We start from the raw sequence: 72,089 nt of genomic DNA, 5'->3' as shown, positions 1-72,089 counted from the left end.
AACACTCTCTCTGTTACATTGGCCCTCTGTGTAAGACTCTCAGTTATAACACTCTGTAACTATTTTCCGCTGTATTACATTTTCAGTTATAACACAGTCTGTTACACTAACCCTCATTATAAGACTCTCAGTTATAAGACTCTCTCTCTAACAATGACCCTCAGTATAAGTCTCTCAGTTATAACAATCTCTCTGTTACACTGATCCTCGGTATAAGAATCTTAGTTACAACACTCTCTCTGTTATAGGCACCCTCAGTTTAAGACGCTCAGTTCTAACACTCTTTCTGTTACAGTGACCCTCAGTATAAGACTCGCAGATATAATACTCTCTCTGTTACACTGACCCTCGGGATAAGAATCTCACTTATAACACTCTCTCTATTACACTGACACTCAATTTAATACTCTCAGTTATAACACTGTCAGTGTTAGACTGGCCGACAGTATAATATTAAGTTATAACACTCTCTCTGTTACTCTGTCCCTCTGTAAATGGCTCTCAGTTATAACACTCTCTCTGTTATGCAGACCCTCAGTATAAGACTCTCAGTTATATCATTGTCTCTGTCACACAGACCCTCAGTATAAGACTCTCAGTTATAACACTCTCTCTGTTACACTGACCCTCAGTATAAGACACTCTGTTATAACACTCTCTCTGTTACACTGTCCCTCAGTATAAGACTCTCAGTTATAACACTCTCTCTGTTACACTGACCCTCAGTATAAGACACTCAGTTATAACACTCTCTCTGTTACACTGTCCCTCAGTATAAGACTCTCAGTTATAACACTCTCTCTGTTACACTGACCCTCAGTATAAGACTCTCAGTTATAACACTCTCTCTGCTACACTGACCATCAGTATAAGACTCTCAGTTATAACACTCTCTGTGTTACACTGACCCTCAGTATAAGACTCTCAGTTATAACACTCTCTCTGTTACACTGACCCTCAGTATAAGACTCTCAGTTATAACACTCTCTCTGTTACACTGACCCTCAGTATAAGACTCTCAGTTATAACACTCTCTCTGCTACACTGACCCTCAGTAACAGACTCTCAGTTATAACACTCTCTCTGCTACACTGACCCTCAGTATAAGACTCTCAGTTATAAGACTCTCTCTGTTACACTCACCCTAAGTATAAGATGCTCAGTTATAACACACTATCTGTTACACTAACCATCAGTATAAGGCTCTCAGTTATAACACTCTCTCTGTTACACTGACCCTCAGTATAAGACATTCAGTTATAACACTCTCTTTGTTACACTGACCCTCAGTATAAGGCTGTCAGTTATAACACTGTTACACTGACCCTCGGTATAAGACTCAGTTATAACGATCAGTGTTACACAGAACCTAAGTATAAGACACACACTTATAACATTCTCTCCGTTACTTTGACCCTCAGTAAAAGACTCTCAGTTATAAAAAATCTCTGTTACACTGACCCTCAATATAAGACTGTCAGTTAAAACACTCACTCTGTCATACTGACCCTCAGTGTAAGACACTCAGTTACAACACAGTCTCAGTTAAACTAAACCTCACTATAAGACTCTCAGTGAGAACACACTCTCTCCCACACTGACCCTCAGGATAAAACTCTCAGTTATGACAATCTATCTGTTACACTAACCATCAGTGTAAGAATGTCAGTTATAACACTCTCTCTTATATACAGCCTGTGTATAAGAGATCCTTATACTGAGGGTGTGTGTAATACAGAGAGTGTTATAAGTGAGACTATTAAATTGAGGGTCAGTTTGACCGAGACGATGACATAGCTGAGAGTATTATACTGAGAGTCAGTGGAACAGAGAGTGTTTTATAACTGAGAGCATTATACTGAGAGACAGTGTAACTACAGACTTTTATAATTGAGTTCCTTATACAGAGGGTCAGTGTAACAGGGAGAGTGTTATAATTGAGAGTCTTATACTGAGGGTCAGTGTAACAGAAATAGTGTTATAACTGAGAGTCTTATTCTGAGGATCAATGTAACAAAGAGAGTGTTATCACTGAGAGTCTGATACTGAGGGTCAGTTTAACAGAGAGAGTGTTATAACTGAGAGTCTTATAATGAGGGTCAGTGTAACAGAGGGAGTGTTATAACTGAGAGTCTTATTCTGAGGGTCAGTGGAACAGAGAATATTATAACTGAGTGGCTTCTACTGAGGGTCAGTGTAACAGAGAGAGTGTTATAATTGAGAGTCTTATACTGAGGGTCAGTGTAACAGAGAGAGTGTTATAACTGACAGTCTTATACTCAGGGTCAGTGTAACAGTGAGAGTGTTATAACTGAGGGTCTTATACTGAGGGTCAGTGTAACAGAGAGAGTGTTATAACTGAGAGTTTTATCCTGACGGTCAATGTAACAGAGATTTTTGTAACTGAGAGTCCTTTACTGAGGGTCAGTGTAACTGAGAGATTGTTATAAGTGTGTATCTTATACTTAGGCTCTGTGTGACACTGATCGTTATAACTGAGTCTTATACAGAGGGTCAGTGTAACAGAGAGAGTGTTATAACTGAGAGTTTTATACTGAGTGTCGGTGTAACAGAGCAAGTGTTCTAACTGAGAGTCATATACTGAGGGTCAGTGTAACAGAGAGAGTGTTATAACTGAGAGTTTTATACTGAGTGTCGGTGTAACAGAGAAAGTGTTCTAACTGAGAGTCTTATACTGAGGGTCAGTATAAGAGAGAGAGTGTTATAACTGAGAGTCTTATGCTGAGGGTCAGTGTAACAGAGAGAGTGTTATAACTGAGAGTCTTACACTGTCCCTCATTATAAGACTCTCAGTTATAACACTCTCTCTGTTACACTGTCCCTCAGTATAACAGAGAGAGTGTTATAATTGCGTCTTACACTGTGGGTCAGTGTAACAGAGAGAGTGTTATAACTGAGAGTCTTATACTGAGGGTCAGTGCAACGGAGAGTGTTATAACTGAGAGTCTTATACTGAGGGTCAGTGTAACAGAGAGAGTATTATAAGTGAGTGTCTTATACTGAGGGTCAGTGTAACAGAGATAGTGTTATAACAGAGACTCTTACACTGAGGTTCAGTGTAACAGAGTGTTACAACTGAGAGTCTTATACTGAGGGTCAGTGCAACGGAGAGCGTTATAACTGAGAGTCTTATACTGAGGGTCAGTGTAACAGAGAGAGTATTATAAGTGAGTGTCTTATACTGAGGGTCAGTGTAACAGAGATAGTGTTATAACTGAGAGTCTTATACTGAGGGTCAGTGTAACAGAGAGTGTGTTATAACTGAGAGTCTTATAATCAGGGTCAGTGTAACAGTGAGAGTGTTATAACTGAGAGACTTATACTGAGGGTCAGTGTAACAGAGAGAGTGTTATACCTGAGAGTCTTATACTGAGGGTCAGTTTAACAGAGTGTTATAACTGAGAGTCTTATACTGAGGGTCAGTGTAACAGAGAGAGTGTTATAACTGAGAGTCTTATACTGAGAGACAGTGTAACAGAGAGAGTGTTATAACTGAGAGTCTTATACTGAGAGAGAGTTAACAGAGAGAGTGTTATAACTGAGAATCTTATACTGAGGGTCAGTGTAACAGAGAGTGTTATAACTGAGAATCTTATACTGAGCGTCAGTGTAACAGAGAGAGTGTTATAACTGAGAATCTTATACTGAGGGTCAGTGTAACAGAGAGAGTGTTATAACTGAGAATCTTATACTGAGATAAAAACAAAAAAACTGCGGATGCTGGAAATCCAAAACAAAAACAGAATTACCTGGAAAAACTCAGCAGGTCTGGCAGCATCAGCGGAGAAGAAAAGAGTTGACGTTTCGAGTCCTCATGACCCTTCGACAGAACTTCGAAGGGTCATGAGGACTCGAAACGTCAACTCTTTTCTTCTCCGCCGATGCTGCCAGACCTGCTGAGTTTTTCCAGGTAATCTTATACTGAGGGTCAGTATAACAGAGAGAGTGTTATATCTGAGAGTCTTATACTGAGGGTCAGTGTAGCAGAGAGAGTGTTATAACTGAGAGTCTTATAGTGAGGGTCAGTGTAACAGAGAGGGTATTATAACTAGAGTCTTATACTGAGCATCAGTGTAACAGAGAGAGAGTTATAACAGAGTATTAAATTGAGGGTCAGTGTGACAGAGACAATGATATAAATCAAATTATTATAGTAAGGGTCAGTGTAATAAAGAGAGTGTTCTCACTGAGTGTCCTATACTATGTGACTGTACAACAGTGTTATAACTGAAATTCTAATACAGAAGAATATAATTACAGAGTGTTATAACTGTGAGTCTTATAATGAGGGTAATTGGTTAACTGCGTGTGTAAAAACTAAGAGAGTCTTAAAATGAGGGTCAGTGTAACAGAATGAGTGTTATAACAGAGAGTCTTATACTGAGTCAGAGGAACAGAGAGAGTGTTATAATTGAGACTCTTATACTGAGGGTCAGTGTAACAGAGATAGTGTTATAACTGAAAGTCTTATACTGAGGGTCAGTGTGAGAGAGAGAGTGTTATAACTGAGTGTCTTATACTCAGGGTCAGTGTAACAGAGAGATTGTTATAACACAGTATTAAATTGAGGGTCAGTGTGACAAAGACAATGTTATAACTGACAATATTATACTGTGGCTCAGTGAAACAGACAGTTTTAAAACTGAGAGTCTTATACAGAGGCTGTGTATAAGAGAGAGTGTTATAACTGCCATTCTTACACTGATGGTTAGCGTAACAGAGAGATTGTCATAACTGAGCGTCTTATCCTGAGGGTCAGGGTGAGAGCGAGTGTGTTCTCACTGAGAGTCTTTTAGTGAGGGTTAGTGTAACTGAGACTGTGTTGTAACTGAGTGTCTTATACTGAGGGTCAGTGTAACAGAGATTTTTATAACTGAGAGTCTTTTACTGAGGGTCAGTTTAACTGAGAGAGTGTTATAAGTGTGTGTCTTATACTTAGGCTCTGTGTAACACTGATCGTTTTAACTGAGTCTTATACTGAGGGTCAGTGTAACAGAGAGAGTGTTATAACTGAGTCTTATACTGAGGGTCAGTGTAACAGGGAGAGTGTTGTAACTGAGTGTCTTCTACTGAGGGTCAGTGACACAGAGCGAGTGTTGTAATTGAGAGTCTTATACTGAGGGTCAGCGTAGCAGAGAGACTGTTATAACTGAGAGTCTTATCCTGAGGGTCAGTATAACAGGGAGAGTGTTATAACAGAGAGACTTATACTGAGGGTCAGTGTATCGTAGAGAGTGTTATAACTGGGAGTCTTATACCGACAGTCAGTATAACAGAGAGAATCATCTAACCGCGAGTCTCATACTGAGGGTCAGAGTAACAGAGTGTTATAACTGCGTGTCTTATACTGAGGGTCAAAATAAAAGAGAGACTGTTAAAACCGAGAAGCTTATACTGAGGGTCAGTGTAACAGTGAGACGGTTATAACTGAGAGTCTTATACAGAGGGTCTGTGTACCAGAGAGATTTTTCTCAGTGACAGTCTTACACTGTGGGTAATTGTAACAGGGAGAGTGTTATAACCTCGATTCTTAAAATGAGGGAGAGTTTAACAGTGAGATTTTTGTAACTGAGAAGCTTATGCTGAGGGACAGTGTAACAAAGAGAGTGATTTACCTGAGATTTAAATACTGAGGTTCACTGTAACAGAGTGTTATAACTGAGAGTCTTAAACTGAGGGTCAGTGTAACATTGAGAGTGTTATAACTGAGAGTCTTGCACTGAGGGTCAGTGTAACAGAGAGAGTGTTATAACTGAAAGTCTTATACTGAGGGTCAGTGTAACAGTGAGACTGTTGTAACCGAGAAGCTTATACTGAGGGTCAGTGTAACAGAGAGAGTGTTATAACTGAGAGTCTTATACTGAGGGTCAGTGTAACAGAGAGAGTGTTATAACTGAGAGTCTTATACTGAGGGTCAGTGTGAGAGAGAGAATTTTATAACTGAGGGTCAGTGTGAGAGAGAGTGTAAAAACTGAGAGTCTTATACTAACGGTCAGTGTAACATAGAGAGTGTTAAAGCTGAGAGTCTTTTACTGAGGGTCAGTGTAACAGAGTGTTATAACTGTCTTATACTGAGGGTCAGTGTAACAGAGAGAGCTTTATTACTGAGAGTCTTATACTGAGGGTCAGTGTAACAGTGAGAGATTTATAACTGAGAGTCTTATACTGAGGGTCATTGTAACAGAGAGATTGTTATAACTGAGACTTATACTGAGGGTCAGTGTAACAGAGAGAGTGTTATAACTGAGAATCTTATACTGAGGGTCAGTGTAACAGAGAGAATGTTATAACTAAGAGTCTTTTACTGAGGGACAGTGTAACAGAGAGACTGTTATAACTGAGAGTCTTATACTGAGGGTCAGTGTGTGAGAGAGAGTGTTCTAACTGAGAGTCTTATACTAAGGGTCAGTGTGAGAGAGAGAATTTTATAACTGAGAGTCTTATACTGAGGCTCAGGCTTGTATGGTGAGTTACTGAGCACTTACTAGACGTTGACCATTACTCAATGCAAGGGATGTGTTTGTCCTCAGAAACGATGGTAACTCTCTCCCTCTCCAGTTCTCCACAATGCCTGCAATTCACACTCCAGCCCAACCATCCTGAGCTCAGGCTGCTGAAAGCCCCACATCCGGCAGGTATTGGTCCAAACATTCCACTATCCAGCTCTTACAATGTGGGACATATGTTGGGAGATTTGTGTCAGGACCCTGCAGAAACCCTGACGCACAGCCCTGCACAGTAATTGCCTGGGAAATTTAAACACCCGATGGGCTGATTCCCATTGCCTGGGAGCCGCTGCGAATGTCTCTGTGAATGAGTTTGGGGCTGATCCTTGGGCTCGACATGCTGGACTTCCCTGCACACTTGACCCAGAAAGCGTGGATGGTTTCAGACCTTGTCTACTTCAGTGGATCACAGGGTAAGTGCCCCAGAGCCAACCTGACACTCACTATCACCCAAACCCCGATAGCCCACTCACCCACCTTACCCACTCACCCACTCACTCACTCACCCACCTCACCTACTCACCCACTCACCCACCTCACCCACCTTACCCACTCACGCACTCACTCACTCACCCACCTTACCCACTCACCCACTCACTCACTCACCCACCTCACCCACTCACCCACTCACCCACCTCACCCACTAACTCGCTCACCCACATCACCAACCTCACCCACCTCACCCACTAACTCGCTCACCCACCTCACCAACCTCACCCACCTCACCCACTCACCCACTCATCCACCTCACCCACTCACCCACCTCACCCACCTCACCCCATCACTCGCTCACCCACCTCACCCACCTCACCCACTTACTCGCTCACCCACATCACCCACGCACCCACTCACCCACTCACCCACTCACTCGCTCACCCACCTCACACACCTCACCCACTCACCCAGTCACTCGCTCACCCACCTCACCCAATCACCCATTCACCCACTCACTCGCTCACCCACTCACCCACTCACTCGCTCACCCACCTCACACACCTCACCCACTCAGCCACTCACTCGCTCACCCACCTCACCCAATCACCCATTCACCCACTCACTCGCTCACCCACTCACCCACTCACTCGCTCACCCACTCACCTACTCACTCGCTCACCCACATCACCCAATCACTCGCTCACCCACCTCACCCACTCACTCGCTCACCCACCTCACACGCTCACCCACCTCACAAATCACTAGCTCACCCACCTCACCCACTCACCTACTCACCCACTCACTCGGTCACCCACCTCACCCACTCACCCACCTCACCCACTCACCCACTCACCCACTCACTCGCTCACCCACCTCACCCACTCACCCACCTCACCCACTCACCCACTCACCCAGTCACTCGCTCACCCACCTCACCCACTCATCCACCTCACCCACTCACCCACTCATCCACTCACTCGCTCACCCAACTCATCCACTCAACCACCTCACCCACTCACCCACTCACTTGCTCACCCACCTCACCCACCTCACCCACTCACCCACCTCAGCCACTCACCCACTCACTCACTCAACCACCTCACCCACTCACCCACTCACTCGCTCACCCACCCACCTAACCCACTCACCAGCTCACCCACCTGACCCACCTCACCCACTGACTCGCTCACCCACCTCACCCACTCAACCACTTGCTCACCCACCTCACCCACTCACCCGCTCACTCGCTCACCCACCTCACCCACTCACCCACTCACCCGCTCACTCGCTCACCCACCTCACCCACTCACCCACTCACTCGCTCACCCACCTCACCCACCTCACCCACTCACCCACTCACTCGCTCACCCACCTCACCCACCTCACCCACTCACCCACCTCACCCACCTCACCCACTCACTCGTTCACACACCTCACCCACCTCACCAACCTCACCAAACTTACCCACTGACTCGCTCACCCACCACACCCATCTCACTCACTCACCAACTCACCAGCTCACCCACTCACTCGCTCACCCAGCTCACCCACCTCACCCACTCACCCACTCACTCGCTCACCCACCCCACCCACCTCACCCCCTCACCCACTCACCCGCTCACTCGCTCACCCACCTCACCCACTCACCCACTCACTCACTCACTCACTCACCCACCTCATCCACTCACCCACTTACTCGCTCACGCACCTCACCCACCTCACCCACTCACTTGCTCACCCACCTCACCCACCTCACCCACTCACCCACTCACTCGCTCACCCACCTCACCCACCTCACCCACCTCACCCACTCACTTGCTCACCCACCTCACCCACTCACCCACCTCACCCACTCACCCACTCACTCGCTCACCCACCTCGCCCACCTCACCCACTTACCCACTGACCCACTGACCCACCTCACCCACCTCACCCACTCACCCGCTCACCCACCTCACCCACTCATCCACTTACCCACTCCCCCACCTCACCCACCTCACCCACTCAGCCGCTCACCCACATCACCCACCTCACCCATTCATACAGTTACCCGCTCACCCACCTCACCCACCTCACCCACTCACCCACTCACTTGCTCACACACCTCACCCACTCACTCGCTCACCCACCTCACCAAACTCACCCACCTCACCCACTCACTTGTTCACGCACCTCACCCACCTCACCCACCTCAGCCACCTCAGCCACCTCAACCACCTCACCCAATCACTCGCTCACCCACCTCACCCACCTCACCCACTCACTTGCTCACCCACCTCACCCACCTAACCCACTCACCCCGCTCACCCACCTCACCCACCTCACCCACTCACTCGCTCATGCACCTCACCCACCTTACCCACCTCACCCACCTCACCCACTCACCAATCTTACCCACCTCACCCACTCACTCGCTCACCCACCTCACCCACCTCACCCACTCATCCACCTCACCCACCTCACACACCTCACCCACTCACCCACCTCACCCACTCACCCACTCACTCGCTCACCCACCTCACCCACCTCACCCACCTCATCCACTCACCCACTCACTCGCTCACCCACCCACCTAACCCACTCACCACCTCACCCACCTCACCCACTCACTTGCTCACCCACCTCACCCACCTAACCCACTCACCCGCTCACCCACCTCACCCACCTCACCCACTCACTCACGCACCTCACCCACCTCACCCACCACACCCACCAAACCCACCTCACCCACCTCACCCACTCACCCATCTTACCCACCTCACCCACTCACTCGCTCACCCACCTCACCCACCTCATCCACCTCACCCACCTCACACACCTCACCCACTCACCCACCTCACCCACTCACCCACTCACTCGCTCACCCACCTCACCCACCTCATCCACTCACCCACTCACTCGCTCACCCACCCACCTAACCCACTCACCAGCTCACCCACCTGACCCACCTCACCCACTGACTCGCTCACCCACCTCACCCACTCAACCACTTGCTCACCCACCTCACCCACTCACCCGCTCACTCGCTCACCCACCTCACCCACTCACCCACTCACCCGCTCACTCGCTCACCCACCTCACCCACTCACCCACTCACCCACTCACTCGCTCACCCACCTCACCCACCTCACCCACTCACCCACCTCACCCACCTCACCCACTCACTCGTTCACACACCTCACCCACCTCACCAACCTCACCAAACTTACCCACTGACTCGCTCACCCACCACACCCATCTCACTCACTCACCAACTCACCAGCTCACCCACTCACTCGCTCACCCAGCTCACCCACCTCACCCACTCACCCACTCACTCGCTCACCCACCCCACCCACCTCACCCACTCACCCACTCACCCGCTCACTCGCTCACCCACCTCACCCACTCACCCACTCACTCACTCACTCACTCACCCACCTCATCCACTCACCCACTTACTCGCTCACGCACCTCACCCACCTCACCCACTCACTTGCTCACCCACCTCACCCACCTCACCCACTCACCCACTCACTCGCTCACCCACCTCACCCACCTCACCCACCTCACCCACTCACTTGCTCACCCACCTCACCCACTCACCCACCTCACCCACTCACCCACTCACTCGCTCACCCACCTCGCCCACCTCACCCACTTACCCACTGACCCACTGACCCACCTCACCCACCTCACCCACTCACCCGCTCACCCACCTCACCCACTCATCCACTTACCCACTCCCCCACCTCACCCACCTCACCCACTCAGCCGCTCACCCACATCACCCACCTCACCCATTCATACAGTTACCCGCTCACCCACCTCACCCACCTCACCCACTCACCCACTCACTTGCTCACACACCTCACCCACTCACTCGCTCACCCACCTCACCAAACTCACCCACCTCACCCACTCACTTGTTCACGCACCTCACCCACCTCACCCACCTCAGCCACCTCAGCCACCTCAACCACCTCACCCAATCACTCGCTCACCCACCTCACCCACCTCACCCACTCACTTGCTCACCCACCTCACCCACCTAACCCACTCACCCGCTCACCCACCTCACCCACCTCACCCACTCACTCGCTCATGCACCTCACCCACCTTACCCACCTCACCCACCTCACCCACTCACCAATCTTACCCACCTCACCCACTCACTCGCTCACCCACCTCACCCACCTCACCCACTCATCCACCTCACCCACCTCACACACCTCACCCACTCACCCACCTCACCCACTCACCCACTCACTCGCTCACCCACCTCACCCACCTCACCCACCTCATCCACTCACCCACTCACTCGCTCACCCACCCACCTAACCCACTCACCACCTCACCCACCTCACCCACTCACTTGCTCACCCACCTCACCCACCTAACCCACTCACCCGCTCACCCACCTCACCCACCTCACCCACTCACTCACGCACCTCACCCACCTCACCCACCTCACCCACCTTACCCACCTCACCCACCTCACCCACTCACCCATCTTACCCACCTCACCCACTCACTCGCTCACCCACCTCACCCACCTCACCCACCTCATCCACCTCACCCACCTCACACACCTCACCCACTCACCCACCTCACCCACTCACCCACTCACTCGCTCACCCACCTCACCCACCTCATCCACTCACCCACTCACTCGCTCACCCACCCACCTAACCCACTCACCAGCTCACCCACCTGAACCACCTCACCCACTGACTCGCTCACCCACCTCACCCACTCACCCACTCACTCGCTCACCCACCTCAACCACCTCAACCACCTCACCCACTCACTCATTCACCCACCTCACCCACGTCAACCACTCACCCACTCACTCGCTCACGCACCTCACCCACTCACCCACTCACCCACTAAGTCGCTCACCCACCTCACCCACCTCACCCACCTCACCCACATCACCCACTCACCCGCTCAGTCGCTCACGCACCTCACCAACTCACCCACTAACTCGCTCACCCACCTCACCCACTCACCCACTCACCCACTCACCCGCTCACCCATTCACTCACTCACCCACCTCACCCACCTCACCCACACACTCACTCGCTCACCCACCTCACAAACTCACTCACTCGCTCAAGAACCTCACCCACCTCACCCACTCACCCACTTACCCACTCACTCACTCACACACCTCAACCACTCACCCACTCACTCGCTCACCCACCTCACCCACCTCACCCACTCACCCACCTCACCCACCTCACCCACTCACCCACCTCACCCACTCACTCGCTCACCCACCTCACCCACTCACCCACCTCACCCATTCCCTTGCTCACCCACCTCACCCACTCGTTTGCTCACCCACCTCACCCACTCAGTCACCTCACCCACCTCACCAACTCACCCACTCACTCGCTCACCCACTTCACACACTCACCCACTCACTCGCTCACCCACTCACCCACTCACCCACTCACTCACACTCACTCACTCACTCACCCACCTCACCCACTCACCCACTCATTTGCTCTCCCACCTCACCCACCTCACCCACCTCACCCACTCACCCACCTCACCCACCTCACCCACTGACTTGCTCACCCACCTCACGCACTCACCCACCTCACCCACCACACCCACCTCACCCACTCACCCACCTCACCCACCTCACCCACTGACTTGCTCACCCACCTCACGCACTCACCCACCTCACCCACCTCACCCACCTCACCCACTCACCCACTCACTCACTCACCCACCTCATCCACTTACCCAAGTCACCCACCTCACCCACTCATCCACTCACTTGTTCACGCACCTCACCCACCTCACCCACCTCAGCCACCTCAGCCACCTCAACCACCTCACCCAATCACTCGCTCACCCACCTCACCCACCTCACCCACTCACTTGCTCACCCACCTCACCCACCTAACCCACTCACCCGCTCACCCACCTCACCCACCTCACCCACTCACTCGCTCACGCACCTCACCCACCTTACCCACCTCACCCACCTCACCCACTCACCAATCTTACCCACCTCACCCACTCACTCGCTCACCCACCTCACCCACCTCACCCACTCATCCACCTCACCCACCTCACACACCTCACCCACTCACCCACCTCACCCACTCACCCACTCACTCGCTCGCCCACCTCACCCACCTCACCCACCTCATCCACTCACCCACTCACTCGCTCACCCACCCACCTAACCCACTCACCACCTCACCCACCTCACCCACTCACTTGCTCACCCACCTCACCCACCTAACCCACTCACCCGCTCACCCACCTCACCCACCTCACCCACTCACTCACGCACCTCACCCACCTCACCCACCTTACCCACCTCACCCACCTCACCCACTCACCCATCTTACCCACCTCACCCACTCACTCGCTCACCCACCTCACCCACCTCACCCACCTCACACACCTCACCCACTCACCCACCTCACCCACTCACTCGCTCACCCACCTCACCCACCTCATCCACCTCATCCACCTCACCCACCTCACACACCTCACCCACTCACCCACCTCACCCACTCACCCACTCACTCGCTCACCCACCTCACCCACCTCATCCACTCACCCACTCACTCGCTCACCCACCCACCTAACCCACTCACCAGCTCACCCACCTGAACCACCTCACCCACTGACTCGCTCACCCACCTCACCCACTCACCCACTCACTCGCTCACCCACCTCAACCACCTCAACCACCTCACCCACTCACTCATTCACCCACCTCACCCACCTCACCCACGTCAACCACTCACCCACTCACTCGCTCACGCACCTCACCCACTCACCCACTCACCCACTAAGTCGCTCACCCACCTCACCCACCTCACCCACCTCACCCACTCACCCGCTCAGTCGCTCACGCACCTCACCCACTCACCCACTAACTCGCTCACCCACCTCACCCACTCACCCACTCACCCACTCACCCGCTCACCCATTCACTCACTCACCCACCTCACCCACCTGACCCACACACTCACTCGCTCACCCACCTCACAAACTCACTCACTCGCTCAAGAACATCACCCACCTCACCCACTCACCCACTCACCCACTCACTCACTCACACACCTCAACCACTCACCCACTCACTCGCTCACCCACCTCACCCACCTCACCCACTCACCCACCTCACCCACCTCACCCACTCACCCACCTCACCCACTCACTCGCTCACCCAACTCACCCACTCACCCACCTCACCCATTCACTTGCTCACCCACCTCACCCACTCACTTGCTCACCCACCTCACCCACTCACTCACCTCACCCACCTCACCAACTCACCCACTCACTCGCTCACCCACTTCACCCACTCACCCACTCACTCGCTCACCCCCTCACCCACTCACCCACTCACCCACTCACTCACTCACTCACTCACTCACTCACCCACCTCACCCACTCACCCACTCATTTGCTCTCCCACCTCACCCACCTCACCCACCTCACCCACTCACCCACCTCACCCACCTCACCCACTGACTTGCTCACCCACCTCACGCACTCACCCACCTCACCCACCTCACCCACCTCACCCACTCACCCACTCACTCACTCACCCACCTCACCCACCTCATCCACTTACCCAAGTCACCCACCTCACCCACTCATCCACTCACTTGTTCACGCACCTCACCCACCTCACCCACCTCAGCCACCTCACCTACCTCACCCACTCACTTGCTCACCCACCTCACCCACCTAACCCACTCACCCACTCACCCACTCACCCACCGCACCCACCTCACCCACTCACTCGCTCACGCACCTCACCCACCTCACCCACCTTACCCACCTCACCCACTCACTCGCTCACCCACCTCACCCACTCATCCACCTCACCCACTCATCCACCTCACCCACCTCACACACCTCACCCACTCACCCACCTCAGCCACTCACCCACTCACTCACTCACTCAACCACCTCACCCACCTCACCCACCTCACCCACTCACCCACTCACTCGCTCACCCACCCACCTAACCCACTCACCAGCTCACCCATCTGACCCACCTCACCCACTGACTCGCTCACCCACCTCACCCACTCACCCACTCACTCGCTCACCCACCTCAGCCACCTCACCCACTCACTCATTCACCCACCTCACCCACCTCACCCACTCACCCAGTCACTCGCTCACGCACCTCACTTGCTCACCCACCTCACCCACTCACCCACTCGCCCACCTCACCCACCTCACCCATTCCCTCGCTCACCCACCTCAACCACCTCACACACCTCACCCACCCCACCCACTCACTCACTCACCCGCCTCACCCACTCACCCACTCACCCACTAACTCACTCACCCACCTCACCCACTCACCCACTCACCCACTCACCCGCTCACCCATTCACTCGCTCACCCACCTCACCCACCTCACCCACACACCCACTCACTCGCTCACCCACCTCACAGACCTCACCCACTCACCCACCTCACCCACCTCACCCACTGACTTGCTCACCCACCTCACCCACTCACCCACCTCACCCTCCTCACCCACTCACCCACTGACTCACTCACCCACCTCACCCACCTCATCCACTTACCCACGTCACCCACCTCACCTACTCATCCACTCACTTGTTCACGCACCTCACCCACTCACTCGCTCACCCACCTCACCCACTCACCCACTCACTCGCTCACGCACCTCACCCACCTCACCCACTCACCCGCTCACTTGCTCACCCACCTCACCCACCTCACCCACTCACTCACTCACCCACCTCACCCACTCACCACTCACAGGCTCACACACCTCACCCACTCACCCACTCACCCACTCAGTCGCTCACCCACCTCACACACTCACACGCTCACCCACCTCACCCACCTCACCCACTCAGTCGCTCACCCACCTCACACACTCACACACTCACCCACCTCACCCACCTCACCCACTCACTCGCTCACTCACCTCACCCACTCACTCGCTCACCCACCTCACCCACTCACCCACTCACTCGCTCACGCACCTCACCCACCTCACCTACTCACCCGCTCACTTGCTCACCCACCTCACCCACCTCACCCACTCACTCGCTGACCCACCTCACCCACTCACAACTCACACGCTCACCCACCTCACCCACCTCACCCACTCACTTGCTCACCCACCTCACCCACCTCACCCACTCACCCACTCACCCACTCACTACTCACACACTCACCCACCTCACCCACCTCACCCACTCACTCGCTCATGCACCTCACCCACCTCACTCGCTCACACACCTCACCCACCTCACCCACTCAACCACGTCACTCTTTCATTCACCTCACCTACCTCACCCACTCACCCACCTCACCCAACTCACCCAGTCACCCACTCACCCGCTCACCCTCCTCACCCACTCACCCACTCACCCACTCACTCGCTCACCCACCTCACCCACTCACCCACTCACTCGCTCACCCACTCACTCACTCACCCACCTCACCCACCTCACCCATTCACCCACTCACTCGCTCACCCATCTCACCCATCCCACCCACTCACCCACTCACCTGCTCACTCACTCACGCACCTCACAAACCTCACTCGCTCACCCACCTCACCCACCTCACCCACTCACCCACGCACTCGCTCACCCACTCACTCGCTCACCCACCTCACCGTCCTCACCCACCTCACCCACTCACCCACTCACTCGCTCACCCACCTCATCCACCTCACTCGCTCACGCAACTCACCCACTTCACCCACCTCACACACTCACGCACTCACCCACCTCGCCCACCTCACCCACTCACTCGCTCACCAACTCACCCACTCACTCGCTCACCCACCTCACCCACCTCACCCACTCACCCAACTCACCCACTCAGTCACACACCCACCTCACCCACCTCACCCACTCACCCACTCACTCGCTCACCCACCTCACCCACCTCACCCACTCACTTGCTCACCCACCTCACCCACCTCACCCACTCAGCCACCTCACCCACCTCAACCACTCACCCACCTCACCCACCTCACCCACCTCACCCACTGACTTGCTCACCCACCTCACGCACTCACCCACCTCACCCACCTCACCCACTCACCCACTCACTCACTCACTCGCTCACCCACCTCACCCACCTCACCCACTCACTTGCTCACCCACCTCACCCACCTCACCCACCTCACCCACTCACCCACCTCACCCACCTCAACCACTCACCCACCTCACCCACCTCACCCACTCACCCACTCACTCGCTCATGCACCTCACCCACCTCACTCGCTCACACACCTCACCCACCTCACCCACTCAACCACGTCACTCTTTCATTCACCTCACCTACCTCACCCACTCACCCACCTCACCCAACTCACCTGCTCACCCTCCCCACCCACTCACCCACTCACCCACCCACTCACCCACTCACCCACTCACTCGCTCACCCACCTCACCCACTCACCCACTCACTCGCTCACGCACTCACTCACTCACCCACCTCACCCACCTCACCCATTCACCCACTCACTCGCTCACCCATCTCACCCATCCCACCCACTCACCCACTCACCCGCTCACTCACTCACGCACCTCACAAACCTCACTCGCTCACCCACCTCACCCACCTCACCCACTCACCCACGCACTCGCTCACCCACTCACTCGCTCACCCACCTCACCGTCCTCACCCACCTCACCCACTCACCCACTCACTCGCTCACCCACCTCATCCACCTCACTCACTCACTCGCTCACGCAACTCACCCACTTCACCCACCTCACACACTCACGCACTCACCCACCTCGCCCACCTCACCCACTCACTCGCTCACCAACTCACCCACTCACTCGCTCACCCACCTCACCCACCTCACCCACTCACCCAACTCACCCACTCAGTCGCACACCCACCTCACCCACCTCACCCACTCACTTGCTCACCCACCTCACCCACTCACCCACCTCACCCACCTCACCCACTCACTCGCTCACCCACCTCACCCACCTCACCCACCTCACCCACCTCACCAACCTCACCCACTCACTCACTCACCCTCCTCACCCACTCACCCACGCACTCGCTCACCCACTCACTCACTCACCCACCTCATCCACCTCACCCATTCACTCGCTCACGCATCTCACCCACTTCAACCACCTCACACACTCACGCACTCACCCACCTCACCCACCTCACCCAGCCACTCGCTCACCAACTCACCCACTCACTCGCTCACCCACCTCACCCACCTCACCCACCTCACCCACTCACCCACTCACTCCTTCACCCACCTCACCCATTCACCCACCTCACCCACTCACCCACTTACACGCTCACCCACCTCACCCACCTCACCAACCTCACCAACCTCACCCACTCACTCACTCACCCACCTCATGCACCTCACCCTCCTCACCCACTCACCCACTCACTTGCTCACCCACCTCACACACCTCACCCACTCACTCGCACACCTACCTCACCCACTTCACCCACTCACCCACACACTCACTCACGCACCTCACCCACCTCACTCGCTCACCCACCTCACCCACCTCACCCACTCACCCACCCACCCACCTCACTCACTCACCCACCTCACCAACCTCACCCACTCACTCGCTCACCCTCTCACCCACTCAGTCCCTTACCTACCTGACCCACCTCACCCACCTCGCCCACCTCACCCACTCAATCGCTCACCCACTCACCCACTCAGTCGCTTACCCACCTCACCCACCTCACCCTCTCACCCAGTCACTCACTCACCCACCTCACCCACTCACTCGCTCCCCCACCTCACCCACCTCACCCACTCACACACTCACTCGCTCACCGACCTCAGCCACTCACCCACTAACTCGCTCACCCGCTCACTCGCTCACCCACTCACCTACTCACTCACTCACCCGCCTCACCCACCTCACCCACCTCACCCACCTCACCCACTCACTCGATCACCCACCTCACCCAACTCACCCACCTCACCCACTCACCCACTCACTCGCTCACCCACCTCACCCACTCATCCTCCTCACCCACGTCATCCACCTCATCCACTCACTCACTCACCCACCTCACCCACCTTACCCAACTCACCCACTCACTCGCTCACCCACCTCACCCACTCACCCTCCTCACCCACGTCACCCACCTCATCCACTCACTCGCTCACCCACCTCACCCACCTCACCAACCTCACTGACCTCACCCACTCACTCACTCACCCACCTCACCCACCTCAACCTCCTCACCCAATCACCCACTCACTTGCTCACCCACCTCACCCACCTCTCCCACTCACTCGCACACCTACCTCACCCACCTCACCCACTTACCCACACACTCGCTCACGCACCTCACCCACCTCACCCACTCACCAACCTCACCCACCTCACCCACCTCACCCACTCACTCGCTCACCCTCTCACCCACTCAGTCCCTTATCTACCTCACCCACCTCACCCACTCACTTGCTCACCCACCTCACCCACTCACCCACCTCACCCACCTCACCCACTCACTCAATCACCCACCTCACCCACCTAACCCACTCACCCACTCACCCACCTCACCCACCTCACCCACTCACCCACTCATCGCTCACCCACCTGACCTACCACACCCATCTCACCAACCTCACCCACTCACTCACCCACCTCACCCACCTCACCCACTCACTCGCACACCCACCTCACCCACCTCACCCACCTCACCCACTCACCCACTCACCCACCTCACTCACCTCACCCAACTAACCCACCTCACTCGCTCACACACCTCACCCACCTCACCCACTCAACCATGTCACTCTTTCATTCACCTCACCTACCTCACCCACTCACCCACTTACCCACCTCACCCAACTCACCCAGTCACCCACTCACTCGCTCACCCACCTCACCCACATCACCCACCTCACCCACTCACTTGCTCACCCACCTCACCCATTCACCCACCTCACCCACTCACCCACTTACACGCTCACCCACCTCACCCTCCTCACCCACTCACCCACTCACTTGCTCACCCACCTCACACACCTCACCCACTCACTCGCACACCTACCTCACCCACTTCACCCACTCACCCACACACTCACTCACGCACCTCACCCACCTCACTCGCTCACCCACCTCACACACCTCACCCACCTCACCCACCTCACCCACTCACCCACCTCACTCACTCACCCACCTCACCAACCTCACCCACTCACTCGCTCACCCTCTCACCCACTCAGTCCCTTACCTACCTCACCCACCTCACCCACCTCACCCACCTCACCCACTCAATCGCTCACCCACTCACCTACTCAGTCGCTTACCCACCTCACCCACCTCACCCTCTCACCCAGTCACTCACTCACCCACCTCACCCACTCACTCGCTCCCCCACCTCACCCACCTCACCCACTCACACACTCACTCGCTCACCGACCTCACCCACTCACCCACTAACTCGCTCACCCGCTCACTCGCTCACCCACTCACCTACTCACTCACTCACCCGCCTCACCCACCTCACCCACCTCACCCACCTCACCCACTCACTCGATCACCCACCTCACCCAACTCACCCACCTCACCCACTCACCCACTCACTCGCTCACCCACCTCACCCACTCATCCTCCTCACCCACGTCATCCACCTCATCCACTCACTCACTCACCCACCTCACCCACCTTACCCAACTCACCCACTCACTCGCTCACCCACCTCACCCACTCACCCTCCTCACCCACGTCACCCACCTCATCCACTCACTCGCTCACCCACCTCACCCACCTCACCCACTTCACCCTCTCACCCACTCACTCACTCACCCACTCACTGGCTCACCCACCTCACCCACCTCACCAACCTCACTGACCTCACCCACTCACTCACTCACCCACCTCACCCACCTCAACCTCCTCACCCAATCACCCACTCACTTGCTTACCCACCTCACCCATCTCTCCCACTCACTCGCACACCTACCTCACCCACCTCACCCACTTACCCACACACTCGCTCACGCACCTCACCCACCTCACCCACTCACCAACCTCACCCACCTCACCCACCTCACCCACTCACTCGCTCACCCTCTCACCCACTCAGTCCCTTATCTACCTCACCCACCTCACCCACTCACTTGCTCACCCACCTCACCCACTCACCCACCTCACCCACCTCACCCACTCACTCAATCACCCACCTCACCCACCTAACCCACTCACCCACTCACCCACCTCACCCACCTCACCCACTCACCCACTCATCGCTCACCCACCTGACCTACCACACCCACCTCACCAACCTCACCCACTCACTCACTCACCCACCTCACCCACCTCACCCACTCACTCGCACACCTACCTCACCCACCTCACCCACCTCGCCCACACACTCGCTCACGCACCTCACCCACCTCACTCGCTCACCCACCTCACCCACCTCACCCACCTCACCCACTCACCCACTCACCCACCTCACTCACCTCACCCAACTGACCCACCTCACTCGCTCACACACCTCACCCACCTCACCCACTCAACCATGTCACTCTTTCATTCACCTCACCTACCTCACCCACTCACCCACTTACCCACCTCACCCAACTCACCCAGTCACCCGCACACCCTCCTCACCCACTCACCCACTCACCCACACACTCGCTCACCCACTCACTCACTCACCCACCTCACCCACCTCACCCATTCACCCACTCACTCGCTCACCCACCTCACCCACCTCACCCACTCACCCACGCACTCGCTCACCCACTCACTCGCTCACCCACCTCACCGTCCTCAGCCACCTCACCCACTCACCCGCTCACTCGCTCACCCACCTCATCCACCTCACCCACTCACTCGCTCACGCAACTGACCCACTTCACCCACCTCACACACTCACGCACTCACCCACCTCGCCCACCTCATCCACTCACTCGCTCACCAACTCACCCACTCACTCGCTCACCCACCTCACCCACCTCACCCACTCACCCATCTCATCCATTCACCCACTCAGTCGCACACCCACCTCACCCACCTCACCCACCTCACCCACCTCACCCACTCACCCACTCACTCGCTCACCCACCTCACCCACCTCACCCACTCACTTGCTCACCCACCTCACCCACTCACCCACCTCACCCACCTCACCCACCTCACTCACTCACCCACCTCACCCACCTCACCCACTCACCCACTCACTCGCTCACCCACTCAGTCGCTCACCCACCTCACCCACATCACCCACCTCACCCACTCAATCGCTCACCCACTCACCCACTCAGTCGCTTACCCACCTCACCCACCTCACCCTCTCACCCAGTCACTCACTCACCCACCTCACCCACTCACTCGCTCCCCCACCTCACCCACCTCACCCACTCACACACTCACTCGCTCACCGACCTCACCCACTCACCCACTAACTCGCTCACCCGCTCACTCGCTCACCCACTCACCTACTCACTCACTCACCCGCCTCACCCGCCTCACCCACCTCACCCACCTCACCCACCTCACCCACTCACTCGATCACCCACCTCACCCAACTCACCCACCTCACCCACTCATCCTCCTCACCCACGTCATCCACCTCATCCACTCACTCACTCACCCACCTTACCCAACTCACCCACTCACTCGCTCACCCACCTCACCCACTCACCCTCCTCACCCACGTCACCCACCTCATCCACTCACTCGCTCACCCACCTCACCCACCTCACCCACTTCACCCTCTCACCCACTCACTCACTCACCCACTCACTCGCTCACCCACCTCACCCACCTCACCAACCTCACTGACCTCACCCACTCACTCACTCACCCACCTCACCCACCTCAACCTCCTCACCCAATCACCCACTCACTTGCTCACCCACCTCACCCACCTCTCCCACTCACTCGCACACCTACCTCACCCACCTCACCCACTTACCCACACACTCGCTCACGCACCTCACCCACCTCACCCACTCACCAACCTCACCCACCTCACCCACTCACTCGCTCACCCTCTCACCCACTCAGTCCCTTATCTACCTCACCCACCTCACCCACTCACTTGCTCACCCACCTCACCCACTCACCCACCTCACCCACCTCACCCTCTCACTCAATCACCCACCTCACCCACCTAACCCACTCACCCACTCACCCACCTCACCCACCTCACCCACTCACCCACTCATCGCTCACCCACCTGACCTACCACACCCACCTCACCAACCTCACCCACTCACTCACTCACCCACCTCACCCACCTCACCCACTCACTCGCACACCTACCTCACCCACCTCACCCACCTCACCCACACACTCGCTCACGCACCTCACCCACCTCACTCGCTCACCCACCTCACCCACCTCACCCACCTCACCCACTCACCCACTCACCCACCTCACTCACCTCACCCAACTGACCCACCTCACTCGCTCACACACCTCACCCACCTCACCCACTCAACCATGTCACTCTTTCATTCACCTCACCTACCTCACCCACTCACCCACTTACCCACCTCACCCAACTCACCCAGTCAGCCGCTCACCCTCCTCACCCACTCACCCACTCACCCACTCACTCGCTCACCCACTCACTCACTCACCCACCTCACCCACCTCACCCATTCACCCACTCACTCGCTCACCCACCTCACCCACCTCACCCACTCACCCACGCACTCGCTCACCCACTCACTCACTCACCCACCTCACCGTCCTCAGCCACCTCACCCACTCACCCGCTCACTCGCTCACCCACCTCATCCACCTCACCCACTCACTCGCTCACGCAACTGACCCACTTCACCCACCTCACACACTCACGCACTCACCCACCTCGCCCACCTCACCCACTCACTCGCTCACCAACTCACCCACTCACTCGCTCACCCACCTCACCCACCTCACCCACTCACCCATCTCATCCATTCACCCACTCAGTCGCACACCCATCTCACCCACCTCACCCACCTCACCCACCTCACCCACTCACCCACTCACTCGCTCACCCACCTCACCCACCTCACCCACTCACTTGCTCACCCACCTCACCCACTCACCCACCTCACCCACCTCACCCACTCACCCACTCACTCGCTCACCCACTCAGTCGCTCACCCACCTCACCCACATCACCCACCTCACCCACTCACTTGCTCACCCACCTCACCCACTCACCCACTCACCCACCTCATCCACTCACCCACTTACACGCTCACCCACCTCACCCACCTCACCAACCTCACCAACCTCACCCACTCACTCACTCACCCACCTCACCCTCCTCACCCACTCACCCACTCACTTGCTCACCCACCTCACACACCTCATCCACTCACTTGCACACCTACCTCACCCACCTCACCCACTCACCCACACACTCACTCACGCACCTCACCCACCTCACTCGCTCACCCACCTCACCCACCTCACCCACTCACCCACTCACCCACCTCACTCACTCACCCACCTCACCAACCTCTCCCACTCACTCGCTCACCCTCTCACCCACTCAGTCCCTTACCTACCTCAGCCACCTCACCCACTCACCCACCTCACCCACTCAGCCACCTCACCCACCTCACCCACTCACTCACTCACCCACCTCACCCACCTCACCCACTCACTCGCACACCCACCTCACCCACCTCACCCACCTCACGCTCTCACCCACTCACTCGCTCACGCACTTCACCCACCTCACTCGCTCACCCACCTCACCCACCACACCCACCTCACTCTCACCCACCTCACTCTCCTCACCCACCTCACCCACCTCACCCACTCAATCGCTCACCCACTCACCCACTCAGTCGCTTACCCACCTCACCCACCTCACCCACTCACCCAGTCACTCACTCACCCACCTCACCCACTCACACACTCACTCGCTCACCGACCTCACCCACTCACCCACTAACTCGCTCACCCGCTCACTCGCTCACCCACTCACCTACACACTCACTCACCCACCTCACCCACCTCACCCACCTCACCCACCTCACCCACTCACTCGCTCACCCACCTCACCCAACTCACCCACCTCACCCACTCACCCACTCACTCGCTCACCCACCTCACCCACCTCACCCACTCACCCACTCACCCACCTCACTCACTCACCCACCTCACCAACCTCTCCCACTCACTCGCTCACCCTGTCACCCACTCAGTCCCTTACCTACCTCAGCCACCTCACCCACTCACCCACCTCACCCACTCACCCACCTCACCCACCTCACCCACTCACTCACTCACCCACCTCACCCACCTCACCCACCTCACCCACTCACTCACTCACCCACCTCACCCACCTCACCCACTCACTCGCACACCCACCTCACCCACCTCACCCACCTCACGCTCTCACCCACTCACTCGCTCACGCACTTCACCCACCTCACTCGCTCACCCACCTCACCCACCACACCCGCCTCACTCTCACCCACCTCACTCTCCTCACCCACCTCACCCACTCAATCACTCACCCACTCACCCACTCAGTCGCTTACCCACCTCACCCACCTCACCCACTCACCCAGTCACTCACTCACCCACCTCACCCACTCACTCGCTCCCCCACCTCACCCACCTCACCCACTCACACACTCACTCGCTCACCGACCTCACCCACTCACCCACTAACTCGCTCACCCGCTCACTCGCTCACCCACTCACCTACTCACTCACTCACCCACCTCACCCACCTCACCCACCTCACCCACTCACTCGCTCACCCACCTCACCCAACTCACCCACCTCACCCACTCACCCACTCACTCGCTCACCCACCTCATCTACTTACCCTCCTCACCCACGTAACCCACCTCATCCACTCACTCGCTCACCCCACCTCACCCACCTCACCCAACTCACCCACTCGCTCACCCACCTGACCCACCACACCCACCTCACCAACCTCACCAACCTCACCCACTCACCCACCTCACCCACCTCACCCACTCACTCACTCACCCACCTCACCCACCTAACCCACTCACCCACTCACCCACCTCACCCTCCTCACCCTCCTCACCCACTCATCCACTCACTCGCTCACCCACCTCACCCACCTCACCCACTCACTCGCACACCTACCTCACCCACCTCACCCGACTCACCCATACACTCGCTCAAACACCTCATCCACCTCACTCGCTCACCCACCTCACCCACCTCACCCACCTCACTCACCTCACCCACCTCACCCACCTCACCCACTCACTCGTTCACCCTGTCACCCACTCAGTCCCTTACCTACCTCAGCCACCTCACCCACTCACCCACCTCACCCACTCACCCACCTCACCCACCTCACCCACTCACTCACTCACCCACCTCACCCACCTCACCCACCTCACCCACTCACTCACCCACCTCACCCACCTCACCCACTCACTCGCACACCCACCTCACCCACCTCACCCACCTCACGCTCTCACCCACTCACTCGCTCACGCACTTCACCCACCTCACTCGCTCACCCACCTCACCCACCACACCCGCCTCACTCTCACCCACCTCACTCTCCTCACCCACCTCACCCACTCAATCACTCACCCACTCACCCACTCAGTCGCTTACCCACCTCACCCACCTCACCCACTCACCCAGTCACACACACACCCACCTCACCCACTCACTCGCTCCCCCACCTCACCCACCTCACCCACTCACACACTCACTCGCTCACCGACCTCACCCACTCACCCACTAACTCGCTCACCCGCTCACTCGCTCACCCACTCACCTACTCACTCACTCACCCACCTCACCCACCTCACCCACTCACTCGCTCACCCACCTCACCCAACTCACCCACCTCACCCACTCACCCACTCACTCGCTCACCCACCTCATCTACTTACCCTCCTCACCCACGTAACCCACCTCATCCACTCACTCGCTCACCCACCTCACCCACCTCACCCAACTCACCCACTCACTCGCTCGCCCACCTCACCCACTCACCCTCCTCACCCACGTCACCCACCTCATCCACTCACTCGCTCACCCACCTCACCCACCTCACCCACTTCACCCTCTCACCCACTCACTCACTCACCCACTCACTCGCTCACCCACCTCACCCACCTCACCCACCTCACCAACCTCACCGACCTCACCCACTCACTCACTCACTCACTCACCCACCTCACCCACCTCACCCTCCTCACCCACTCACCCACTCACTTGCTCACCCACCTCACCCACCTCACCCACTCACCCACACACTCGCCCCCGCACCTCACCCACCTCACCCGCTCATCAACCTCACCCACCTCACCCACTCACCCACTCTCCCACCTCACTCACTTCACCCACCTCACCCACCTCACCCACTCACTCGCTCACCCTCTCACCCACTCAGTCCCTTATCTACCTCACCCATCTCACCCACTCACCCACGTCACTCTCTCACCTCACCTACCTCACCCACTCACCCACCTCACCCACCTCACCCACTCACCCACTCACCCACTCACCCTCCTCACCCACTCACTCACTCACCCACTCACTCGCTCACCCACCTCACCCACTCACTCGCTCACGTAACTCACCCACCTCACCCACTCACTCGCTCACCCACTCACCCACTCACTCGCTCACGCACCTCACCCACCTCACCCACTCACCCACCTCACCCACCTCACCCACTCACTCGCTCACCCACCTCACCCACTCACCCACCTCAACCACTCACCCACTCACTCGCTCACCCACCTCACCCACCTCACCCACTCACTTGCTCACCCACCTCACCCACCTCACCCACTCACTCACTCACCCACCTCACCCAACTAACCCACTCACCCACTCACCCACCTCACCCTCCTCACCCACTCACCCACTCACTCGCTCACCCACCTGACCTACCACACCCACCTCACCAAACTCACCAACCTCACCAACCTCACCCAATCACTCACTCACCCACCTCACCCAGCTCACCCACTCACTCGCACACCTACCTCACCCACCTCACCCACCTCACCCACACACTCGCGCACGCACCTCACCCACCTCACTCGCTCACCCACCTCACCCACCTCACCCACTCACCCACTCACCCACCTCACTCACCTCACCCACCTGACCCACCTCACCCACTCACTCGTTCACCCTCTCACCCACTCAGTCCCTTACCTACCTCACCCACCTCACCCATTCACCCACTCACTCGTTCGCCCACCTCACCCATTCACCCATTCACTCGCTCACCCACCTCACCCATCTCACCCACTCACCCACTCACTCGCTCACCCACCTCACCCACCTCACCCACTCACTCGCTCACCCACTTCACCCACCTCACCCACTCACCCACTGACCCACTCACCCACTCACTCGCTCATGCACCTCACCCACCTCACTTGCTCACCCACCTCACCCACCTCACCCACTCACCCACGTCACTCTCTCACCTCACCTACCTCACCCACTCACCCACTTACCCACCTCACCCACCTCACCCACTCACCCACTCACCCGCTCACCCTCCTCACCCACTCACTCACTCACCCACTCACTCGCTCACCCACCTCACCCACTCACCCACCTCACCCACCTCACCCACTCACTCACTCACCCACTCACTTGCTCACCCACCTCACCCACTCACCCACCTCACCCACCTCACCCACTCACTCACTCACCCACCTCACCCACCTAACCCACTCACCCACTCACCCACCTCACCCACCTCACCCACTCACCCACTCGCTCACCCACCTGACCCACCACACCCACCTCACCAACCTCACCAACCTCACCCACTCACCCACCTCACCCACCTCACCCACTCACTCACTCACCCACCTCACCCACCTAACCCACTCACCCACTCACCCACCTCACCCTCCTCACCCTCCTCACCCACTCATCCACTCACTCGCTCACCCACCTCACCCACCTCACCCACTCACTCGCACACCTACCTCACCCACCTCACCCGACTCACCCATACACTCGCTCAAACACCTCATCCACCTCACTCGCTCACCCACCTCACCCACCTCACCCACCTCACTCACCTCACCCACCTCACCCACCTCACCCACTCACTCGTTCACCCTCTCACCCACTCAGTCCCTTACCTACCTCACCCACCTCACCCATTCACCCACTCACTAGTTCGCCCACCTCACCCACCTCACCCATTCACTCGCTCACCCACCTCACCCATCTCACCCACTCACCCACTCACCCATTCACTCACTCACACACCTCACCCACCTCACTCGCTCACCTACCTCACCCACCTCACCCACTCACCCATTCAGTCGCTCACCCACCTCACCCACCTCACCCACTCACCCATTCACTCACTCACCCACCTCACTCACCTCACCCACCTTACCCAACTCACCCACTCACTCGCTCACCCACCTCACCCACTCACCCTCCTCACCCACGTCACCCACCTCATCCACTCACTCGCTCACCCACCTCACCCACCTCACCCACTTCACCCTCTCACCCACTCACTCACTCACCCACTCACTCGCTCACCCACCTCACCCACCTCACCAACCTCACTGACCTCACCCACTCACTCACTCACCCACCTCACCCACCTCAACCTCCTCACCCAATCACCCACTCACTTGCTCACCCACCTCACCCACCTCTCCCACTCACTCGCACACCTACCTCACCCACCTCACCCACTAACCCACACACTCGCTCACGCACCTCACCCACCTCACCCACTCACCAACCTCACCCACCTCACCCACTCACTCGCTCACCCTCTCACCCACTCAGTCCCTTATCTACCTCACCCACCTCACCCACTCACTTGCTCACCCACCTCACCCACTCACCCACCTCACCCACCTCACCCACTCACTCAATCACCCACCTCACCCACCTAACCCACTCACCCACTCACCCACCTCACCCACCTCACCCACTCACCCACTCATCGCTCACCCACCTGACCTACCACACCCACCTCACCAACCTCACCCACTCACTCACTCACCCACCTCACCCACCTCACCCACTCACTCGCACACCTACCTCACCCACCTCACCCACCTCACCCACACACTCGCTCACGCACCTCACCCACCTCACTCGCTTACCCACCTCACCCACCTCACCCACCTCACCAACTCACCCACTCACCCACCTCACTCACCTCACCCAACTGACCCACCTCACTCGCTCACACACCTCACCCACCTCACCCACTCAACCATGTCACTCTTTCATTCACCTCACCTACCTCACCCACTCACCCACTTACCCACCTCACCCAACTCACCCAGTCACCCGCTCACCCTCCTCACCCACTCACCCACTCACCCACTCACTCGCTCACCCACTCACTCACTCACCCACCTCACCCACCTCACCCATTCACCCACTCACTCGCTCACCCACCTCACCCACCTCACCCACTCACCCACGCACTCGCTCACCCACTCACTCGCTCACCCACCTCACCGTCCTCAGCCACCTCACCCACTCACCCGCTCACTCGCTCACCCACCTCATCCACCTCACCCACTCACTCGCTCACGCAACTGACCCACTTCACCCACCTCACACACTCACGCACTCACCCACCTCGCCCACCTCACCCACTCACTCGCTCACCAACTCACCCACTCACTCGCTCACCCACCTCACCCACCTCACCCACTCACCCATCTCATCCATTCACCCACTCAGTCGCACACCCACCTCACCCACCTCACCCACCTCACCCACTCACCCACTCACTCGCTCACCCACCTCACCCACCTCACCCACTCACTTGCTCACCCACCTCACCCACTCACCCACCTCACCCACCTCACCCACTCACTCATCACCCACCTCACCCACCTCACCCACTCACCCACTCACTCGCTCACCCACTCAGTCGCTCACCCACCTCACCCACATCACCCACCTCACCCACTCACTTGCTCACCCACCTCACCCACTCACCCACTCACCCACCTCATCCACTCACCCACTTACACGCTCACCCACCTCACCCACCTCACCAACCTCACCAACCTCACCCACTCACTCACTCACCCACCTCACCCTCCTCACCCACTCACCCACTCACTTGCTCACCCACCTCACACACCTCATCCACTCACTCGCACACCTACCTCACCCACCTCACCCACTCACCCACACACTCACTCACGCACCTCACCCACCTCACTCGCTCACCCACCTCACCCACCTCACCCACTCACCCACTCACCCACCTCACTCACTCACCCACCTCACCAACCTCTCCCACTCACTCGCTCACCCTCTCACCCACTCAGTCCCTTACCTACCTCAGCCACCTCACCCACTCACCCACCTCACCCACTCACCCACCTCACCCACCTCACCCACTCACTCACTCACCCACCTCACCCACCTCACCCACTCACTCGCACACCCACCTCACCCACCTCACCCACCTCACGCTCTCACCCACTCACTCGCTCACGCACTTCACCCACCTCACTCGCTCACCCACCTCACCCACCACACCCACCTCACTCTCACCCACCTCACACTCCTCACCCACCACACCCACCTCACCCACTCAATCGCTCACCCACTCACCCACTCAGTCGCTTACCCACCTCACCCACCTCACCCACTCACCCAGTCACTCACTCACCCACCTCACCCACTCACACACTCACTCGCTCACCGACCTCACCCACTCACCCACTAACTCGCTCACCCGCTCACTCGCTCACCCACTCACCTACACACTCACTCACCCACCTCACCCACCTCACCCACTCACTCGCTCACCCACCTCACCCAACTCACCCACCTCACCCACTCACCCACTCACTCGCTCACCCACCTCACCCACCTCACCCACTCACCCACTCACCCACCTCACTCACTCACCCACCTCACCAACCTCTCCCACTCACTCGCTCACCCTGTCACCCACTCAGTCCCTTACCTACCTCAGCCACCTCACCCACTCACCCACCTCACCCACTCACCCACCTCACCCACCTCACCCACTCACTCACTCACCCACCTCACCCACCTCACCCACCTCACCCACTCACTCACTCACCCACCTCACCCACCTCACCCACTCACTCGCACACCCACCTCACCCAACTCACCCACCTCACGCTCTCACCCACTCACTCGCTCACGCACTTCACCCACCTCACTCGCTCACCCACCTCACCCACCACACCCGCCTCACTCTCACCCACCTCACTCTCCTCACCCACCTCACCCACTCAATCACTCACCCACTCACCCACTCAGTCACTTACCCACCTCACCCACCTCACCCACTCACCCAGTCACTCACTCACCCACCTCACCCACTCACTCGCTCCCCCACCTCACCCACCTCACCCACTCACACACTCACTCGCTCACCGACCTCACCCACTCACCCACTAACTCGCTCACCCGCTCACTCGCTCACCCACTCACCTACTCACTCACTCACCCACCTCACCCACCTCACCCACCTCACCCACTCACTCGCTCACCCACCTCACCCAACTCACCCACCTCACCCACTCACCCACTCACTCGCTCACCCACCTCATCTACTTACCCTCCTCACCCACGTAACCCACCTCATCCACTCACTCGCTCACCCACCTCACCCACCTCACCCAACTCACCCACTCACTCGCTCGCCCACCTCACCCACTCACCCTCCTCACCCACGTCACCCACCTCATCCACTCACTCGCTCACCCACCTCACCCACCTCACCCACCTCACCAACCTCACCGACCTCACCCACTCACTCACTCACTCACTCACCCACCTCACCCACCTCACCCTCCTCACCCACTCACCCACTCACTTGCTCACCCACCTCACCCACCTCACCCACTCACCCACACACTCGCTCACGCACCTCACCCACCTCACCCGCTCACCAACCTCACCCACCTCACCCACTCACCCACTCTCCCACCTCACTCACTTCACCCACCTCACCCACCTCACCCACTCACTCGCTCACCCTCTCACCCACTCAGTCCCTTATCTACCTCACCCATCTCACCCACTCACCCACGTCACTCTCTCACCTCACCTACCTCACCCACTCACCCACCCACCTCACCCACTCACCCTCCTCACCCACTCACTCACTCACCCACTCACTCGCTCACCCACCTCACCCACTCACTCGCTCACGTAACTCACCCACCTCACCCACTCACTCGCTCACCCACTCACCCACTCACTCGCTCACGCACCTCACCCACCTCACCCACTCACCCACCTCACCCACCTCACCCACTCACTCGCTCACCCACCTCACCCACTCACCCACCTCAACCACTCACCCACTCACTCGCTCACCCACCTCACCCACCTCACCCACTCACTTGCTCACCCACCTCACCCACCTCACCCACTCACTCACTCACCCACCTCACCCAACTAACCCACTCACCCACTCACCCACCTCACCCTCCTCACCCACTCACCCACTCACTCGCTCACCCACCTGACCTACCACACCCACCTCACCAAACTCACCAACCTCACCAACCTCACCCACTCACTCACTCACCCACCTCACCCAGCTCACCCACTCACTCGCACACCTACCTCACCCACCTCACCCACCTCACCCACACACTCGCGCACGCACCTCACCCACCTCACTCGCTCACCCACCTCACCCACCTCACCCACTCACCCACTCACCCACCTCACTCACCTCACCCACCTGACCCACCTCACCCACTCACTCGTTCACCCTCTCACCCACTCAGTCCCTTACCTACCTCACCCACCTCACCCATTCACCCACTCACTCGTTCGCCCACCTCACCCATTCACCCATTCACTCGCTCACCCAACTCACCCACCTCACCCACTCACTCGCTCACCCACTTCACCCACCTCACCCACTCACCCACTGACCCACTCACCCACTCACTCGCTCATGCACCTCACCCACCTCACTTGCTCACCCACCTCACCCACTCACCCACGTCACTCTCTCACCTCACCTACCTCACCCACTCACTCGCTCACCCACTTCACCCACCTCACCCACTCACCCACTGACCCACTCACCCACTCACTCGCTCATGCACCTCACCCACCTCACTTGCTCACCCACCTCACCCACCTCACCCACTCACCCACGTCACTCTCTCACCTCACCTACCTCACCCACTCACCCACTTACCCACCTCACCCACCTCACCCACTCACCCACTCACCCGCTCACCCTCCTCACCCACTCACTCACTCACCCACTCACTCGCTCACCCACCTCACCCACTCACCCACCTCACCCACCTCACCCACTCACTCACTCACCCACTCACTTGCTCACCCACCTCACCCACTCACCCACCTCACCCACCTCACCCACTCACTCACTCACCCACCTCACCCACCTAACCCACTCACCCACTCACCCACCTCACCCACCTCACCCACTCACCCACTCGCTCACCCAACTGACCCACCACACCCACCTCACCAACCTCACCAACCTCACCCACTCACCCACCTCACCCACCTCACCCACTCACTCACTCACCCACCTCACCCACCTAACCCACTCACCCACTCACCCACCTCACCCTCCTCACCCTCCTCACCCACTCATCCACTCACTCGCTCACCCACCTCACCCACCTCACCCACTCACTCGCACACCTACCTCACCCACCTCACCCGACTCACCCATACACTCGCTCAAACACCTCATCCACCTCACTCGCTCACCCACCTCACCCACCTCACCCACCTCACACACCTCACCCACCTCACCCACCTCACCCACTCACTCGTTCACCCTCTCACCCACTCAGTCCCTTACCTACCTCACCCACCTCACCCATTCACCCACTCACTAGTTCGCCCACCTCACCCACCTCACCCATTCACTCGCTCACCCACCTCACCCATCTCACCCACTCACCCACTCACTCGCTCTCCCACCTCACCCACCTCACTCACCTTACCCACTCACCCACTCACCCATTCACTCACTCACACACCTCACCCACCTCACTCGCTCACCTACCTCACCCACCTCACCCACTCACCCATTCAGTCGCTCACCCACCTCACCCACCTCACCCACTCACCCATTCACGCACTCACCCACCTCACTCACCTCACCCACCTCACCCATTCACTCACTCACCCACTCACCCACTCACTCTCTCACCCACCTCACCCACCTCACCCATCTCACTCACTCACCCACTCACTCACTCTCTCGCTCACCCACCTCACCCAACTCACCTACCTCACCCACTCACTCAACTCACCCACTCACCCGTTCACTCGCTCATCCACCTCACCCACTCACCCACTCAATCACTCACTCTGTCACCCACCTCACCCACCTCACCCCCCTCACCCACTCGCTCACCCACCTCACCCACCCCACCCGCTCACACACTCGCTCACCCACCTCACCCACTGACCCACTCACTCACCTCACCCACTAACCCACAGCACCCACCTCACCCATACACTCTCTCACCCACCTCACCCAACTCACCGACACTCTCTCACCCATCTCACCCACCTCACCCACACACACTCTCACCCACCTCACCCACCTCACCCACTCACCCACCTCTGCCACTCACCTACTCACCCACTCACTCACTCACCCACCTTACCCACTCACTCGCTCACCCACCTCACAAACCTCATTCACGCACTTGCTCACCCACCTCACCCACTCACTCAGTCACCCACCTCACCCACCTCACCCACTCACTCGCTCATCCACCTCACTCACCTCACCCACCTCACCCACTCACTTGCTCACCCACCTCACCCACCTCACCCACTCACTCGCTCACCCACCTCACCAACCTCACCCACTCACTCGCTCACCCACTCACTCGCTCACCTACCTCACCCACTCACTCGCTCATCCCCTCACTCGCTCATCCACTCACTCGCTCACTCACTCACCCACTCACTCGCTCACCCACCTCACCCTTTCACTCACTCACCCACCTCACCCACCTCACCCACTCACTCACTCACCCACCAAAACCACCTCACCCACTCACTCGCTCACCCACTCACCCACTCACTCACCCACCCACCTCACCCAACTCACCCTTTCACTCGCCCATCCACCTCACCCACCTCACCCACCTCACTTGCTCACCCACCTCACCCACCTCAACCACTCACTCACTCACCCACTCACCCACTCACTCACTCACCTACCTCACCCATTCACTCGCTCACGCACCTCATCCACTCACTCGCTCATTCACACATTCGCTCACCCACTCACTCGCTCACCCACCTCACCCTTTCACTCACTCACCCACCTCACCCACTCACTCACTCACCCACCTCACCCACTCATTCACTCACCCACATCACCCAACTCATCCTTTCACTTGCTCACCCACCTCAACCACCTCACCCACTTATTCGCTCGCCCACTCACCCATTCACTCACTCACCCACCTCACCCACCTCACCCACCTCACCCACTCACTCACTCACCCACCTCACCCACTCACTCGCTCACCCACCTCACCCACTCACTCGCTCACCCACCTCACCCACCTCACCCACTAACTCGCTGACCCACCTCACCCACCTCACCCACTCAGTCACTCACCCACCTCACCCACTCACTTGCTTACCCACCTCACTCTTTCACTCGCTCACCCACCTCACCGACTCACTCACTCAACCACCTCACCCACTCATTCACTCACCCACCTTACCCACTCACTCGCTCACCCACCTCACAAACCTCATTCACGCACTTGCTCACCCACCTCACCCATTCACTCATTCACTCACCTCACCCACTCACCCACCTCACCCACCTCACCCACTCACTCACTCACCCACCTCACCCACCTAACCCACTCACCCACTCACCCACCTCACCCACCTCACCCACTCACCCACTCACTCGCTCACCCACCTGACCCACCACACCCACCTCACCAACCTCACCAACCTCACCCACTCACCCACCTCACCCACCTCACCCACTCACTCACTCACCCACCTCACCCACCTAACCCACTCACCCACTCACCCACCTCACCCTCCTCACCCACTCACCCACTCACTCGCTCACCCACCTCACCCACCTCACCCACTCACTCGCACACCTACCTCACCCACCTCACCCGACTCACCCATACACTCGCTCAAACACCTCACCCACCTCACTCGCTCACCCACCTCACCCACCTCACCCACTCACCCACCTCACTCACCTCACCCACCTCACCCACCTCACCCACTCACTCGTTCACCCTCTCACCCACTCAGTCCCTTACCTACCTCACCCACCTCACCCATTCACCCACTCACTAGTTCGCCCACCTCACCCACCTCACCCATTCACTCGCTCACCCACCTCACCCATCTCACCCACTCACCCACTCACTCGCTCTCCCACCTCACCCACCTCACTCACCTTACCCACTCACCCACTCACCCATTCACTCACTCACACACCTCACCCACCTCACTCGCTCACCCACCTCACCCACCTCACCCACTCACCCATTCAGTCGCTCACCCACCTCACCCACCTCACCCACTCACCCATTCACTCGCTCACCCACCTCACCCACTCACTCGCTCACCCACCTCACCCACCTCACCCACCTCACCCAATCACTCGCTCACCCACCTCACCCACTCACACACTCACCCACCTCACCCACTCACCTGCTCACCCACCTCACCCACTCACTTGCTCACCCACCTCACCAACTCACTTGCTCACCCACCTCTCCCACTCACTTGCTCACCCACCTCACCCACTCACTCGCTCACCCACCTCATCCACTCACTCGCTCACCCACCTCACCTACTCACCCGCTCACTCACTCACCCACCTCACCCACCTCACCCACTCACTTGCTCACCCACTCACCCACTCACCCACTCACTCGCTCACCCACCTCACCCACCTCACCCACTTACTCACCCACTCACTCGTTCATCCACCTCACCCACCTCATCCACTCTCTCGCTCACCCACCTCACCCACTCACTCACTCACCCACCTTACCCACACACTCACTCACCCACCTCACCCAACTCACCCTTTCACTCGCTCACCTACCTCACCCACTCACTCGCTCACCCACCTCATCCACTCACTCACTCATTCACACACGCGCTCACCCACTCACCCACTCACTCACTCACCCACCTCACCCTTTCTCTCACTCACCCACCTCACCCACTCACTCACTCACCCACCTCACCCACTCATTCACTCACCCACATCACCCAACTCACCCTTTCACTTGCTCACCCACCTCAACCACCTCACCCACTTATTCGCTCGCCCACTCACCCATTCACTCACTCACCCACCTCACCCACCTCACCCACTCACTCACTCACTCACCCACCTCCCCTACTCACTCGCTCACCCACCTCACCCACTCACTCGCTCACCCACCTCACCCACCTCACCCACTAACTCGCTGACCCACCTCACCCACTCAGTCACTCACCCACCTCACCCACTCACTCGCACACCCACCTCACTCTTTCACTCGCTCACCCACCTCACCGACTCACTCACTCACCCACCTCACCCACTCATTCACTCACCCACATCACCCAACTCACCCTTTCACTCGCTCACCCACCTCAACCACCTCACCCACTTACTCGCTCGCCCACTCACCCACTCACTCACTCACCCACCTCACCCACCTCACCCACCTAATCCACTCACTCGCTCACCCACCTCACCCACTCACTCGCTCACCCACCTCACTCTTTCACTCATTTACCCACCTCACCCACGCACTTGCTCACCCACCTCACCCACTCACCCACTCACTCGCTCACCCCCCTCACCCACTCACTCGCTCACCCACCTCACCCACTCACTCGCTCACACACCTCACCCACTCACTCGCTCACCCACCTCACCCACCGCACCCACCTCACCCACTCACTTGCTCACCCACCTCTCCCACTCACTTGCTCACCCACCTCACCCACTCACTTGCTCACCCACCTCAAATACTCACTTGCGCACGCACCTCACCCACTCACTCGCTCACCCACCTCATCCACTCACTCGCTCACCCACCTCACCTACTCACCCGCTCACTCACTCACCCACCTCACCTACCTCAGCCACTCACTTGCTCACCCACTCACCCACTCACCCACTCACCCACTCACTCGCTCACCCACCTCACCCACCTCACCCACTTACTCACCCACTCACTCGTTCATCCACCTCACCCACCTCATCCACTCTCTCGCTCACCCACCTCACCCACTCACTCACTCACCCACCTTACCCACTCACTCACTCACCCACCTCACCCAACTCACCCTTTCACTCGCTCACCCACCTCACCCACCTCACCCACTTACTCGCTCACCTACCTCACCCACTCACTCGCTCACCCACCTCATCCAATCACTCGCTCATTCACTCACACGCTCACCCACTCACCCACTCACTTGCTCACCAACCTCACCCACTCACTCGCTCACCCACCTTACCCTTTCACTCGCTCACCCAACTCGCACACTCACTCACCCACATCACACAACTCACCCTTTCACTCGCTCACCCACCTCACCCACCTCACCCACTTACTCGCTCACCCACACACTCACTCACCCACCTCACCCATCTCACCCACTCACTCACTCACCCACCTCACCCACCTCACCCACTCACTCGCTCACCCACCTCACCCACTCACTCGCTCACCCACCTCACTCTTTCACTCATTTACCCTCCTCACCCACTCACTCGCTCACCCACCTCACCCACTCACTCGCTCACCCACCTCACCCACTCACTCGCTCACACCCCTCATCCACCTCACCCACTCACCCACTCACTCGCTCACCCACATCACCTACCTCACCCACTCACTCGATCACCCACCTCACCCAGTCACTCGCTCACCCACATCACCCACTCACCTGTTCACCCACCTCACCCAGTCACTCACTCACCCACCTCACCCATTCACTCACCCACCTCACCCAGTCACTCGCTCACCCACCTCAGCCACTCACCCACTCACTCGATCACCCACCTCACCCCGTCACTCGCTCACCGACCTCACCTAGTCACGTGCTCAACAACAATCCCACTCACTCGCTCACCAACTCACCCGATCACCCACCTCACCCACTCACTCGCTCACCCACCTCACCCACTCACTCACTCACCCACCTCACCCAGTAACTCGGTCACCCACCTCACCCACTCACTCGCTCACCCACCTCACCCACCTCACCCACTAACTCGCTGACCCACCTCACCCACTCAGTCACTCACCCACCTCACCCACTCACTCGCACACCCACCTCACTCTTTCACTCGCTCACCCATCTCACCGACTCACTCACTCACCCACCTCACCCACTCATTCACTCACCCACATCACCCAACTCACCCTTTCACTCGCTCACCCACCTCAACCACCTCACCCACTTACTCGCTCGCCCACTCACCCACTCACTCACTCACCCACCTCACCCACCTCACCCACCTAATCCACTCACTCGCTCACCCACCTCACCCACTCACTCGCTCACCCACCTCACTCTTTCACTCATTTACCCACCTCACCCACGCACTTGCTCACCCACCTCACCCACTCACCCACTCACTCGCTCACCCCCCTCACCCACTCACTCGCTCACCCACCTCACCCACTCACTCGCTCACACACCTCACCCACTCACTCGCTCACCCACCTCACCCACCGCACCCACCTCACCCACTCACTTGCTCACCCACCTCTCCCACTCACTTGCTCACCCACCTCACCCACTCACTTGCTCACCCACCTCAAATACTCACTTGCGCACGCACCTCACCCACTCACTCGCTCACCCACCTCATCAACTCACTCGCTCACCCACCTCACCTACTCACCCGCTCACTCACTCACCCACCTCACCTACCTCAGCCACTCACTTGCTCACCCACTCACCCACTCACCCACTCACCCACTCACTCGCTCACCCACCTCACCCACCTCACCCACTTACTCACCCACTCACTCGTTCATCCACCTCACCCACCTCATCCACTCTCTCGCTCACCCCACCTCACCCACTCACTCACTCACCCACCTTACCCACTCACTCACTCACCCACCTCACCCAACTCACCCTTTCACTCGCTCACCCACCTCACCCACCTCACCCACTTACTCGCTCACCTACCTCACCCACTCACTCGCTCACCCACCTCATCCAATCACTCGCTCATTCACTCACACGCTCACCCACTCACCCACTCACTTGCTCACCAACCTCACCCACTCACTCGCTCACCCACCTTACCCTTTCACTCGCTCACCCAACTCGCACACTCACTCACCCACATCACACAACTCACCCTTTCACTCGCTCACCCACCTCACCCACCTCACCCACTTACTCGCTCACCCACACACTCACTCACCCACCTCACCCATCTCACCCACTCACTCACTCACCCACCTCACCCACCTCACCCACTCACTCGCTCACCCACCTCACCCACTCACTCGCTCACCCACCTCACCCTTTCACTCATTTACCCTCCTCACCCACTCACTCGCTCACCCACCTCACCCACTCACTCGCTCACCCACCTCACCCACTCACTCGCTCACACCCCTCATCCACCTCACCCACTTACCCACTCACTCGCTCACCCACCTCACCCACTCACTCTCTCACCCACCTCACCCTTTCACTCGTTTACCCACCTCACCCACTCACTCGCTCACCCACCTCACCCACTCACTCGCTCACCCACCTCACCCATCTCACCCACTAGCTCGCTCACCCACCTCACCCACTCACTCGCTCTCCCACCTCACCCACCTCACCCACTCATTCGCTCACCCACCTCACCCACATCACCCACTCACTCGCTGTCCCATCTCACCCACCTCACCCACTCACTCGCTCACACACCTCACCCACTCACTCGCTCACCCACCTCACCCACCGCACCCACCTCACCCACTCACTTGCTCACCCACCTCTCCCACTCACTTGCTCACCCACCTCACCCACTCACTTGCTCACCCACCTCAAATACTCACTTGCGCACGCACCTCACCCACTCACTCGCTCACCCACCTCATCCACTCACTCGCTCACCCACCTCACCTACTCACCCGCTCACTCACTCACCCACCTCACCTACCTCAGCCACTCACTTGCTCACCCACTCACCCACTCACCCACTCACCCACTCACTCGCTCACCCACCTCACCCACCTCACCCACTTACTCACCCACTCACTCGTTCATCCACCTCACCCACCTCATCCACTCTCTCGCTCACCCACCTCACCCACTCACTCACTCACCCACCTTACCCACTCACTCACTCACCCACCTCACCCAACTCACCCTTTCACTCGCTCACCCACCTCACCCACCTCACCCACTTACTCGCTCACCTACCTCACCCACTCACTCGCTCACCCACCTTACCCTTTCACTCGCTCACCCAACTCGCACACTCACTCACCCACATCACACAACTCACCCTTTCACTCGCTCACCCACCTCACCCACCTCACCCACTTACTCGCTCACCCACACACTCACTCACCCACCTCACCCATCTCACCCACTCACTCACTCACCCACCTCACCCACCTCACCCACTCACTCGCTCACCCACCTCACCCACTCACTCGCTCACCCACCTCACCCTTTCACTCATTTACCCTCCTCACCCACTCACTCGCTCACCCACCTCACCCACTCACTCGCTCACCCACCTCACCCACTCACTCGCTCACACCCCTCATCCACCTCACCCACTCACCCACTCACTCGCTCACCCACATCACCTACCTCACCCACTCACTCGATCACCCACCTCACCCAGTCACTCGCTCACCCACATCACCCACTCACCTGTTCACCCACCTCACCCAGTCACTCACTCACCCACCTCACCCATTCACTCACCCACCTCACCCAGTCACTCGCTCACCCACCTCAGCCACTCACCCACTCACTCGATCACCCACCTCACCCCGTCACTCGCTCACCGACCTCACCTAGTCACGTGCTCAACAACAATCCCACTCACTCGCTCACCAACTCACCCGATCACCCACCTCACCCACTCACTCGCTCACCCACCTCACCCACTCACTCACTCACCCACCTCACCCAGTAACTCGGTCACCCACCTCACCCACTCACTCGCTCACCCACCTCACCCTTTCACTCGCTCACCCACCTCGCACACTCACTCACCCACATCACCCAACTCACCCTTTCACTCGCTCACCCACCTCACCCACCTCACCCACTTACTCGCTTGCCCACTCACCCACTAACTCACTCACCCACCTCACCCATCTCACCCACTTACTCGCTTGCCCACTCACCCACTCAATCGCTCACCCACCTCACCCACTCACTCGCTCGCCCACCTCACCCTTTCACTCGTTTGCCCACCTCACCCACTCACCCACTCACTCGCTCACCCACCTCACCCACCTCACCCACTCACTCACTCACCCACCTCACCCACCTCACCCACTCTCCCACCTCACCCACCTCACCCACTTCACCCACTCACGCTCACCCACCTCACCCACTCACTCGCTCACCCACTCACCCACTCACTCGCTCACCCACCTCACCCACTCACTCATTCACCCACCTCACCCACCTCACCCACTAGCTCGCTCACCCACCTCACCCACCTCACCCACTCACTGGCTCACCCACCTCACCCACCTCATCCACTCAGTCACTCACTCACCTCACCCACTCACTCGCTCACCCACCTCACCCAGTCACTCGCTCACCCACCTCACCCACTCACTCACTCATCCACATCACCCACTCACTCGCTCACCCACCTCACCCAATCTCTCGCTCACACACCTCACCCACCTCACCCACTCACTCGATCAACCACCTCACCCAGTCACTCGCTCACCCACATCACCCACTCACTCACTCACCCACATCGCTCGCACACTCAACCACATCAGCCAGTCACTCACTCACCCAGCTCACCCACTCACCCGATCACCCACCTCACCCACTCACTCGCTCACCCACCTCACCCACTCACTCACTCACCCACCTCACCCAGTCGCTCGCTCACCCACCTCACCCACTCACCCACTCACTCGATCACCCACATCACCCACTCACTCGCTCACCCACTCACCTGATCACCCACCTCACCCACTCACTCGCTCACCCACCTCACCCACTCACTCGCTCACCCACCTCACCCAGTCACTAACTCACCCACATCACCCACCTCACCCACTCAACTGCTCACCCACCTCACCAACTCACTTGCTCACCCACCTCACCCACTCACTCACTCACCCACGTCACCCACTCACCCACTCACTCGATCACCCACTTCATCCCGTCACTCGCTCACCCACCTCACCTAGTCATGTGCTCAACAACAATCCCACTCACTCGCTCACCCACTCACCCTATCACCCACCTCACCCACTCACTCGCTCACCCACCTCACCCACTCACTCGCTCACCCACCTCACCCAGTCACTCACTCACCCACATCACCCACTCACTTGCTCACCCAGCTCAACCACTCCCTTGCTCACCCACCTCATCCACTCACTCGCTCACCTACCTCACCCACTCACCCACTCACTCGCTCACTCACCTCACCCACTCACTCGCTCACACACCTCACCCTCTCACTCATTCACCCACCTCACCCACCTCACCCACTCACTCGCTCACCCACCTCACCCACTCACTCGCTCACTCACCTCACCCTTTCACTCGTTTACCCACCTCACCCACTCACTCGCTTACCCACCTCACCCAGTCACTCGCTCACCCACCTCACCCACTCACTCATCCACATCACCCACTCACTCGCTCACCCACATCACCCACTCACTCACTCACCCACATCGCTCGCACACTCAACCACATCAGCCAGTCACTCACTCACCCAGCTCACCCACTCACCCGATCACCCACCTCACCCACTCACTCGCTCACCCACCTCACCCACTCACTCACTCACCCACCTCACCCAGTCGCTCGCTCACCCACCTCACCCACTCACCCACTCACTCGATCACCCACATCACCCACTCACTCGCTCACCCACTCACCTGATCACCCACCTCACCCACTCACTCGCTCACCCACCTCACCCACTCACTCGCTCACCCACCTCACCCAGTCACTAACTCACCCACATCACCCACCTCACCCACTCAACTGCTCACCCACCTCACCAACTCACTTGCTCACCCACCTCACCCACTCACTCACTCACCCACGTCACCCACTCACCCACTCACTCGATCACCCACTTCATCCCGTCACTCGCTCACCCACCTCACCTAGTCATGTGCTCAACAACAATCCCACTCACTCGCTCACCCACTCACCCTATCACCCACCTCACCCACTCACTCGCTCACCCACCTCACCCACTCACTCGCTCACCCACCTCACCCAGTCACTCACTCACCCACATCACCCACTCACTTGCTCACCCAGCTCAACCACTCCCTTGCTCACCCACCTCATCCACTCACTCGCTCACCTACCTCACCCACTCACCCACTCACTCGCTCACTCACCTCACCCACTCACTCGCTCACCCACCTCACCCACTCACTCATTCACCCACCTCACCCACCTCACCCACTCACTCGCTCACCCACCTCACCCACTCACTCGCTCACTCACCTCACCCTTTCACTCGTTTACCCACCTCACCCACTCACTCGCTTACCCACCTCACCCAGTCACTCGCTCACCCACCTCACCCACTCACTCACTCATCCACATCACCCACTCACTCGCTCACCCACCTCACCCAATCTCTCGCTCACACACCTCACCCACCTCACCCACTCACTCGATCAACCACCTCACCCAGTCACTAACTCACCCACATCACCCACCTCACCCACTCAACTGCTCACCCACCTCACCAACTCACTTGCTCACCCACCTCACCCAATCTCTCACTCACACACCTCACCCACCTCACCCACTCACTCGATCAACCACCTCACCCAGTCACTAACTCACCCACATCACCCACCTCACCCACTCAACTGCTCACCCACCTCACCAACTCACTTGCTCACCAACCTCACCCACTCACCCACATCACCCAACTCACCCTTTCACTCGCTCACCCACCTCACCCACCTCACCCACTTACTCGCTCACCCACTCACTCACTCACCCACCTCACCCATCTCACCACTCACTCACTCACCAACCTCACCCACCTCACCCACTCACTCGCTCACCCACCTCACCCACTCACTCGCTCACCCACCTCACCCACCTCACCCACTCACTCGATCACCCACCTCACCCAGTCAATCGCTCACCCACCTCATCCACTCACTCACTCACTCGATCACCCACCTCACCCAGTCACTCACTCACCCACCTCACCCACTCACTCACTCACCCACACCACCCATTCACTCGCTCACCCACCTCACCCACTCACTCGCTCACCCACCTCACCCATTCACTCGGTCACCCACCTCACCCCCTCACTCGCTCACCCAACTCACCCTTTCACTCACTCACCCAGCTCACCCACCTCACCCACTTACTCACTCGCCAATCACCCACTCACTCACCCACCTCACCCATCTCACCCACTCACTCACTCACCCACATCACCCACCTCACCCACTCACTCGCTCACCAACCTCACCCACGCACTCGCTCACCCACCTCACCCTTTCACTCATTTACCTACCTCACCCACTCACTCGCTCACCCACCTCACCCACTCACTCGCTCACCAACTTCACCCACCACACCCACTCACCCACTCACTCGCTCACCCACCTCACCCACCTCACCCACTCACTCGCTCACCCACCTCACCCACCTCTCCCACCTCACCCACCTCACCCACTCACACGCTCACCCACCTCACCCACCTCACCCACTCACTCGCTCACCCACTCACCCACAAACTTGCTCACCCACCTCACCCATCTCACCCACTAGCTCGCTCACCCACCTCACCCACTCACTCGCTCTCCCACCTCACCCACCTCACCCACTCATTCGCTCACCCACCTCACCCACATCACCCACTCACTCGCTGTCCCATCTCACCCACCTCACCCACTCAGTCACTCACCCAACTCACCCTCACACTCGCTCACACACCTCACCCACCTCACCCACTCACTCGATCACCCACCTCACCCAGTCACTCACTCGCCCACATCACCCACTCACTCACTCACCCACATCACTCACTCACTCACCCACCTCACCCACTCACTCGCTCACCCACCTCACCCACTCACTCTCTCACCCACCTCACCCTTTCACTCGTTTACCCACCTCACCCACTCACTCGCTCACCCACCTCACCCACTCACTCGCTCACCCACCTCACCCGTCTCACCCACTAGCTCGCTCACCCACCTCACCCACTCACTCGCTCTCCCACCTCACCCACCTCACCCACTCATTCGCTCACCCACCTCACCCACATCACCCACTCACTCGCTGTCCCATCTCACCCACCTCACCCACTCAGTCACTCACCCAACTCACCCTCACACTCGCTCACACACCTCACCCACCTCACCCACTCACTCGATCACCCACCTCACCCAGTCACTCACTCGCCCACATCACCCACTCACTCACTCACCCACATCACTCACTCACTCACCCACCTCACCCACTCACTCGCTCACCCACCTCACCCACTCACTCTCTCACCCACCTCACCCTTTCACTCGTTTACCCACCTCACCCACTCACTCGCTCACCCACCTCACCCACTCACTCGCTCACCCACCTCACCCTTCTCACCCACTAGCTCGCTCACCCACCTCACCCACTCACTCGCTCTCCCACCTCACCCACCTCACCCACTCATTCGCTCACCCACCTCACCCACATCACCCACTCACTCGCTGTCCCATCTCACCCACCTCACCCACTCAGTCACTCACCCAACTCACCCTCACACTCGCTCACACACCTCACCCACTCACTCGCTCACCCACCTCACCCACTCACTCGCTCACCCACCTCACCCTTCTCACCCACTAGCTCGCTCACCCACCTCACCCACTCACTCGCTCTCCCACCTCACCCACCTCACCCACTCATTCGCTCACCCACCTCGCCCACATCACCCACTCACTCACTCACCCACATCACTCACTCACTCACCCACCTCACCCACTCACTCGCTCACCCACCTCACCCACTCACTCGATCACCCACCTCACCCAGTCACTCACTCGCCCACATCACCCACTCACTCACTCACCCACATCACTCACTCACTCACCCACCTCACCCACTCACTCGCTCACCCACCTCACCCACTCACTCTCTCACCCACCTCACCCTTTCACTCGTTTACCCACCTCACCCACTCACTCGCTCACCCACCTCACCCACTCGCTCACCCACCTCACCCAATCTCTCACTCACACACCTCACTCACCTCACCCACTCACTCGATCACCCACCTCACCCAGTCACTCGCTCACCCACCTCACCCACCTCACCCACTTACTCGCTCGCCAATCACCCACTCACTCACTCACCCACCTCACCCATCTCACCCACTCACTCACTCACCCACCTCACCCACCTCACCCACTCACTCGCTCACCAACCTCACCCACGCACTCGCTCGCCCACCTCACCCTTTCACTCATTTACCCACCTCACCCACTCACTCACTCACCCACCTCACCCACTCACTTGCTCACCCACCTCACCCACTCACCCGCTCACTCACTCACCCACCTCACCCACCTCACCCACTCAGTCACTCACCCACCTCACCCTCACACTCGCTCACACATCTCACCCACCTCACCCACTCACTCGATCACCCACCTCACCCAGTCACTCACTCGCCCACATCACCCCCTCACTCACTCACCCACATCAGTCACTCACCCACATCACCCACTCACTCGCTCACCCACCTCACCCAATCTCTCGCTCACACACCTCACCCACCTCACCCACTCACTCGATCACCCACCTCACACAGTCACTCGCTCACCCACCACACCCACTCCCTCGCTCACCCACCTCACCCACTTGGTCACCAACCTCACCCCCTCACTCGCTCACCCACCTCACCCTTTCACTCACTCACCCACCTCGCACTCACTCACCCACATCACCCAACTTACCCTTTCACTCGCTCACCCACCTCACCCACTTACTCGCTCGCCAATCACCCACTCACTCACTCACCCACCTCACCCACCTCACCCACTCACTCACTCACCAACCTCACCCACTCACTCGCTCCGCCACCTTACCCTTACTTGTTTACCCACCTCACCCACACACTCGCTCACCCACCTCACCCACTCAATCGCTCACCAACTTCACCCACCTCACCCACTCACCCACTCACTCGCTCACCCACCTCACCCACCACACCCACTCACTCGCTCACCCACCTCACCCACCTCTCCCACTCTCCCACCTCACCCACCTCACCCACTCACACGCTCACCCACCTCACCCCCCTCACCCACTCACTCGCTCACCCACTCACCCACAAACTCACTCACCCACCTCACCCACTCACTCGCTCACCCACCTCACCCACCTCACCCACTCAGTCGCTCACCCACCTCAGCCACCTCTCCCACTCTCCCACTCTCCCACTCTCCCACCTCACCCACTTCACCCACCTCACCCACCACACGCTCACCCACCTCACCCACCTCACCCATTCACTCGCTCACCCACTCACCCACTCACTCACTCACCCACTCACCCACTCACTCATTTACCCACCTCACCCACCTCACCCACTAGCTCGCTCACCCACCTCACCCACTCACTCGCTCACCCACCTCACCCACCTCACCCAGTCACTCGCTCACACACCTCACCCACTCATTCGCTCACCCACCTCACCCACCTCACCCAGTCAGTCACTCACCCACCTCACCCACTCACTCGCTCACCCACCTCACTCACACACTCTCACCCACCTCACCAACTCACTCGCTCACCCACCTCACCCAATCTCTCGCTCACACACCTCACCCACCTCACCCACTCACTCGATCACCCACCTCACCCAATCACTCACTCACCCACATCACCCTCTCACTCACTCACCCACATCACTCGCTCACTCACCCACATCACCCACTCACTCACTCACCCAGCTCACCCATTCACCCGATCACGCACCTCACCCAGTCACTAGCTCACCCACCTCACCCACATCACCCACTCACTCGCTGTCCCACCTCACCCACCTCACCCACTCAGTCACTCACCCAACTCACCCTCACACTCGCTCACACACCTCACCCACCTCACCCACTCACTCGATCACCCACCTCATCCAGTCACTCACTCGCCCACATCACCCACTCACTCACTCACCCACATCACTCACTCACTCACCCACCTCACCCACTCACTCGCTCACCCACCTCACCCACTCACTCGCTCACCCACCTCACCCTTTCACTCGTTTACCCACCTCACCCACTCACTCGCTCACCCACCTCACCCACTCACTCGCTCACCCACCTCACCCAGTCTCTCGCTCACACACCTCACTCACCTCACCCAGTCACTCGCTCACCCATCTCACCCACTCACTCACTCACCCACCTCACCCACCTCACCCACTCACTCGCTCACCAACCTCACCCACGCACTCGCTCGCCCACCTCACCCTTTCACTCATTTACCCACCTCACCCACTCACTCACTCACCCACCTCACCCACTCACTCGCTCACCAACTTCACCCACCTCACCCACTCACCCACTCACTCGCTCACCCACTGCACCCACTCACACCCAGCTCACCCACCTCTCCCACTCTCCCACCTCACCCACCTCACCCACTCACACGCTCACCCACCTCACCCACCTCACCCACTCACTCGCTCACTCGCTCACCCACTCACCCACAAACTTGCTCACCCACCTCACCCACTCACTCATTCACTCACCTCACCCATCTCACCCACTAGCTCACTCACCCACATCACCCACTCACTCGCTCACCCACCTCACCCACATCACCCACTCACTCGCTCACCCACCTCACCCACTCACTCGCTGTCCCACCTCACCCACCTCACCCACTCAGTCACTCACCCACCTCACCCTCACACTCGCTCACACATCTCACCCACCTCACCCACTCACTCGATCACCCACCTCACCCAGTCACTCACTCGCCCACATCACCCACTCACTCACTCACCCACATCACTCACTCACCCACATCACCCACTCACTCGCTCACCCACCTCACCCAATCTCTCGCTCACACACCTCACCCACCTCACCCACTCACTCGATCACCCACCTCACCCAGTCACTCGCTCACCCACCACACCCACTCCCTCGCTCACCCACCTCACCCACTCGGTCACCAACCTCACCCCCTCACTCGCTCACCCACCTCACCCTTTCACTCACTCACCCACCTCGCACACTCACTCACCCACATCACCCACCTCACCCTTTCACTCGCTCACCCACCTCACCCACCTCACCCACTTACTCGCTCGCCAATCACCCACTCACTCACTCACCCAACTCACCCATCTCACCCACTCACTCGCTCACCCACCTCACCCACTCACTCACTCACCAACCTCACCCACTCACTCGCTCCGCCACCTTACCCTTACTTGTTTACCCACCTCACCCACTCACTCGCTCACCCACCTCACCCACTCACTCGCTCACCAACTTCACCCACCTCACTCACCACACCCACTCACTCGCTCACCCACCTCACCCCCCTCACCCACTCACTCGCACACCCACTCACCCACAAACTCGCTCACCCACCTCACCCACTCACTCGCTCACCCACCTCACCCACCTCACCCACTCAGTCGCTCACCCACCTCACCCACCTCTCCCACTCTCCCACTCTCCCACTCTCCCACTCTCCCACCTCACCCACCTCACCCACCACACGCTCACCCACCTCACCCACCTCACCCATTCACTCGCTCACCCACTCACCCACTCACTCACTCACCCACTCACCCACTCACTCATTTACCCACCTCACCCACTAGCTCGCTCACCCACCTCACCCACTCACTCGCTCACCCACCTCACCCACCTCACCCACTCACTCGCTCACACACCTCACCCACTCATTCGCTCACCCACCTCACCCACCTCACCCAGTCAGTCACTCACCCACCTCACCCACTCACTCGCTCACCCACCTCACTCACACACTCACTCACCCACCTCACCAACTCACTCGCTCACCCACCTCACCCAATCTCTCGCTCACACACCTCACCCACCTCACCCACTCACTCGATCACCCACCTCACCCAGTCACTCGCTCACCCACATCACCCTCTCACTCACTCACCCACATCACTCGCTCACTCACCCTCATCACCCACTCACTCACTCACCCAGCTCACCCATTCACCCGATCACACACCTCACCCAGTCACTAGCTCACCCACCTCACCCACATCACCCACTCACTCACTCACCCAGCTCACCCATTCACCCGATCACACACCTCACCCACTCACTCACTCACCCACCTCACCCAGTCACTCATTTACCCACCTCACCCACCTCACCCACTAGCTCACTCACCCACCTCACCCACTCATTCACTCACCCACCTCACCCACATCACCCACTCACTCGCTCACACACCTCACCCACTCACTCGCTCACCCACCTCACCCACCTCACCCAGTCAGTCAATCACCCACCTCACCCACACACTCGCTCACCCACCTCACACACACTCACTCACCCACCTCACCAACTCACTCGCTCACCCACCTCACCCAATATCTCGCTCACCCAAATCACCCTCTCACTCACTCACCCACATCACTCGCTCACTCACCCACATCACCCACTCACTCACTCACCCAGCTCACCCACTCACCCGATCACCCACCTCACCCAGTCACTCGCTCACCCACCTCACCCACTCACCCACTCACTCGCTCACCCACTCACCCGATCACCCGATCACCCACCTCACCCACTCACTAGCTCACCCACCTCACCCACTCAACTGCTCACCCACCTCACCCACTCACATTGCTCACCCACCTCATCCACTCACTCGCTCACCCACCTCACCCACTCACCCACTCACTCGCTCACTCGCTCACCCACCTCACCCAATCACTCGCTCACCCACCACACCCTCTCACTCATTCACCCACCTCACCCACCTCACCCTCTCACTCTCACCCACCTCACCCACTCACTCGCTCACCCACCTCACCCAGTCACTCGCTCCTCCACCTCACCCACTCACTCACTCACCCACCTCAACCAATCTCTCACTCACACACCTCACCCACCTCACCCACTCACTCGATCACCCACCTCACCCACTCACTCGCTCACCCCCCTCACCCACTCTCTCACTCACACACCTCACCCACCTCACCCACTCACTCACTCACCAACCTCACCCACTCACTCGCTCGCCCACCTTACCCTTACTTGTTTACCCACCTCACCCACTCACTCGCTCACCCACCTCACCCACTCACTCGCTCACCAACTTCACCCACCTCACCCACTCACCCACTCACTCGCTCACCCACCTCACCCACCACACCCACTCACTCGCTCACCCACCTCACCCACCTCACCCACTCACTCGCTCACCCACTCACCCACAAACTCGCTCACCCACCTCACCCACTCACTCGCTCACCCACCTCACCCACCTAACCCACTCAGTCGCTCACCCACCTCACCCACCTCTCCCACTCTCCCACTCTCCCACCTCACCCACCTCACCCACCTCACCCACCCACACACTCACCCACCTCACCCACTCACTCGATCACCCACCTCACCCACTCACTCGCTCACCCCCCTCACCCACTCTCTCACTCACACACCTCACCCACCTCACCCACTCACTCACTCACCAACCTCACCCACTCACTCGCTCGCCCACCTTACCCTTACTTGTTTACCCACCTCACCCACTCACTCGCTCACCCACCTCACCCACTCACTCGCTCACCAACTTCACCCACCTCACCCACTCACCCACTCACTCGCTCACCCACCTCACCCACCACACCCACTCACTCGCTCACCCACCTCACCCACCTCACCCACTCACTCGCTCACCCACTCACCCACAAACTCGCTCACCCACCTCACCCACTCACTCGCTCACCCACCTCACCCACCTAACCCTCAGTCGCTCACCCACCTCACCCACCTCTCCCACTCTCCCACTCTCCCACCTCACCCACCTCACCCACCTCACCCACTCACACGCTCACCCACCTCACCCACCTCACCCATTCACTCGCTCACCCACTCACCCAGTCACTCCCTCACCCACTCACCCACTCACTCATTTACCCACCTCACCCACTAGCTCGCTCACCCACCTCACCCACTCACTCGCTCACCCACCTCACCCACCTCACCCACTCACTCGCTCACACACCTCACCCACTCACTCGCTCACCCACCTCACCCACCTCACCCAGTCAGTCACTCACCCACCTCACCCACTCACTCGCTCACCCACCTCACTCACACACTCACTCACCCACCTCACCAACTCACTCGCTCACCCACCTCACCCAATCTCTCGCTCACACACCTCACCCACTCGCTCGATCACCCACCTCACCCAGTCACTCGCTCACCCACCTCACCCACTCACTCGCTCACCACCCTCACCCACTCTCTCACTCACACACCTCACCCACCTCACCCACTCACTCGATCACCCACCTCACCCACTCACTCGCTCACCCACTCACCCGATCACCCACCTCACCCAGTCACTCGGTCACCCACCTCACCCACTCACTCACTCACCCACCTCACCCAGTCACTCGCTCACCCACCTCACCCACTCACCCACTCACTCGCTCACCCACCTCACCCACTCACTCGCTCACCCACCTCATCCACTCACTCGCTCACCCACCTCACCCACTCACCCACTCACCCACTCACTCACTCACCCACCTCACCCACTCACTCGCTCACCCACCTCACCCACCTCACCCACTCACTCTCAGCCACCTCACCCACCTCACCCACTAACTCACTCACCCACCTCACACACAATCACTCACCCACCTCACCCACTCACTCGCTCACCCACCTCACCCACTCACTCGATCACCCACCTCACCCAGTCACTCGCTCACCCACCTCACCCACCTCACCCACTCTCTCGCTCACTCACCTCACCCACCTCAACCACTCACTCGATCACCCACCTCACCCAGTCACTCGCTCACCCACCTCACCCAGTCACTCGCTCACCCACCTCACCCAGTCACTCACTCACCCACCTCACCCAGTCACTCGCTCACCCACCTCACCCACTCACCCACTCACTCGATCACACACCTCACCCCGTCACTCGCTCACCCACCTCACCTAGTCACGTGCTCAACACCTCACCCACTCACTCGCTCACCCACTCACGCGATCACCCACCTCACCAAGTCACTCGCTCACCCACCTCACCCACTCACTCACTCACCCACATCACCCAGTCACTCGCTCACCCACCTCACCCACTCACCCACTCACTCGATCACCCACCTCACCCCATCACTCGCTCACTCACCTCACCTAGTCACGTGCTCAACACCTCACCCACTCACTCGCTCACCCACCTCACCCAGTCACTCAGTCACCCACCTCACCCACTCATTCACTCACCCACCTCACCCACCTCATCCACTCACCTGCTCACCCACCTCACCCACTCACTTGCTCACCCACTCACCCACTCACCCACTCACTCGCTCACCCACTCACCCACTCACTTGCGCACCCACCTCACCCACTCACTCACTCACCCACCTCACCCACTCACTTGCTCACCCACCTCACCCACTCACCCGCTCACTCACTCACCCACCTCACCCACCTCACCCACTCACTCGCTCACCCACCTCACCCACTCACCCACACACTCGCTCACCCACCTCACCCACTCACTCGCTCACCCACCTCACCCACCTCACCCACCTCACCCACCTCACTTGCTCACGCACCTCACCACCACACCCACTCACTCGCTCACCCACCTCACCCACCTCACCCAGTCACTTGCTCACGCACCTCACCCACCTCACCCACTCACTCACTCAGCCACCTCACCCACCTCACCCACTCACTCACTCACCAACTCACCCACTCACTCGCTCACCCACCTCACCCACTCTCTCGCTCACCCACCTCACCCACTCACTCACACACAGCTCACCCACCTCACCCACTAACTCGCTGACCCACCTCACCCACCTCACCCACTCACTCACTCACACAGCTCACGCAGTCACTCGGTCACCCACCTCACCCCCTCACTCGCTCACTCACCTCACCCTTTCACTCGCTCACCCACCTCACACACAATCACTCACCCACCTCACCCACTCACTCGCTCACCCACCTCACCCACCTCACCCACCTCACCCACCTCACTTGCTCACGCACCTCACCCACCACACCCACTCACTCGCTCACCCACCTCACCCACCTCACCCAGTCACTTGCTCACGCACCTCACCCACCTCACCCACTCACTAGCTCACCCACCTCACCCACTCACTCACTCACCCACATCACCCACCTCACCAACTCACTAGCTCACCCACCTCACCCACTCAACTGCTCACCCACCTCACCCACTCACTTGCTCACACAACTCACCCACCTCACCCACTCACTCACTCAGCCACCTCTCCCACCTCACCCACTCACTCGCTCACCCACTCACCCACTCACTCGCTCACCCACCTCACCCATTCTCTCGCTCACACACCTCACCCTCCTCACCCACTCACTCGATCACCCACCTCACCCACCCACTCACTCACCCACCTCACCAACTCACCCAATCACCCACCTCACCCAGTCAACCACTCACCCACCTCACCCTCTCACTCATTCACCAACCTCACCCACCTCACCCACTCTCTCGCTCACCCACCTCACCCACTCACTCACTCACACAGCTCACCCACCTCACCCACTCACTCGTTCACCCACCTCACCCACTCACTCACACACACAGCTCACCCACCTCACCCATTCACTCGCTCACCCACCTCACCCAGTCACTCGGTCACCCACCTCACCCCCTCACTCGCTCACTCTCCTCACCCTTTCACTCACTCACCCACATCACCAACTCACCCTTTCACTCGCTCACCCACCTCAGCCACCTCACCCACTCACTCACTCACCCACATCACCCACCTCACCCACTCACTAGCTCACCCACCTCACCCACTCACTCACTCATCCACATCACCCACTCACTCACTCACCCACCTCACCCACTCAACCGATCACCCACCTGACCCAGTCACTCGCTCACCCACCTCACCCATTCACTCACTCACCCACCTCACCCAGTCACTCGCTCACCCACCTCACCCACTCACCCACTCACTCGATCACCCACCTCACCCCGTCACTCGCTCACCCACCTCACCAAGTCACGTGCTCAACACCTCACCCTCTCACTCGATCACCCAATCACCCGATCACCCACCTCACCCACTCACTCGCTCACCCACCTCACCCAGTTACTCGGTCACCCACCTCACCCACTCATTCATTCACCCACCTCACCCACCTCACCCACTGACTTGCTCACCCACCTCACCCACTCACTTGCTCACCCACTCACCGACTCACCCACTCACTTGCGCACCCACCTCACCCACTCACTCACTCACCCACCTCACCCACTCACTTGCTCACCAACCTCACCCACTCACCCGCTCACTCACTCACCCTCCTCACCCACCTCACCCACCTCACCCACTCACTCGCTCACCCACCTCACCCACCTCACCCACACACTCGCTCACCCACCTCACCCACACACTCGCTCACCCACCTCACCCACCTCACCCACCCAACTTGCTCATGCACCTCACCCACCTCACCCACCTCACCCACCTCACCCAGTCACTTGCTCACGCACCTCACCCACCTCACCCACTCACTCGCTCACCCACCTCACCCACTCACTTGCTCACCCACCTCACCCACTCACTCGCTCACCCACCTCACCCAATCAACTGCTCCCCCACCTCACCCACTCACTTGCTCACCCACCTCATCCACTCACTTGCTCACCCACCTCACCCACTCACCCACTCACCCACTCACTCGCTCACCCACCTCACCCACCTCACCCACTCAGTCGCTCACCCACCTCACCCACCTCACCCACCTCACCCACTCACACGCTCACCCACCTCACCCACCTCACCCATTCACTCGCTCACCCACTCACCCACTCACTCCCTCACCCACTCACCCACTCACTCATTTACCCACCTCACCCACTCACTCGCTCACCCATCTCACCCACCTCACCCACCCACTCGCTCACACACCTCACCCACTCACTCGCTCACCCACCTCACCCACCTCACCCAGTCAGTCACTCACCCACCTCACCCACTCACTCGCTCACCCACCTCACTCACACACTCACTCACACACCTCACCAACTCACTCGCTCACCCACCTCACCCAATCTCTCGCTCACACACCTCACCCACCTCACCCACTCACTCGATCACCCACCTCAGCCAGTCACTCGCTCACCCACCTCACCCACTCACTCGCTCACCACCCTCACCCACTCTCTCACTCACACACCTCACCCACCTCACCCACTCACTCGATCACCCACCTCACCCACTCACTCGCTCACCCACTCACCCGATCACCCACCTCACCCAGTTACTCGGTCACCCACCTCACCCACTCACTCACTCACCCACCTCACCCAGTCACTCGCTCACCCACCTCACCCACTCACCCACTCACTCGCTCACCCACCTCACCCACTCACTCGCTCACCCACCTCATCCACTCACTCACTCACCCACCTCACCCACTCACTCGCTCACCCACCTCACCCACCTCACCCACTCACTCGCTCAGCCACCTCACCCACCTCACCCACTCACTCACTCACCCACCTCACACACAATCACTCACCCACCTCACCCACTCACTCGCTCACCCACCTCACCCACTCACTCGATCACCCACCTCACCCAGTCACTCGCTCACCCACCTCACCCACCTCACCCACTCTCTCGCTCACTCACCTCACCCACCTCAACCACTCAGTCGATCACCCACCTCACCCAGTCACTCACTCACCCACCTCACCCAGTCACTCGCTCACCCACCTCACCCACTCACCCACTCACTCGATCACCCACCTCACCCCGTCACTCGCTCACCCACCTCACCTAGTCACGTGCTCAACACCTCACCCACTCACTCGCTCACCCACTCACGCGATCACCCACCTCACCAAGTCACTCGCTCACCCACCTCATCCACTCACTCACTCACCCACCTCACCCAGTCACTCGCTCACTCCACCTCACCCACTCACCCACTCACTCAATCACCCACCTCACCCTGTCTCTCGCTCACTCACCTCACCTAGTCACGTGCTCAACACCTCACCCACTCACTCGCTCACCCACCTCACCCAGTCACTCAGTCACCCACCTCACCCACTCATTCACTCACCCACCTCACCCACCTCACCCACCTCATCCACTCACCTGCTCACCCACCTCACCCACTCACTTGCTCACCCACTCACCCACTCACCCACTCACTCGCTCACCCACTCACCCACTCACTTGCGCACCCACCTCACCCACTCACTCACTCACCCACCTCACCCACTCACTTGCTCACCCACCTCACCCACTCACCCGCTCACTCACTCACCCACCTCACCCACCTCACCCACTCACTCGCTCACCCACCTCACCCACTCACCCACACACTCGCTCACCCACCTCACCCACTCACTCGCTCACCCACCTCACCCACCTCACCCACCTCACCCACCTCACCCACCTCACTTGCTCACGCACCTCACCCACCACACCCACTCACTCGCCTCACCCAGTCACTTGCTCACGCACCTCACCCACCTCACCCACCTCACCCACTCACTCGCTCACCCACTCACCCACTCACTCGCTCACACCACCTCACCCACTCTCTCGCTCACCCACCTCACCCACTCACTCACACACAGCTCACCCACCTCACCCACTAACTTGCTGACCCACCTCACCCACCTCACCCACTCACTCACTCACACAGCTCACCCACCTCACCCACTCACTCGCTCACCCACCTCACGCAGTCTCTCGGTCACCCACCTCACTCCCTCACTCGCTCACTCACCTCACCCTTTCACTCACTCACCCACCTCGCACACTCACTCACCCACATCACCCAATCACCCTTTCACTCGCTCACCCACCTCACCCACCTCACCCACTTACTCGCTCGCCAATCACCCACTCACTCACTCACCCACCTCACGCACCTCACCCACTCACTCACTCACCCACATCACCCACCTCACCCACTCACTAGCTCACCCACCTCACCCACTCAACTGCTCACCCACCTAACCCACTCACGTGCTCACCCACCTCATCCACTCACTCGCTCACCCACCTCACCCACTCACTCGGTCACCCACCTCACTCACCTCACCCACTCACCCACTCTCTCGCTCACCCACCTCAACCACCTCACCCACTCACTCGCTCACCCACCTCACCCACTCACTCACTCACCCACCTCACCCATTCACCTGATCACCCACCTCACCCAGTCACTCGCTCACCCACCTCACCCACTCACCCACTCACTCGATCACCCACCTCACCCCGTCACTCGCTCACCCACCTCACCTAATCACGTGCTCAACACCTCACCCACTCACTCGCTCACCCACCTCACCCACTCACTCGATCACCCACCTCATCCAGTCACTCGCTCACCCACCTCACCCACTCACTCGCTCACCCACCTCACCCACTCTCTCGCTCACACACCTCACCCACCTCACCCACTCACTCGATCACCCACCTCACCCAGTCACTCGCTCACCCACCTCACCCACTCACTCACTCATCCACATCACCCAATCACTCATTCACCCACCTCACCCACTCAACCGATCACCCACCTGACCCAGTCACTCGCTCACCCACCTCACCCATTCACTCACTCAACCACCTCACCGACTCACTCGCTCACCCACCTCACCCACTCACTCACTCACCCACCTCACCCATTCACCTGATCACCCACCTCACCCAGTCACTCGCTCACCCACCTCACCCACTCACCCACTCACTCGATCACACACCTCACCCCGTCACTCGCTCACCCACCTCACCTAATCACGTGCTCAACACCTCACCCACTCACTCGCTCACCCACCTCACCCAGTCACTCGGTCACCCACCTCACCCACTCATTCACTCACCCACCTCACCCTCCTCACCCACTCACACGATCACCCACCTCACACACTCACGTGCTCACCCACCTCATCCACTGACTAGCTCACCCACCTCACCCACTCACTTGCTCACCCACTCACCCACTCACCCACTCACCCACTCATTCGCTCACCCACTCACTTGCGCACCCACCTCACCCACTCACTCACTCACCCACCTCACCCACCTCACCCACTCACTTGCTCACCCACCTCACCCACTCACCCGCTCACTCACTCACCCTCCTCACCCACCTCACCCACTCACTCACTCACCCACCTCACCCACCTCACCCACTCACTCGTTCACCCACCTCACCCACCTCACCCACTCACCCACACACTCGCTCACCCACCTCACCCACTCACTCGCTCACCCACCTCACCCACCTCACCCACCTCACTTGCTCACGCACCTCACCCACTTCACCCACCTCACCCACTCACTCGCTCACTCCACCTCACCCACCTCACCCAGTCACTTGCTCACGCACCTCACCCACCTCATCCACTCACTCACTCAGCCACCTCACCCACCTCACCCACTCACTCGCTCACCCACTCACCCACTCACTCGCTCACCCACCTCACCCATTCTCTCGCTCACACACCTCACCCTCCTCACCCACTCACTCGATCACCCACCTCATCCACCCACTCACCCACCCACCTCACCCACTCACCCAATCACCCACCTCACCCAGTCACTCACTCACCCACCTCACCCTCTCACTCATTCACCCACCTCACCCACCTCACCCACTCTCTCGCTCACCCACCTCACCCACTCACTCACTCACACAGCTCACCCACCTCACCCACTCACTCACTTACCCACCTCACCCACTCTCTCACACAGCTCACCCACGTCACCCACTCACTCGCTCACCCACCTCACCCAGTCACTCGGTCACCCACCTCACCCAATCACTCGCTCACCCACCTCATCCACTCACTCGCTCACCCACCTCACCCACCTCACCCACTCACTCGCTCACCCACCTCACCCACCTCACCCACTCACTCGCTCACCCACCTCACACACAATCACTCACCCACCTCACCCACTCACTCGCTCACCCACCTCACCCACTCACTCGATCACCCACCTCATCCAGTCACTCGCTCACCCACCTCACCCATTCACTCGCTCACCAACCTCACCCACTCACTCACTCATCCACATCACCCAATCACTCATTCACCCACCTCACCCACTCAACCGATCACCCACCTGACCCAGTCACTCGCTCACCCACCTCACCCATTCACTCACTCACCCACCTCACCCAGTCACTCGCTCACCCACCTCACCCACTCACCCACTCACTCGATCACCCACCTCACCCCGTCACTCGCTCACCCACCTCACCAAGTCACGTGCTCAACACCTCACCCTCTCACTCACTCACCCAGTCACCCACCTCACCCACTCACTCGCTCACCCACCTCACCCAGTTACTCGGTCACCCACCTCACCCACTCATTCATTCACCCACCTCACCCACCTCACCCACTGATTTGCTCACCCACCTCACCCACTCACTTGCTCACCCACTCACCCACTCACCCACTCACTTGTGCACCCACCTCACCCACTCACTCACTCACCCACCTCACCCACTCACTTGCTCACCCACCTCACCCACTCACCCGCTCACTCACTCACCCTCCTCACCCACCTCACCCACTCACTCGCTCACCCACCTCACCCACCTCACCCACTCACTCGTTCACCCACCTCACCCACCTCACCCACACACTCGCTCACCCACCTCACCCACACACTCGCTCACCCACCTCACCCACCTCACCCACCCCACTTGCTCATGCACCTCACCCACCTCACCCACCTCACCCACCTCACCCAGTCACTTGCTCACGCACCTCACCCACCTCACCCACTCACCCGATCATCCACCTCACCCAGTCACTCGCTCACCAACCTCACCCTCTCACTCACACACCCACCTCACCCAGTCACTCGCTCACCCACCTCACCCACTCACCCACTCACTCGATCACCCACCTCACCCCATCACTCGCTCACCCACCTCACGCACACACTCACTCACCCACTTCACCCAATTCACCCACTCACTCGTTGACCCACCTCACCCACCTCATCCACTCAGTCACTCACCCACCTCATCCACTCAGTCACTCACCCACCTCACCCACTCACTCGCTCACCCACCTCACCCACACACTCACTCACCCACCTCACCCACTCGCTCGATCACCCACCACACCCAGTCACTCGCTCACCCACCTCACCCAGTCACTCGCTCACCCACCTGAACCCACTCACCCACTCACTCGATCACCCACCTCACCCCATCACTCGCTCACCCACCTCACCCAGTCACTCACTCACCACCTCACCCACTCACTCGCTCACCCACCTCACCCAGTCACTCAGTCACCCACCTCACCCACTCACTCACTCACTCAATCACCCACCTCACCCAGTCACTCGCTCACCCTCTCACCCGATTGCCCACCTCACCCAGTCACTCGCTCACCCTCCTCACCCAATCACTCGCTCACCCATCTCACCCACTCACTCGCTCACCCACCTCACCCGCCTCACCCACTCACTCGCTCAACCACCTCACCCACTCACTCGCTCACCCACCTCACCCAGTCATTCGCTCACCCACCTCACCCACTCACTTGCTCACCCACCTCATCCACTCACTCGCTCACCCACCTCACCCACACACCCACTCACCCACTCACTCGCTCACCCACCTCACCCACTCACTCACTCACCCACCTCACCCACCTCACCCACTCACTCGCTCACCCACCTCACCCACTCAACTGCTCCCCCACCTCACCTACTCACTTGCTCACCCACCTCATCCACTCACTTGCTAACCCACCTTTCCCACTCACCCACTAACCCACTCACTCGCTCACCCACCTCACCCACTCACTCGCTCACCCACCTCACCCACCTCACCCACTTCACCCTCTCACTCATTCACCCACCTCACCCACCCCACCCACTCACGCTCACCAAACTCACCCACTCGCTCACCCACCTCACCCACATCACCCACTCACACGCTCACCCACCTCGCCCACCTCACCCATTCACTCGCTCACCCACTCACCCACTCACTCACTCACCCACTCACCCACTCACTCATTTACCCACCTCACCCACTAGCTCGCTCACCCACCTCACCCACTCACTCGCTCACCCACCTCACCCACTCACCCACTCACTCGATCACCCACCTCACCCACTCACATCGCTCACCCACCTCACCCAGTCACTCGGTCACCCACCTCACCCAATCACTCGCTCACCCACCTCATCCACTCACTCGCTCACCCACCTCACCCACCTCACCCACTCACTCGCTCACCCACCTCACCCACCTCACCCACTCACTCGCTCACCCACCTCACACACAATCACTCACCCACCTCACCCACTCACTCGCTCACCCACCTCACCCACTCACTCGATCACCCACCTCATCCAGTCACTCGCTCACCCACCTCACCCACTCACTCGCTCACTCCACCTCACCCACTCTCTCGCTCACACACCTCACCCACCTCACCCACTCACTCGATCACCCACCTCACCCAGTCACTCGCTCACCCACCTCACCCACTCACTCACTCATCCACATCACCCAATCACTCATTCACCCACCTCACCCACTCAACCGATCACCCACCTCACCCACTCACTCGCTCACCCACCTCACCCATTCACTCACTCACCCACCTCACCCAGTCACTCGCTCACCCACCTCACCCACTCACCCACTCACTCGATCACCCACCTCACCCCGTCACTCGCTCACCCACCTCACCAAGTCACGTGCTCAACACCTCACCCTCTCACTCGCTCACCCAGTCACCCACCTCACCCACTCACTCGCTCACCCACCTCACCCAGTTACTCGGTCACCCACTTATTCATTCACCCACCTCACCCACCTCACCCACTCACTCACTCACCCACCTCACCCACTCACTTGCTCACCCACCTCACCCACTCACCCGCTCACTCACTCACCCTCCTCACCCACCTCACCCACTCACTCGCTCACCCACCTCACCCACCTCACCCACTCACTCGTTCACCCACCTCACCCACCTCACCCACACACTCGCTCACCCACCTCACCCACACACTCGCTCACCCACCTCACCCACCTCACCCACCCCACTTGCTCATGCACCTCACCCACCTCACCCAGTCACTTGCTCATGCACCTCACCCACCTCACCCACTCACCCGATCATCCACCTCACCCAGTCACTCACTCAACAACCTCACCCTCTCACTCACACACCCACCTCACCCAGTCACTCGCTCACCCACCTCACCCACTCACCCACTCACTCGATCACCCACCTCACCCCATCACTCGCTCAACCACCTCACGCACACACTCACTCACCCACCTCACCCAATTCACCCACTCACTCGTTGACCCACCTCACCCACCTCATCCACTCAGTCACCCACCTCATCCACTCAGTCACTCACCCACCTCACCCACTCACTCGCTCACCCACCTCACCCACACACTCACTCACCCACCTCACCCACTCGCTCGATCACCCACCACACCCAGTCACTCGCTCACCCACCTCACCGAGTCACTCGCTCACCCACCTGAACCCACTCACCCACTCACTCGATCACCCACCTCACCCCATCACTCGCTCACCCACCTCACCCAGTCACTCACTCACCACCTCACCCACTCACTCGCTCACCCACCTCACCCAGTCACTCAGTCACCCACCTCACCCACTCACTCACTCACTCAATCACCCACCTCACCCAGTCACTCGCTCACCCTCTCACCCGATTGCCCACCTCACCCAGTCACTCGCTCACCCTCCTCAAACAATCACTCGCTCACCCATCTCACCCACTCACTCGCTCACCCACCTCACCCACCTCACCCACTCACTCGCTCAACCACCTCACCCACTCACTCGCTCACCCACCTCACCCAGTCATTCGCTCACCCACCTCACCCACGCACTTGCTCACCCACCTCATCCACTCACTCGCTCACCCACCTCACCCACTCACCCACTCACCCACTCACTCGCTCACCCACCTCACCCACTCACTCACTCACCCACCTCACCCACCTCACCCACTCACTCGCTCACCCACCTCACCCACTCAACTGCTCCCCCACCTCACCCACTCACTTGCTCACCCACCCACCTCATCCACTCACTTGCTAACCCACCTTTCCCACTCACCCACTAACCCACTCACTCGCTCACCCACCTCACCCACTCACTCGCTCACCCACCTCACCCACCTCACCCACTTCACCCTCTCACTCATTCACCCACCTCACCCACCTCACCCACTCACTCGCTCACCAAACTCACCCACTCGCTCACCCACCTCACCCACATCACCCACTCACTCGCTCACCCACCTCACCTACCTCACCTACTCACTCGCTCACCCACCTCACCCACCTCACCCACTCAATCACTCATCCACCTCACCCACTCACTCGCTCACCCACCTCACCCACACAATCACTCACCCACCTCACCCACTCACTCGACCACCCACCTCACCCAGTCACTCGCTCACCCACCTCACACACCCACTCACTCACCCACCTCACCCACTCACCCGATCACCCACCTCACCCAGTCACTCGCTCACCCACCTAATCCAGTCACTCGCTCACCCACCTCACCCAGTCACTCGCTCACACCTCACCCACTCACTCCCTCACCCACTCACCCGATCACCCACCTCAACCTCTCACTCATTCACCCACCTCACCATCCTCACCCACTCACTCGCTCACCACCTCACCCATTCACTCGCTCACCCACCTAACCCACCTCACCCACTCACTCGCTCACCCACCTCACCCAATTCACCCACTCACTCGTTGACCCACATCACCCACCTCATCCACTCAGTCACTCACTCACATCACCCACTCACTTGCTCACCCACCTCACCCACACACTCACTCACCCACTTCACCCACTCACTCGATCACCCACCTCACCCAGTCACTCACTCACCCACCTCACCCACTCACTCACTCACCCACCTCACCAACTCACTGACTCACCCACCTCACCCACTCACCCGATCATCCACCTCATCCAGTCACTCGCTCACCCACCTCACCCTCTCACTCACTCACCCACCTCACCCAGTCACTCGCTCACCCACCTCACCCACTCACCCACTCACTCGATCACCCACCTCACCCCTTCACTTGCTCACCCACCTCACCCACACACTCACTCACCCACCTCACCCACTCACTCGATCACCCACCTCACCCAGTCAATCACTCACCCACCTCACACACTCAATCACTCACCCACCTCACCCACTCACTCACTCACCCACCTCACCCACTCACCCGATCATCCACCTCACCCAGTCACTCGCTCACCAACCTCACCCTCTCACTCACTCACCCACCTCACCCAGGCACTCGCTCACCCACCACATCCACTCACCCACTCACTCGATCACTCACCTCACCCCAGTCACTCGCTCACCCACCTCACCCACTCACCCACTCACTCGATCACCCACCTCACCCCATCACTCGCTCACCCACCTCACCCACACACTCACTCACCCACCTCACCCAATTCACCCACTCACTCGTTGACCCACCTCACCCACCTCACCCACTCACTCGCTTTCCCACCTCACCCACACACTCACTCACCCACCTCACCCACTCACTCGCTCACCCACCTCACCCAGTCACTCGCTCACCCACCTCACCCAGTCACTCGCTCACCCACCTCACCCACTCACCCACTCACTCGATCACCCACCTCACCCCATCACTCGCTCACCCACCTCACCCAGTCACTCACTCACCACCTCACCCACTCACTCGCTCACCCACCTCACCCACTCACTCACTCACTCAATCACCCACCTCACCCTCTCACCCGCTCACCCTCTCACCCGATTGCCCACCTCACCCAATCACTCGCTCACCCACCTCACCCAGTCACTCGCTCACCCATCTCACCCACTCACTCGCTCACCCACCTCACCCACCTCACCCACTCACTTGCTCAACCACCTCACCCACTCATTCGCTCACCCACCTCACCCAGTCATTCGCTCACCCACCTCACCCACTCACTTGCTCACCCACCTCATCCACTCACTCGCTCACCCACCTCACCCACTCACCCACTCACCCGCTCACTCGCTCACCCACCTCACCCACTCACTCACTCACCCACTTCACGCACCTCACCCACTCACTCGCTCACCCACCTCACCCACTCAACTGCTCCCCCACCTCACCTACTCACTTGCTCACCCACCTCATCCACTCACTTGCTAACCCACCTTTCCCACTCACCCACTAGCCCACTCACTCGCTCACCCACCTCACCCACTCAAAAGCTCACCCACCTCACCCACCTCACCCACTTCACCCTCTCACTCATTCACCCACCTCACCCACTTCACCCACTCACTCGCTCACCAAACTCACCCACTCGCTCACCCACCTCACTTACCTCACCCACTCACTCGCTCACCCACCTCACCCACCTCACCCACTCAATCACTCATCCACCTCACCCACTCACTCGCTCACCCACCTCACCAACACAATCGCTCACCCACCTCACCCTCTCACTCATTCACCCACCTCACCATCCTCACCCACTCACTCGCTCACCCACCTCACCCATTCACTCGCTCACCCACCTCACCCACCTCACACACCCACTCACTCACCCACCTCACCCACTCACCCGATCACCCACCTCACCCAGTCACTCGCTCACCCACCTAACCCACTCACTCGCTCACCCACCTCACCCAGTCACTCGCTCACACCTCACCCACTCACTCCCTCACCCACTCACCCGATCACCCACCTCACCCTCTCACTCATTCACCCACCTCACCATCCTCACCCACTCACTCGCTCACCCACCTCACCCACTCACTCGCTCACCCACCTCACCCAATTCACCCACTCACTCGTTGACCCACCTCACCCACCTCATCCACTCAGTCACTCACCCACCTCACCCACTCACTTGCTCACCCACCTCACCCACACACTCACTCACCCACCTCACCCACTCACTCGATCACCCACCTCACCCAGTCACTCACTCACCCACCTAACCCACTCACTCACTCACTCACCCACCTCACCCACTCACTCACTCACCCACCTCACCCACTCACCCGATCATCCACCTCACCCAGTCACTCGCTCACCCACCTCACCCTCTCACTCACCCACCTCACCCAGTCACTCGCTCACCCACCTCACCCACTCACCCACTCACTCGATCACCCACCTCACCCCATCACACGCTCACCCACCTCACCCACACACTCACTCACCCACCTCACCCACTCACTCGATCACCCACCTCACCCAGTCACTCACTCACCCACCTCACCCACTCACTCATTCACTCACCCACCTCACCCACTCACTCACTCACCCACCTCACCCACTCACCCGATCATCCACCTCACCCAGTCACTCGCTCACCAACCTCACCCTCTCACTCACTCACCCACCTCACACAGTCACTCGCTCACCCACCTCACCCACTCACCCACTCACTCGATCACCCACCTCACCCCATCACTCGCTCACCCACCTCACCCACACACTCACTCACCCACCTCACCCACTCACTCGATCACCCACCTCACCCAGTCACTCACTCACCCACCTCAGACACTCACTCACTCACCCACCTCACCCACTCACTCACTCACACACCTCACCCACTCACCCGATCATCCACCTCACCCAGTCACTCGCTCACCAACCTCACCCTCTCACTCACTCACCCACCTCACACAGTCACTCGCTCACCCACCTCACGCACTCACCCACTCACTCAATCACCCACCTCACCCCATCACTCGCTCACCCACCTCACCCACTCACCCACTCACTCGATCACCCACCTCACCCCATCACTCGCTCACCCACCTCACCCACACACTCACTCACCCACCTCACCCAATTCACCCACTCACTCGTTGACCCACCTCACCCACCTCATCCACTCAGTCACTCACCCACCTCACCCAGTCACTCGCTCACCCACCTCACCCACACACTCACTCACCCACCTCACCCAGTCACTCGCTCACCCACCTCACCCAGTCACTCGCTCACCCACCTCACCCACTCACCCACTCACTCGATCACCCACCTCACCCCATCACTCGCTCACCCACCTCACCCAGTCACTCACTCACCACCTCACCCACTCACTCGCTCACCCACCTCACCCAGTCACTCAGTCACCCACCTCACCCACTCACTCACTCACTCAATCACCCACCTAACCCTCTCACCCGCTCACCCTCTCACCCGATTGCCCACCTCACCCAGTCACTCGCTCACCCACCTCACCCAGTCACTCGCTCACCCACCTCACCCAGTCACTCAGTCACCCACCTCACCCACTCACTCACTCACTCAATCACCCACCTCACCCAGTCACTCGCTCACCCTCTCACCCGATTGCCCACCTCACCCAATCACTCGCTCACCCACCTCACGCAGTCACTCGCTCACCCTTCTCACCCACTCACTCGCTCACCCACCTCACCCACCTCACCCACTCACTCGCTCAACCACCTCACCCACTCACTCGCTCACCCACCTCACCCAGTCATTCGCTTACCCACCTCACCCACTCACTCACTCATCCACCTCACCCACCTCACCCACTCACTCGCTCACCCACCTCACCCACTCAACTGCTCCCCCACCTCACCCACTCACTTGCTCACCCACCTCATCCACTCACTTGCTAACCCACCTTTCCCACTCACCCACTAACCCACTCACTCGCTCACCCACCTCACCCACTCACTCGCTCACCCACCTCACCCACCTCACCCACTTCACCCTCTCACTCATTCACCCACCTCACCCACCTCACCCACTCACTCGCTTACCAAACTCACCCACTCGCTCACCCACCTCACCCACCTCACCCACTCGCTCGATCACCCACCTCACCCAGTCACTCGCTCACCCACCTCACCCACTCACTTGCTCACCCACCTCACCCACTCACCCACTCACTCGCTCACCCACCTCACCCACTCACTCGCTCACCCACCTCACCCACTCACTCGCTCACCCACTTCACCCTCTCACTCATTCACCCACCTCACCCACCTCACCCACTCACTCGCTCACCAAACTCACCCACTCACTCGCTCACCCACCTCACCCACATCACCCACTCACTAGCTCACCCACCTCACCTACCTCACCCACTCACTCGCTCACCCACCTCACCCACCTCACCCACTCATTCACTCATCCACCTCACCCACTCACTTGCTCACCCACCTCACCCACACAATCACTCACCCACCTCACCCACTCACTCGCTCTCCCACCTCACCCACTCTCTCGCTCACACACCTCACCCACCTCACCCACTCACTCGATCACCCACCTCACCCAGTCACTTGCTCACCCACCTCACACACTCACTCACTCACCCACCTCACCCACTCACCCGATCACCCACCTCACCCAGTCACTCGCTCACCCACCTAACCCACTCACCCACTCACTCGCTCACCCACCTCACCCAGTCACTCGCTCACACCTCACCCACTCACTCACTCACCCACTCAGCCGATCACCCACCTCACCCACTCACTCACTCACCCACCTCACCCAACTCACCCAGTCACTCGCTCACCCACCTCACCCACTCACCTGCTCACCCAACTCACCCACTCACTTGCTCACCCACCTCATCCGCTCACTCGCTCACC

Source organism: Carcharodon carcharias, chromosome X, assembly GCF_017639515.1.
Source record: "Carcharodon carcharias isolate sCarCar2 chromosome X, sCarCar2.pri, whole genome shotgun sequence".
Taxonomy (NCBI): domain Eukaryota; kingdom Metazoa; phylum Chordata; class Chondrichthyes; order Lamniformes; family Lamnidae; genus Carcharodon; species Carcharodon carcharias.
Note: the sequence above shows the minus strand (reverse complement) of the source record.